This window comes from Fringilla coelebs (genome assembly GCF_963513975.1).
Source record: "Fringilla coelebs genome assembly, chromosome: 4".
NCBI lineage: Eukaryota > Metazoa > Chordata > Aves > Passeriformes > Fringillidae > Fringilla > Fringilla coelebs.
Genome location: NC_140032.1, coordinates 6316900 through 6388210, shown reverse-complemented (window position 1 = coordinate 6388210; position 71311 = coordinate 6316900). Strand labels below are relative to the sequence as shown.

Sequence of the window (71311 nt, the reverse complement as noted above, 5' to 3'; positions counted from 1 at the left end):
CCAGGATCAGTTCAGCAAAATGAAAATTCAAGACATTTGTGGATTTTGATCGTACTGGTCAGCTACCTTGTTATTCGCTGTTTTATTGTGCCTTACAAATACAGAACCAGAAAGCTGACAGTCTAAGCATGAGAGGAATAGCAGGTGGCTGCATGTTCTTATCTGTGTGAATAACAATCCAGCATGGGACAGAGGGAGAGGCACCACTGCTCTCCACAGTTATATCTTTTCCTCTTGGTGCTCCGTGCCTTGTGTTAACAACCAATAAACACAAAAACATAGAGGGAGAAAACCCAACCACAGCTAAATTTGAGTTACTGTTGGTGCACATTAAACAGATGAAGTTGGTACCACGGGGCAGGAGGACACTAAATAACAAATCAGTGCTGCAGGCAATTTTCAGTGCTTCTGTCCAGTGATTTTCCCATTTGTGCTCTGCTGGTGTTAATGTCTAATCTTGTTCCAAATAATTTATCCTTCCTGAAGACCAGCACTGCAGTCTTTGTACTCACAATAAAAACCTGTTTGTGTGCTGGGAAATAGCAAACCCCACTGGCTGTGAAACAGGTTCTCGAGGGACACTGCAGGTACTTATTGCTGGTGGTTATTTACAACTAGAGTAGAGAAAACCAATTGTTATTCTCTTCTGCTGGAGAAGAGTCTTACCCTGGGGCAGGATGATTTAGGAGTAACTACAAAAGAGCATGAGCAGTGGGTTTTGTGTGACCTGAACAGGTAACCCCTTTTCTAACATAATGAAAACTCCTCATGTGCAGCAACAGCAAAGTAAAATGGGCTTCCTTGAGCTATTATGAATGTGTCCTGTCTTATTTTACACTCTCACCAGCCAGAATGAACATAATTACAGCTGCAGGAGAGTGAATCCTTGCCATATGCCAATGTGATGATTTGCTCTCTCATCCTACCCTAACCTTTAGGATAGAATGCATCAGCAGAAGCTTAAATTCTCATTCCCCAAGAGGCAGATTGAACATATTATCTATATATACACAGCCTATATTGATGCTATTTCAACATATGTTGCTGAAATTCAGATGTTTTGCTGGCACTACCATTTCAGATTCAATTAATACCCAAAGAGAATCCCTAAGCAGCGTGGTTTGGCACTGCCAGGAGAGGTGATGATGCTCCTCACTGTGTATCTCAAGGATAAAAGCCCATCTGGCAAATTGTGCAGTACAAGAATAACATAAATGTATATATTGGGAACTTAAGATGAGTACTGATTAACTAAATGTGCAACAACCACAGATTTTATTGTGGATTTGATCAAAATGGTGAGCATAATCCTAAGAACAGAGTATTTAGTTATCTTAAGGACAGCTGTGACAGGCTGAGATCCTGTGGCTTTGGTTCCAAGAGAACAAAGCTAATTTTGTCTTTCTTGACTTTGGTATGAGTAGTTTTGGGATCCCTGCAATTTGCTTCAATTTGCAGGCTAGGCATAAATGCAGCAAAAACAGTTTGCCTGACTTCAGAAAAAAAAACATCCTCAGTCATACAGGGACTACTGTGTTTTCCATCTCAAAATAAAGCACTCCACTGCCCAGAGAAGGGCAACATTCTCACCTAAAATTAAATCCTATTCTCTCCTCAAAGTTTTATTCTGAATTGTCGCTGTTTATCCCACTGCCTTCTTTGCTTCTGAGCTATGTACACACACAAATGGGATTTCTCCATTCTTTAATATTGAGTAAATTCCATGGCAAGACTTCACAGGTTCCCCATAAACAACCTCATATCAGACATCCACTCTGCAAACATGCAAACTGCAGTATGGGTGTTTTGGTGCTGACATCCACCGTTTGGCTCCCACCTTAGGGCACATTTTTTTTTCATATTCTGATGTATCTTCCACCAGGGCAATGAATTTCAAACCAAGGGAGACACTTTCTGAAAAAGGATGAGCCTCACCTTGCCCAGAAAATTGCAGCTTGAAGATTTTGTCCTTCAGCAGCAACAGGCATGAGGGCAGCAGCTGGGTGTGGGTGCAGACCCTGGCATTCACTTCCAGAGGGACTGAGTGCATTTGCAGCCATTTTTCTGCTCTGGATACCACTGCTGCATGGACGAGATGGGAGATGTTTTCCAAGGGAGTACTTGCATTCCCAAGGTTTATAAATGGTATGTGCTGTGGGAAATGAAACAAGGGATGGAGAGGACTTCCTCTTGCACTCACAGAAACAAAGCCAGCCCTGGGGATTCCAGCTGGCATGATGAACCAGCACATGTGTTATTGTCCAAAAGGCTTTCCAGCCTCACTGATCTCAGGCTCTTTGAGCCATACAGTGCCCAAAGAATGTTTTAGCCTCAGCTTTCCATGGATGGGTAGTGAATTGGCTTGAACTGGATTCAGTCCTTAAAATTGTGTATTTAAAAGGAGTTCTGGACTCTGAAATGAGCTGGGTTAGCACCTCAAGGGGATAAAGGATGCACATCTATTTTATTAACCTTCTCAATGTATTAGAACCTCAGGCCCTGCACAGGATGGTACCACACAGTTTGGGGTTTGCAGGCTGAAGAATCTGTGGGCTGCTCAATGCAGCTTTTTCCTGGGGTCTTCAACAGCATCTTCATTTCTCTCCTCTCTTTCTCTACTCAAATCTCTTCAGCCACAGCTGGTCTAGGCATTCCCCAAGAACAGACAAAGTAAAACCCTCAGACCACTCACATTCAATCATTCCCCTAAAAGGGGTGGTCAGAGTGCACCTAGGAGCTTTCATTAATTTAGCTTTCCCACACTATGGTTACTTTCCTGCTTCTCCTGTGTAATTAGAAACTCATTTCCTGAGGGATACATGTCTCCCAGAGGGGAAACAATAAGAAACATTTGGTAATCGCTATCCTATGCTATAAGTTTATTTTAAGGCTGTAATTGCTGGGAGCTCCAAGGGATTTGGGGGATATTTATTGTTACAGCAGAGCAAGTCAAAGTCCTGGCACTAGGACAGAAAGCCTTTCATCCCTGGGTCACCAATTCAAATCCAGAACAGGTAAACAGTGGATATAAGTTGCCTTCATCCAATGAGCCCTCAGGGGTGAAGGTGACATTAGCTTGGTTGCCTTAATTTATTGCCTAGCAGGGAGATGCCAGGCTCCTGAGCCCGCTGCCTCTGGGTGACCCCACCAATGGTCTCAGCAGGACCAGCAGGAAAGGTGTTGGGAAAATTATTTATTTTCATAAAACCAGCTGTATGCATGCACTCCTGGTAGAGGGGCTCCCAGCCAAGACTAATCAACTGGAGTAGAAACACATCCAAGCTCCTCTGCCCTCCTTCTCCTTATTCATCCTCTGGCTTTCAACAGAATGAACAGTGTTCTGATATTGCCATGCAAATTTACTCTGTGAATCCCCCACCTGAGCACCCTTCATGCAGCCAAAGGAAAACAAATGCTATTGCTGAGCATAAAATCTTCCCTGGCCTCGCCAGCTGCAGGTGGACCTGCCCTGAGCACGGTTCTCATGCTAGACCCAAAGGTGTGGTGGATCTGAGACCTGGTCCAGGTTTATGTACTGAAACCCCCATTAGCCAACCAGGCTGGCAGTCCTTTAGGGTGACAGAGCCCCATGATCTGCTGGCTTTGTCCCTGCAAAGGTACAGGCAGCACAAACCCTCCTGGTGCTCCTCTCCTGGGCTTTCCACACTCTCCGCTGCAGCTTTGCACTTTGCGCCTTGTCTCTTGCACTATTGCTCCTGAGCTGTCCAAGATGTTTTCAGGCAAGCACAGCACAAGAAAACAGCGATATCTGAGACTGCAGCAGGGCTGGCCCAGCTCCAGCATGGACCTCAGGCAGGGCTGGAGTCTGGGAGCCACTCTCCAGCCTTAGTTACCTGAGCCTGAATCTCAAATACCTCCAGCAAATTCTGTACCACAACTGCACATGGAGGTGACACATTCACAACCAAGATCTGGCTCTTGGTTGTAACACCTCCACTGGTGCAAACACCTCTACTGTAAAATTTGGCTCAAGGACAAGTGGTTTTGTGGGCTCAGCCACCTGGCAGGCTGAGCACACACACCTGCCTTTTGGGGAGCATGTGGATGAATTGAAGGCTTCTTCTCAGACCCAGTGACAGCTCCTGGTTTGGCCAGGCTCACCTTGGTTTTTTGGGGAATGTCTGAGGGCAGAGCTGAGCTTTGAAGCATTTAAACCTAAAAGATCCAAGTTTTATGAACCAGAAAAACATAAAGTGCACTCAGTCTTGACACCTTGTGCACGATTTGCGTATTTCCCAAACCAGCCCTCCCTAAGCCACCCAAAAAGCCAGCATGAGACTTGTAAATGTGGACAATTTGACAGTTTTATTTTTGATGAGCAGAGTTAAATTACACAACTTTTCTCACTGTTATTTAATCGGCTTAGACATTTGAAATTAGACCTAATTACTTTTCTCACTCCATTAATGTCCAGTGACAGTTGATTTCTGTTTTGTGAGGAAAAATTGGAGCTTTTGCTGAATTATTCAACCACCACCTCACTGTGAAGGATCCTAGGAAGTAATAGCAACAACCTCCTTGGCTAGTTTATGCCAAAATGCCTTTTGCACCCAACCTGCTTTTCACCCAGGTCAATTGGCTGTAGCTAAGCCTCCTTGGATCACAGGTTACTTTTCTTTGGGGAGAGTTTTTTCTTACCAAGCTGCTGTGGACAGCCTCCCACTGCTCTCACTGCTGGAAAGTGCTTGACTGCTACCCCACACTGCTTGGCTTGGCGCTGGCTTTTGCACTTGGGTGTTTGTCTTTGCCCCAGGTTATTCTGGCAGGGTCTCTCCTCCCCATATAAATTCTTGTGGGCAAGGAGAACTTTGCCATGTTAAGCTCAACTAGCACTTGAGGTCGTGTAAAGCTTTCCAGCTGCCCTTTCTCCCTACACTTTTATGTGCATCCCTTCAGAGCATGGCCTTTGCTTGCTCTGCTTCTTCTCTAGAAAGAGGATCTTTGCAGAAAGGTATTTGAAAAGCTTAAAAAAAAACCAAAAAACCCTCAGAGTACAAGGAAGAGATGGGAACAGCATTCACAAGCTGGAGGAATACAATCTCTCCATAATACTTGGCTTAAGATCAGGGCTAGAAACAAGCAGTCAATCCAGCACCTTCCACAGCTTGGCTGACACAAACAGGAGAATCATCACCTGCAAAGAGGGTGACCCGGGTCTCTGGGTGGAACTGGAAGGACAAGAGATGGGAAAATCACAGCCCTTCCAAGAAATGGCTTTCAGGACAGCATTTCCTGGAGCATGTCCAGAGAATCAAAAAAAGTAATTTTGTAAATGTACAATTAAGACAAAACACAGCAGTGAAGGTCTCGCTGTTAGGCAGACTATTTTTGGCTCTCCCAGTTTCCTGGAAAATACAGAGAGCACCCTTTGACAAGACTGAGCATTTTAGTCAAAATGGTTTGATTATGGCTTAAATGACATTATTAAAATATGTGGCTACAATGGCTGTGCTCCACTGTCAGATCCACAAAAAACTACAAACTACCTTTTATGCATTTTAAACTTTTTTTTTTATTATTCAGCACATTTTCCTCTATTTTTTATCAACTCTAATACATTAATTTTATGCAATTCATATGGAAAAAAAATCACCAAAGTGCTGTCTAACAATTCTAAACCTTGAAATCCTCCCAGGGTATTCAGAAATACATTTCTTTTTTTTGTTTTGTTTTGTTTTGTTTCAGCACATTTCAAGGCAGAGACACAATGCACTCCTGACCTTCCTGTCATCATGTGGGGCATTTTTTTCACCTGTCCACAATATGCCTGTTCCAGGCCATATTCCAGCACCCCCCACAGTACTACACAGCCTTCTCTGTGGAGCTGTTACCTCAAAAGGAAACAGATGGGAAACAGCCATGGTTAGCACAGGACACTGCTTCTTATCTCTCTGTCTTCCAGAAACACATGGGGCCAGCATCTTCCTCTCAACTTTCTGTGTAAGGATATATAGAAAACAATGAAAATCTAATCTTCCACCAGAATGCCCAGAAAAATCTCAGCTCAGTCCATGTCCATGAGCTGAGTGCAGCCATTCCTTAGGTTGCTTTGTCCAGAAGGTGCTTGATCTGCAGCTATGGCCCTTTTCAGGCTGTTATCACACCTATAATTGAGTCAACTTTGCATCACTGGGGTGCATTGTCCCTGCTGAAATGGCCATTTCCCAGGATCCATGGCTTTCATCCTGAAAGCAATAGCTTCTTCTGGCTTCTCTGAGAAATCGCTGTGAGGGGAAATTGCCAAAAAATTCCGTGTGCTTGTTGGGCTCTAAGAGCTTGGCACAGCCACAGTCCACACCATGATTTCCTCACACAACCCAGGAATGATTGGGTTTGCAGACTGACAACTGGCCAAGCTGCAGGATGAGGCTGAGAGGCAAAAGCCATGGTTAAAGAGATGTCAAGTGGGTTTACATGCTCCTGACTTGTAAGAGAACCCAAATCTGCCCAACCCCTCCATGCTTTCCTAAATCTGTTTGACATCTCACATGCTCCAGCCCTGTCTCCTCTCCAGGACGGCAAGAAGTAAAAAACTCTGAGTGGTTTCCTGACCTCCCCATTTGCAGTGACAAAACCATCACTGTGCTGATTGCAGCCCATCCCCATGAGTCATGGCCAGAGCAGCCAGGAACAGCCCTCCACTGCAAAAAAACAGAGCCTGATAAATCATCCGGAAAAAATAACCTCCTGGTTTGTCTCCTCCAGCCTGCCCCTCCTTTAGCTGCTGCTCAGAGCCACAGCACAACAAGCTGGAGGAAATATCAGACCTTAACCCCTCCACCAGTGCAGCAGGCAGGGGTGGGGAGGGCGTGTCACTGTCTTCCTAAAATTGGTTGTCCTGATCCTACTGCTCCTCAAGATTCCTGGTAGCACTACCTGAACTATGAGTGGCAGCAGAAGAGACACCAGGAAGTGCAGAAGATGCACGAGGAAGTTCTTGCTTACCCTCTTTTAGCCCCAGAGTTTTTATATTTTGTAGGAGACATCACAGCAGCTGTTGCAGAGACCATCACAGAGCACAGAGCTGCTTGCTCAGGGCTGACCTTCAGTGCACATCCTGATTTGTGTGTGCACCCTGAGGAAGGATCCCAGAGGCACCTGAGTGTGCACACAGGATCCCAAAGGCATCTGAATTCCCCATCATTTTGGGTCTCTGCCTGAAGTAAGGACGTGCTCTGACAGAAGCACTGAATTTGATACCAGTATCTCCTGTTCTGGGAGAGGTCACAGCAGCTGGGTGTTAGATTCTGGTTTGGCTTTGAAAGTCTGTAAAATAAACACTTGCACTTCATTTCAGCCTAGCAACTGCACCACTGGCAGCATCCCCACCAGTGAGCACCAGGACACAGACTGGGAGGATCTCCTGTGCTGCTGACACTTGCAATCCTAAGCAAAACCAGCATGAAAATCCTTCTATAAATCAACCCCACTCCATCTTCAGTCAACACCTGTTTTCTTCCCTCCTGCTTAGGAGGGAGTTCATTACCCCAATTGCTAACAACCTTCCCAATTCCTAACCTAGATGCACTCACAGCCACTTCATGCCCATTTGTTCTTGTGCCAACATTGTCCCAAGGCTGAAATAACTCTTTTCTCTCCCTGATATATTTATAGAGAGTCGTCACATCCTCCCATGAGCTTTTGTTTTGCTAAACTAAACAAGCCAAATCCAGACATCCCATCCCATGTGACAGGTTCTCCATAGCCCTGTTTCTATTTGTTTTGTCCTGCCCCAGGCTACCTTCCCAGTTCTGGGAGGTCTGACCTGCCCTAGATGTCCAGCTCATTGCAGGTCCTACACATAGTGCAGGGTGAGGAAGAAACAGAAGAATGATGCAGCAGCCAGGTTTTGACCTAAATACACATTAGTAGCTCCTAAGTGCCACCACCACACACAACTCATGCAGCACCTGTGATGGGGCTGAGCCATTATCCTGTGTGGGCAGCACAGCTGAAAGCCAATATGTGAGGCAATAAAGCCAAGGGAGGATGCACAGGGAATGCCAGCTGAGCAGTTTGTGCTGTAGAGATTTCTTCAGCAGTCAGGGGGATTTCTTCATGCAGGACCTGGGTTTTGTTCCTGTCATGAGCCCATCCCTTAAAAGGATTTTGTTCAATGACCAAAGCAAAATGCAGAGCAGCAGCATCGTGGCTTGCATTAAATAAGGGGCAGCTCACAAATTAAGGAATATTTTGTGGGTATTGAGGAAAGACAAACACATCTGGACACAGCCTTTGGAGAGTGGGGAAGGGGTGGGAAGAGAAGCAGCAGTGCCATTCTGTGATCTGAGTACAGCCTGCCCCATGGCACTGAGTCCTTTGAACTTCCCCCTGGCAAGCTCCTCCCTGCACAGAAGCATACAAATTGCACAAGGAGCTTTAATGAATTACAGCTCCTAATTAAGCTCCTGATGCTTAGGCACGTAATCTGAAGCTTGCTTTCAGAAGTTTGTTTTTCTTTAGACATGCATTTTTTTCCCTATGGTTGATCATTTTAAAGGTTGTATTTCAAATAAGCCTAGTCCTGGTCATTCCTGCAGCAGCACTGCACCACTGAGATGTACATCACTGACCACAAACTTCCCAGAAAGAGAGAGGTTATTAAAATCACCTCTCAGACAGCACAAAGAATCAGCCTTTTTCTCAGCTCCCAGAGGCCAGGGACAGAAGGATGATGCTGAGCTTTCCTGCTTCTGTGAATTTATTTTGATTCTGCTGATGGATGGGTGTTTAGGCAGCTGATCCACCTAGGCTGGGATTTTCCTATTCATCCTGCCTGGGGAAGGTTATGACAACTATGACAACTTCTCAAAAAACTTAGGGCTAGTAACTCAAATAAGGCCATGGAAAATTACTCCAAAGTGACCTGATGTCCCAAGATATTGTGTTTCATTGTTTATTTGTTTATTTACTAGGAGGGAAACCTAGCAGTCATTTCTGCTATGCAAATTGCTAAACGTTCTAAAAATTCTTGGCATGTGCAGGACTTTTCCTACTTAGTGACAACCAGCAGTGACCTAATTCATATTTGACTGGACTAAGCTGCAGGGCTCCAGTGTACCAGATACCTACCAGAACTTAACCAGAATCTAACAAAAATTCACCAGAATTTCTGCCCAAATTGTCCTCTGACCCCATTAAGATTTAGGATGTCAGTGCACTCCAGTGCACTCATAAACTGCCATGGGAAAAGGTCATGTCAGATAAAAAAGTCCTCCAGATCCCATACTCCAAAGAAAATCAATACAGGCACTTGGTGAAACCTGTCCTGTGGTTAGAAGTTTTGAGCTGTCATTGAAATTACAGCAAATAAAGGTTCTGAGCCACCTGTCTAAAATGTTCCATTAATGTCTGATTTATGATATCTCTTCTAGGAGAGAGAGCAGAGAAAGAAACTGAACATGAGAACTGAAATGTAAGGACCTGGAAATGTTGTGGTCCAGACAAGGGATATTCAAGTGAATTAATCAGATTTTCTTTTATTTGAATGACAGTGGTAAAATTCCACACAATTAGCCAAATTCTTAGAATCCCTCTTCACACTTGCAACAGAGTTGACTACACTTTCAAGAAAGCTGATGATTCAGCTCCAGCCCAGCTCTGAAACTGTCTTGTCCCAACCAGTCCATTTGGTAGTTCAAGTATTCTATTGTTGGCTTAGTTCAATATTTTATTAATAAAAGTCTTTGCTTCAGTGATGTTTTCTTGGTTTTAGGTTAGTTTATTTTACAGGTCTAATAAAAGATATAAAAATGAAATTGATCCTGAACCCATCTCTCTGGAGCAACACTGCTCTGAAACCTTGGAGGGCCTAGAGAGGATGCCAGCCAGGTAAAAAGGCAATTTCCCCCCCAATAAATCTGTGTTCTTGTCCTGAGAAGCTGTTCACAGTGAGAGTGGGGAGTCCTGCTTGAGCAGGGTCTGGCAGCAGAGGACCACACAAGGTGTACCTGGGTTTAACTGGGCCATGAAATATCACTTTGTTGTGTTCCTGTTTAAATAGCCTCGGGGATGGAGATTGCCACATGGAGGTTGTCCCCCTTCCACTACACATTTTGCTGTCTTTCACCTCCAGCACATCCCTCCTCTGCCCCAGCCCTCCCCAGACCCTGATGGAGAGATCCTCCACACCTGAACATCACCATCCTCTCCATGGGGCCTCCACTTCTTCCTCCTGGCATGTCCTGTGGATGGGAACAAAATAATTGAGAATTTTGTGCTTTTTAGGCATGTCTTTAGTGAGGACTTTCACTGCACAGCAGTCACATAGACTCAGGTGCACTATAGGAGCATTTTGGAGTCATAACCTTGGTGCTCAAAAAGACCATTGTAAAATAGAAAATAAAAGTTGATCCTTGGCAATTCAGAATTTGCATTAAGAGTTGCTAAGATCCTCCAGGGTATTTATCATTAACTTGCAACTTGTTAGGATTTCCTGGACTCTAACCCTAACCCTTCCCCATACAGTCCATCATCAGAATCATGGCAACACTGTTCTATCTCTATGTTTTGCTTCTACTGCAGGAAAAAATGAAGAAGGCAAATCTGTCTCCTCAATATTTGTCATTTGGCCCAATTTTCCATAATTCTTTGGCACAAACTTTTTTAGAAAAGAGGAAATGGGGAGTTTGGAGAGTTTCTTTTAAAATACATGTGTGCTTGTGTCTTGCTTTGTCATCAGAAATGGAAATGTGCCAGAAGGCAGAGACCAGAGGCACCAGAAGGATTATGGAGTTATGATCCCTCTGTTTGGAGACTGGGTTACAGTGCAATCTGCAAACTGCAGCCCTAGCAGCCTGTTCACATATTTAAAGTAATACTTTCTGCAGTGAAGACCCACATTCCAATGCTCCTGAAGATGCCATGAGTATTTAACTTCAGTTTTGGACAGACCTTTTTATTTCCCAGTCTACATCCCCATGTGGCATACTCCCTTTTCCCAAGTAGTTACAAGAATATTAACTTTGTCAGCTAAGAAAAAAAGAAAAAAAATCATTTAAAACCACTCAGGTCTTCCACTGTGGCAAATAATTTAAAATGAGGATGTTCACACATCACAGCTGATGGATGGATTCACCTGGAAGGCAAAGGGAAATTACACCTCCCCAAAAAAGCTCAAGTCCTTCCTCCCAAGGACTCCCTCTGATAACACCAAGATGACCAAATGAACACTTAACAATCAATACCAAAGGCCTTAACAGTCTGTGGTAGGAGGAGAGAGGACTCTCATTGTTCCTTCTCCCATGGAATTGCACTCTGTGATATCCAAGTGCAGGAGACCTCTGTGACCTCTTCCTTCCTGGCAGGGACCTGAACACCTTCCCACCAGCACAAACTCAGGACCTGCTATTGATGCCAGAGCAGAATTTATTTCTGCCAGCCTCCAAGAAGGCCATAAAGAATCCAGAAATGTTAAAAATGGAAGAGAACAGTGCCCAGTATTTTATTGAAACCATCCTTATCTATGATAAGCAAAGAGACTGCAGGATGTGGATCCTCACCTGGCCAGGAGTTCACTCTGCTCTTGCAGCAGGACATGCAGCCAGCAGATAGGGCAAGATGGATTGCCTCTACTCCCCAGAGCAGAGCTGATATTTATGGCTGTTCTAAAAATTATGGCACAAGGAAATCAACAAGCTGGAAAGCCGTGCTGGCTGCAGCTCCATAGGAAACAGCAGGGCGGAAAAGCAGAGTTTGCCAAATGGAAAAGGAAAAATCTGGTGGGGATGCTTTTTCTTTTTTTTCTTTTTCTTACTTTACAAAAAATCAAGTTTCTCAGGATGTTTCACAAATGAAGCACACAAGAAAACTGCATGGCAAGGGAAGGCAGCTCAAGGGGAATTCAAATTAATGAATGATGGGCACTGCCTCAAGATTTTGGGTATCCAGCCTGTCTCAGAGCAGCACAGACATCAGGGTACTCATTCCCTTTACCAGGCCAAACTTTCAAGCTGGCCTTGCTCATTGCAATAAATGTAACTAACAGGAGCACTAGGATCACATTTCCCTCTACATTTTCCCAACCAGTTTTTGCTTTTCCTCTCTCCACCATGCAGCAAAACCTCCGTGCAACCTTTTAAGCCTCGTGTTTGGATCCTGCTTTAGATTAATTCCAGCTCATCCTCATTGCTGGGCTGGATCCAGCACCATCACTAATAATGTTACAAGGCCCCAGCCTTCAGAGCACCAAATACTCAGATCTAGGCTCAGTTGTGAAGATTTTTGCCTTTCCTTCCTCTTCTGCATTGCTCAAGGCACATGGAACAGGACAGGGCTTCTAGAGGAATGTTGGAAATAAATAATCTTTAAGGTCTTTCCATCCATTCTGTGATTCTAGGAAGAGTGCATCATTCAAAGAAGAAACACAAGTGATAAATCCCAAAAAAATATTGCATGACCACAAACCTCCCATACAACCTCCACCAAGTTTCTGAACCTTGGCTTTTGCCCGGTGAAACACCAATATCTGCATGTCCTCACTCCCCTTCCCAGCCCTGTGTATATTCCCAGGTAAATAAAGAAGTAAACAAATAATTTTCCAAAGGAAAAAAAAATAATTTAAAAAATTTAAGAATTCCATTAAAAGTATTGCCACCTTTGACTGTTTTTAATAAACGTGCTGAGATTTTTTTCATAATCTTAACTCAGGATCTCATCTCTTGAAGGGCAGAGTTTTGTTTCCTTATTTGTTGTACAAACTGCTGCTACAATGAAATCTGACTTGAGCTTTAGTTTTAATGATCTGACAGAGACCACTAGGGGAGGGCCTCTCTCATTTTTTACAAACAATCATAATTAAATAAGTCAAATATAGTCTTTGGGAGGCATTTTCCTGAAAGCTCCCATAAAAATAGTTTCAAATCACTGTAGATCTGTGTCTTTTTAGTAATTTTAAATTATAAGAGGCTTCAAACACAAAGGGTTTTTTTTTTAAAGTCACTTTTGAATTAGGAGATTGAATGATTTCTTGATATTACATATATTTTTTAATTTTAATGAAAAATATTAGAAAGAACACCCAATTGTGAAATCTTGAAATGAATTTGAACTCAAACTCAGTTAGAACTCTATGTGCTCAGGCCCAGGACTATGAAATTACTTGTTATGAATAAGAGCTAGGAAGTTCCAGTTTATGAACAGTATTGTCTGACTCAAAACTTGGGGTCACAGGACCTGCTGGGCCCCTTTTGGAGCCACTCCTGGGAATTTCAATTAAATTGATTTCCTAAACTCTGTAAAGAGCCTCACTTTGGCTGGAGGATCCCCCAGATATAGCAAATACCACAGGGCATTTTCCACCCTGAGGCATCCTGGAACCACAGCATCCCAGGCTCTCCACCCCTCAGAGCAATTCCATCCTTTCCCTTTTGGGAGGTGCCGTCGCTTTAGCAGCCTCCTGCATAATGCAGACCTTCAGAAGAGGAATTTCAGGAGACAGAGTCCAACTGAAACCTGACAGAAATGCCCCCTTTCCTCTGCAAACACACACCAGAGGCAAAATTTTGGGGCACTGATCTTGTTCCATGCTCCAGGGAAAGTTGTTTCATAGAGAAAAGCCATCTCTGTTCATAACCCTGTGTAACCCAGCTAAAATCAAATGTCAAACCCCCATAAGCATCTGTCCCTCAGCCAGAGGTTGTTTTTCTTCATGATGAATCAAACCTTCTGAGTAAATCACATGAATCACCAGCGGAAACATCATCCTCACAGCTTCATCTCACAGTTATGAATAAGGAGCTTGTTTTGCAGGTCCCCAGAGAAGAAATAAAGCCCTTGGAGATCAGGGAGGGGCACAGGACTTTCACAAACGTTTTGTTTTAATAAATTGCAAAAAATAAGGTGTCTCCCTCCTCCAAACAAAAAAAGTTATGGCCAATTGCTTTACAAACCATCTCTCAATTTAGCAGTGCTTTTATTAATAAGAAAATGCCTGCACTGATGACATAGCCCAATAACCCAGTTATAAATTGCATAAATCTGTTGCAACAGCTACAAATGAGCAACGTGATTTATGACTGGGGCCACTGACTTCTACACCTGACATAAAACTTTGTAGGCAATCAGCCACATGTTTCATTTCAGTTTTATATTTGACATATAAATCAGGCAAGTGAAAGGGACTCTCTCTCCACCCCCTTGAAACAGACGGAGCCAATATTTTACAAGCAACATGTAAGTGACTGTAGCAAGGACACAATATGAGGTATGGAAAATGTGCTGTGATTTCATTAGTTTCATGGGAACTAATATGGGGCACAGTAACCTGCCTTGGAGAGTGGGCAGTTAAGGGAGGAAAAACCATGCAGGTCACCATGGAAAAACAAGTTTCCTTGCACTGCCTGCCCCGTTTATTTCCAGGCCTTTCAAACCTGTGGAAGGTCAACAGCTTCCCCTCCTGAGCTGAGCAGGGTCTGGCCCTGCTTTTGAGGTCAAGGTGTCCAACATAACCCCATAAAGGTGCTGTGGTCAGCAGAATGGAGCAGAAGAGAAAACCTGAGAAAACCTGGCAGTCACTAACTGGATTTTTGTGTTAATAAAATAATTCTGCCCAGCACATTTCACAGGATCCCTTCCCTCTTCAGATTCCACAGCAGATGTGCAAAGTAGCTCAGAGCTTCAAATTTGACCCCCAGCTCAATGCTGAATAACCATTTTTTTAAAAAGAAATGTACTGGGCACACACTTTAGGGGATTCTGGTATGACTGGCAAGTTTCTTCTGAGTTTATGTGTGACCCAGCTCCAAAGAGTCTTAAAAATCCTTCATTCATGAGTCAGACCTTTGTGCAAAGTGCAGAGTGAAATTAGGTAGCTAGGTGTTTGCCTCAGAAACCCAAAGAAAAGCTGCTCCAGTTGTTTAGATTCAAATTCAAAGGCTGATTTTCAGTAAGTGTAAAATCAGACCCACAAACATGAGAAAGTGCTAAAGGTAGGATGTACAAAAGTGAGATGAAGTGTGAAATAATATATAACAACTTAAAGAAAACATTATTTTAAACAAGTGGTATAAATCTGTAGTACTTTCACCCAATTGCATGAGTTAGTTTATCTCAGCTGGATAAAGCCCTGTCAAAGCTTTTTATATGATCTCCTCCAGGGATGTGAATTTTTCCATAACAGAGGTGTTGGCCATTTCTGGAAAGCTCTTGCAATGAGTCAGTCATGTCCTGCTTTTCCATTTTCTCAGAAGAACTCTTTAAATACACTTGAGGCAATGGAAAGCCATCTGGAGGCAGAGGCTGAAGGATGGGTTGTGACTGCCTGGTTCAGTGGTGCAGAGCTCTGAGGATGGGGTGGGAAATGGACTATCCAATGTCACTGCACGATTTTACTCAGAATTAAATCCACTATTTCTTTACTTTCCATCTCCAGTGACTCTATGTGGTATATTCTATAAATACATTCCTCTTGGAAACCTCAGTGGGGCTCTGATCAGCCACCTGGGTTACACCACCACCTAATACCCAGTGCAGATGAAGCTTTTGCATATCCTCAGCTGGTAACTACATCTTGAACAGCACAAATTTCTGCAGTCCCACTCAGATTGTTAATGTCTTGTCTACTCTAAAAAAATATATACACTCCAGCTTAACCAGGCACCATCTGATTTCTCTAGTGTGTATTCCAAGTGGAAAATAGATTATTTGTTCATAAAGATGAGTTTCTTGGGCCACAGCTGAGATCTCATTATTTATTTAAATATGAGTTGTAAAAATGCAGGAGAAAGCAAGGTTACACCAGCTGAGAATTCCCCCTGCACGTTTTTTAGCTGCTCATGACCTTACCCCTTCTTCCTCCCTGACAGGTAACAGAGTTGATTTCCCTGTACACAGAAGGAGCACGGGATACTGGAAAGTTTACACCTCTGGATGTTTGTCCTGATTAAATATGTCGAGTGAGTGCTGAAAGAAGGATAATTAAAATGTTCTCTGCATGCAAATTGATGTTTAGTTGGGGGTGATGAGACTGAAGCAAACGCAGCAATGGAACAAATCCAGGTCAGTGTAAGACTGAGCTGCCAGGTAGTGCAGGGGTGTTAGACCAGGTCTGGCTCTGACAGCAGAGGAATCCAGCACTCACCAGTATTCCAAGCCATGGCAAGGAATGCACAAGGATAAATGTGCCCTCAGAAGTCCATAGCCCAGTTTTGCTAATTTGGCAGCCAGCCTTTTCAGACAAATTGCTCTCCCCTCCCTACTCTGTGGGTCTTTTCTTAGACTTAAGCTGTCCTTGCTTTAACTCCTTGTAATAGTGGGATTGTGCTGATGTTCTTCAGTGGCCCAAATGAGAATTCCCATTTCCAAAGGTCTCCCCCTGGAGATCACATTCTTTTTTTCTCTCCCCTCACACACTGACTTCAAAACATGAAATGTATTCAGGAGTCACCAGCAGTGATTTACAAAGGGGAAATCAAGCTTGACCAACCTGATTTCCCCTACAGTGAGGTGGTGCATGAGGGTAGAGCAGTGGATGTTTTTTCTTTGACTAGCATATCTTATGTCATTGTCTCCCATAATATCACCAAAGATAGGATTGCAAATTATGGGTTCAATACGTGGACAGTAAAATGAATTAAAAACTGGTTGTTCCACTAAACTCAGGGGGTTGTGACCAGGGACATGAAGTCAGGTTGGAGGAAAATCACTGAGGATGTGTCCCAGAGCTCTGGGCTCCTCTAGAACAAGAGTGACACAGATTTATTGGGACTTTATTTATTGTGACCCAGCACAGGGTCACAAAGACAATTAGGGGATTGGAGCATCTCTGATATCAGGAGATACTGAGACAGCTGGGACTGTTCAGCCTGGAGAGGAGAAGGCTCATGAGGATCTTATCAATGTCTATAAATACCCAGTGGAAGAGAATGAAGGTGAGGGATTAGGCTCCACTGACAGGACAAGAGCGACTGGGCACCAACTAAAACACATTAAATATTTACTGTGAGGAAAGTCAAGCACTGGACCAGGTTACCTGGAGATAATTGAAACCAGACTGGACACAGTTCTGAACAACCTTGTCTGGATAACCCTGCTGGAGCAGTGTTGGACTAGATCTCAGGGTTGGACTAGATCTCAGGGTTGGACTAGATCTATCTTAAGGTTGGACTGATCTCAGGGTTGGACTAGACCTCAGGGTTGGACTAGATCTCAGGGTTGGACTTGATCTCAGGGTTGGACTAGATCTCAATGCTGGATTTGATCTTAAGAGCTGCCTCCACCACAACCACTCCATGACTCTGTGTCTCTGTAGCAGCACATGGCCCAACAGCAGCACTCATCTTTGAAGGCAAACAACACCCAAAGTACAGCATTGCTCATTATCAATTGTTCATTAGCATAGTTCTCATTGCCATAATAAAGTATGTATGTTTCCAGACTCTGCTTTCAGTTGCAATTCGACACACTATAATACAATAATTATAACTGGAAGTGCAGCAGTGATCAGATCCAAGAAGCATTTTGGCTGCAGACTCCCAAATTTTCAGGAAGTTCCAGTGCAGATCTGCACCTTGCACCTGGTTCCTGTCTGTGTAATGGGCAGAACCAGCATTTCTTATCTGAACAGCCACCTGCTATTTCAAGAAAACCCAAACCCCACAGCTTTGGAGACATTCTTGTTTAGATTCAGACTCAAGATTTTCTAGCCAAGGTCAAGTCTGTTGCTGTAAAATATTCTGCTCCACTGTATCCTGCATCTCTAAATGTATTTTAAAAATGTAGGGTTTAAAATATTTGAAAAGGGGACATTGAATTAGAGCAGAACAAGGCAAGAATAAAAATGTTTTTAAACAGATTTGATTTTTGGTTTTTTGGCAAGTTTTTCAAATAGCTTTTGGTGACGCATTTTGCTAAAATGGAGACAGAAATAAACTGTTTATGAGGATTTTTTTTTTTCCCAGTAAGTGAAAATCCAATTATTTTGATTTGAAGGTTTTGGCATTTTGCTTTTTATTTTTAATAAACATTTTTAAATATTTGGGAGATTGTTCTTTAAATTAATAAATAAGCAACCATAGTCTACAGAGGACTGCTCTCCCAAGGTGATGGTCCTTCTCCATCTGAAGAACCAGGGACAAGAGGATAAATCCTGGGTCCCACATCTTCAATGAGAATTTTTACATTATAGGAAGGTTTAGCCTCAAAAGCTGAGAGTGCATTTGCTTGACAACTTTTACAAGAAGCATGCACTCCATTACAAATAAATGTGCATTATTACAGTAATACAATTGCCCTGACAGTGTGTAAATTCAGACTGCAATATTTTTCATTTTGCTTTCTGCTGGGCACTCCTGGTGGCACTTGTTTTCCTGCATAAAGTTGCCTATATCCCCACTGGGACTATCACCTCTATCACCTATCTGCCTATATCACCCCTGGAATTCTCTTAGACCACAGCTACTGTGGGTCAGCTCTGAATCAGATTTTTTGAAAAGTTACCCTAAAACAGAAAACCTCATCTCAAGAACATTACTGATAGAGATTGCCTGCCTGCACTTCAGGGAGGCCTTTGACACAGTCTCCCTTGAGATCCTCATAGAGGAGCTGTTGTTTTCAGTGCTGGATAAGCAGACAGGGATTTGGCTTGAGACCTGGTGGAGTGGCTGGGACCAGAGGTTGGTGGTCAGTGGTGTGGAGTCTGCTTGGAGGGCAACAACAAGAAATTGCACCCCAGGGGTCACACACAGAGTCCAGCCCTGTGTAACCCTCCCCATTAACAGCTGGGATGATGGGGCAGAGTGCACCCTCAGCAGGTTTGCCAAGCTGGAAGGAGTGGCTGGTGTGCCAGAGGGTTGTCTGTCCATCCAGAGGGACCTCAGTGGGCTGCAGAGATGGGACAACAGGAACCTCATGGAATTCAGTAATGAGAAGTGCCAAATCCTGCACCTAGTGAGGAAAAAATGCAAACACCAGGACATGCTGGAGACCAGCCAGTGGGAAAGCAGCTTGATGGAAAAGGACCTGTGAGTGCTGCTGAGCACCAAATTGGGCATGAACCAGCAGCATACTCTTGTGGTCAAGGTCAGTGGTATCCTAGGCTGCATTAGACAAAGTACTGCCAGCAGGTCCAGAAGGGCAATCCCACTTATTCACAGAATTCACAGAATTAAGGCAAAATCCGGAGTCCTGTGTCCCATCCTCAGTGCAGGCAGTCAGACCCACTGTAGCACATGGGATGCTGCCTGGCCACGTGCTCCTCATCTCTGACTGCTCCCCAGCAGGACAATTTCATGCATTTTGTCCCATCTAGTTTAAAAGATACCTTCCAACACAAACCATTCAAGGATTTTATGTGCTGAGCCTATTACCATTTCTTTTTCATTGTGTGGGTCCATGCAAATAATTTTGGCACCTAACTTTAATAAAGAAAGCCCTCTACTCTTTACTAAGCTATGCAAAACACTGCTGACCCGTGTTGGGAGGGTTAGAGTGACCTGCATGACCACACACCTCTTGCTGTCTTTTTTACCCCTTTTGCTTTGTGCCACTTTGGCTCAGGAGGGTTTTCCTTGGAGAGAAACTTTCAGCAGTGCTGGTGATGGGGATGCCATAAGGAGGTGCAGTGTCCCATCCTCACTTGCATGCCAAAATATTGTGGGCTACATCTCAAGTACAGGCTCCTTGTCCCCCTGTAACCCCTGGCACCAGCACAAATCATGCAGCAAGCTGCTGTGTCTGCCTTAGAGGCTGGTTTGCTTTTGTGTTGAAATTTCATGAAGCCTTAATAACGCTCACTCATAACTTTACAACCCAAACTTCACTGCCATTGACCCTGAAAAAATGAATATACAAACAAAAGTCTGAGAAGTGAATGCAGAGCTGAAGTAACTTACTGATGAGGACTGAAATAGCTTAATGGGTAAAAGATGTACCCTCTGAGTCTCTTGCTTTGGCTTAGCTGTGGTGATGGAGAGGAGAGAAAGACCAGCTGAACACAGGAAATGGGCAGAAAAGATCCACCTGTCCTTGGCTATTGGTTACTTTTGTTACTGCAAGGACTCTCAGGAAAGAAAACCTGATATCTGCCGAGATTTATTATAAAAATCATTAGCACCATCTCCCTATTACCAGTTTTACCACACTCACAATGGTAGTGTTGGGTAAATACTGTGCCAGAGAAATTACAAATGTTAGTAAAAAATATCTCCTCCATCAGTTGGACAAGTCCTGAAAACACTGAGCTAAGGGACATTGTGCAAGGCAGGCATAAAACCGAACAGAAAACATCACAAGTTTGGTTCACAGCTCAACAGCAGCTCCATACATCCTCATCTACCAAACAAATAAGGAAAATAAAACACTTAAAGAAAAGCATTGGGCCTTTGTTTTCCCTTCCTGGCACTCAAAACTTGGCCCCAGATCTACAGTGCATTTTATTGACTACTGAGAAAGTGTCTGACAAACTGCAATTGAGTTTTGGGCTTTTAAATAAACAGCTGGTGTCCTCTATAGCATTAATTATCTCCAGTCCTGTCCAGTTCAACAGCCAGAGACAGTGCAACCCTCCTTTCAGCTGCTGGAGGTGCTGATGGTTGCTTGCTGCTGTTCTTTTTGTTTCTTTCAACTGGGGTATTCTCCTCTGGGAATTAATCCCGTCAGTCTTGAAGGTAGTCTTGCAAAAATAGGAATTATGAAAATTAAGGAACAAGTTCCCCAGAGAAGCTGGGGATTACAGACCAGTGTGTCCAAGGTGCTCTAACAACCAGTTATAAGGTTGGTCCCTGTCCATGGGGAGGAGTTGAAAATAAATGTTTTTTCAAGTCCCTTCCAACGCAAACCTTTCTATGATGCTGAGATAGGACGTGTCTGGAGAGGGACAAAGATATATAGAGAAAAAAGCAGCAATGCCCAGGGGAAAAGAGAGGAGACATTTTAATGCTTCAGGAACATTCAGGTTCAGCCCCTGAAGTCTAAATGTACTAATCCATTCTGATTTCCTGAAATGATTCAATGCACACTTTACCAATATGGATTCTGGCTTTCAGAGCCCAGCCAGCATAAATCACAAATCTGCATTGTCTGCAATATATATGCCACATTTTATTACCTTGGCTCACAGCTAATACTTAATTTAATGCTCACTCTTTCATATAATGTATTGCAAGATATGCATCACTTCACGGTTCTGCACCGCGGTGCTCAAATTGCCCGTGGTATTGATCTATACGAAGATTAAACCTCAGCATTCTTTAAGAACCTGGGCTCTCAGAGCACTAGATGGTGCTAGAGAATGCTCTTAGCCGGCTCCGGGGCTGCATCCCCACAAATTCCCTCCATGTACCTTGTGCTTTTGTGCCGTGTAACAGCATCATCTGCATCCAGCACCCACATTCTCAGCAGAGTTTCAGACGGGATGCTGGCATTGCCCATCACTCTTCCTCACCAGGGGATGAGAAGTTGTTTATTGTTGCCAGGGGCAAGCTGTCACCTTCATGAGTCAAGCACCCAGGTCCTGACACTGCCTTCAAAAACAGAGTATACATAAATTTTTTTAAGTGTACTTTTGTTTCCACTCTGGTTCCTAAGCCTGAGGAGTGTTATGATGCTGTTTATGTGCTCCCTAGGAAAGCATGGCAGCGCTGGGCACTAAAAGATCAGAGCCAGGCATGGGTCTGAGCAACAAAGTTCAAACCACAGCTCAGACCTGATTGGGGGGAGAAGGGAAGCTTGGTTTTGAACCATCCAAAGTAAAGAAACCACCCTTAGAAACCAGAGGGAAACCACCGTTGGAAACCAGAGGGAAACCACCCTTGGAAACCACCCTTTCTCACCAGATGAGAAGGACAATTAGGAAACAGAGTAGGGAGTTGTGCCATTCTGAGTCTGCTAAAAACTAGAGTAATTTTTTGGGCTGGAGCACATGCTGGGAGAGGAGGGTTTCAGGGAGACCAGGGCAGCCTGCACCCAGCAAGAGGTTTGCTTGTGTCATTGAGGGCAGAGGGAATTTTTAGCTGGTCCAGTAGGGTTATGCTGGGAATGTGTCCTGTGATGTGCAGAAAGGGAAAGCAAGTGAGCTGCACTTCGCCTCAGAGATGACCCTGGCACCAACATCAATGGGTCATTTTGTCACCAGCAGCTGCACCACGTGAGGACAGGCTCTTGGAGAGAAACCCAAGTGTTGGTCCTCCTCCTGCCAGGTGCCCAAGGACGTGGGGTGTCCCAGGGAACCAAGGCACACAGATACTGGCAGCATAACAAGGGTGATACAGGCACTTTTCCTCCACGACAGCTCAGCTGTGAGGCTGCACACTGAGCTCTACACTGAGCTCTACGCTTGTAGGGCAGCCCTAGAGCCTGGTGCTATTGACACCAACCTTGTGGGGGCAATCCCTGCATGGGACACTCACTTCAGAGCTGGACTTGATGATCCTGGTGGGTCCCTTCCAGCTGTGAATATTCTGTGATGCTGTGATCTAAATCAGCAATATCCAAACCATGATCCAAATCATGGTTTTGGTGCTGTGAGGTGCAAGATGGCACAAGTCAAGACCAACCCACAGGCAGCAACTGCTGCTGGCAGCTGGAGCAGCCAGAGGGACACAGGGACACAGGGCAGCCTTGGGGTTAGTGCTGGGGGCACAGCTGGCAGCCAGCACCCCTCCTCCTCCTCCTGCCTGCAGGGCAGGACAGCAGCTTCCCCAGGAGCTGACACCCACAGGCTTGTGCAGCACAGGCTGCAGCAGCTGCAGCTCCCCCATCCCACCAGGCTGCAGAATCAGCAGGGACCCATCCCAGCCACAGCTCCCAAGGCAGGTTGGACCAGGCATGATGGGGCCCAGCACGGGGTGGGCACATCTCCTGTAGCTGCTCTTCCTACCACACGTTCATGCAGCACCAGGGTGCAGCCACTGGCCATGCCCTGCCTCATCCCTGCAGGAGCATCCATGAGGAGCAGTGCAGAGTGAAAACCATGGCTTGTAAAACATGGAAATCCAGGTGGGTGTCATGGGCCCTGACACCATGGACTGGAAGCAACAGCTCCTTTTGGCTCATTTAACCTTGGTTTCCTCGATGACACGTGTTCCCATTCTGCTCCTGCTTGATGATGGCATGGAAACCAGATGGAAATGCTTTGAAGAACTTAGATATGATGTCATGGAATTACAATATCATCACTGAATCAACCAATCAGACAACAGCTAAAGAATGACATCCAGGGAACTGAACTTGTGTTTTCAGCACCATTAAGATGTTTGAGGGTCAGATCTCATTAGGCCCATAGCCTATTTTGAGACACTGGTGGAATCATTCCCATTTTTCTTGTTGAAATCAAATGAATTGTTTGTATGAATCCAAAGGTATCCCTTGAGCACTCACAGAAGGTGAAACTGCACACCAAAGGGGAAGCCCCACTGCCGGGCTGGTTCCCCCAGTTCAGCTTAAAGTCTCTGCACTGCTGAAGAAACTTGCCATGCTGTCTCATCCCAGTCTCATGTTATATCACCCACAGCCTTCTAACATCACACAGGGAGGGAAATTTGCTTTTAATTGATTGTTAACCTACCCGTGTCCCTGTGTGTGCCTTTTATTTACATTAGCAGTCTGAAAGAGCAAAGTATTCCCCTTCACATTTCACTCTGCTGGAGAAACGGGTTTGCTGTCATCACTCCTCATAAGCACAGCCTGAGACCTGCTTTCCCAAACTCTCCCTTCCACCATTTGTCTTTACTACCTCATAGCTGTCAGCTTTTCTTCTAGCTGCTACTATGAAATGAGCACGGGGTCGTTTTGGCCAAAAACCACTCAAAATCAAGAATTGGAGGAGGAGGAGGGGAGCAATTGCTGATCTTCGAAGGGAAAACTGGAGAAATCTGGGAAAGTATCAGTGGAGTGTTGCAGCCCTCAGCCTCCAGATCGAAAATCACCATTAATCCTACCCAATAATACATTCAAGGGAACTGTAAGCATTTATCCCAGCATCACCAGGGTTCTCTAATCCTTCTGCCACAAAGAACCCTCTTCTCTTCCGAAATAATTTGATATGTGGAGAAGCCCTAAAGTGGCATTCAGTTCTCCTATTGCAACAGCTGTATTAAACAAAGATTGAGATTGACTGTGCTCTGCCACTGCCTTACCCAACAGAATTTTCCTTAAGCAATTTATTTCATCCATGCTGCCTCAGTTTCCCCACCTGTAAAATGGACAGAGTGGGAGCTTCAGGTTTGACAGTGTGTGCCGAGATGTGCCCAAAGAGAAATGAGTTTTCTCAGAGCTTGTTGATTTTCTTTCTCCAGCTGAATGGGTTCTCAAACTCATAGAGAGTCAGGTGAGAAACATTCCCAAGAACCTGGGAGAAGTAAATAGCCCAAATCACTACAGAGAGAGTCCTTGTTTGACCATCCCATGAAAAACCAGCTCATCATGTTCAAGCTCTTTCTGTTATATGCCTTAATAGACACTCAGATAAACACAGTTCTTTTCCCCAAAGAAAGAAACCTTCTGCAGAAAAGGCCACTACATTTCAATGTACTGCAACTTCCAACTGGCCAGAAAGTCTAAACATTTCTTTCCAGGCTTAGGTTTCCCAGAAGATGGGGGTTTTTCACTGGCTTGTGAAAATTCAGATAATTGCATCAAATACTACCAGGAATTCAGAATGCAAGAGGTCTATCAGGACCAGAAAAAGAAGGCAAAGAGAAGACAAAGAGAAGGCACCTTTCTTTGCCCTGTTCAAGCTTCTTGGCATCCTGCTGGGTAATTTACCCCCTTTTTGGGGATGCAGAGACAGCCCAACAAAAACTTGAAAATGGAAGGGGGTTGAATTCCCACTTTTTTGGTGAAGTCCTAGGTAAGAATAGCCTAGCAGAGGGGTGCTGGCTCACTACACAATTAGATAAAAACAACACAACACCCACTCTATGTTCTAAGTGGGAACCAGCAGGCACTGGTGGTGGCCCAGATTGTCACCTGGGTGCTGCTGGTGCTGTCACCCACCTGCCTGGCACCGACTGCCAGCACCCCAGCAGCCCTAAGCTGGGTCTGCCAGGGCAGCCCGGAGCCAGGCTGTCCCCTCACTCCCCTCCCACCTCCCCCTCGCCGGCCGCCAGGACTTTGTGTCCTAAAAGCTCATTCTTTCCATAGCGTAAAAAATAAACCAGCATGTGCTCCTCTGCAACGCCGCCCGTCTCCGCCACGGCCCCGGGTGGGTTGTTGTTGTCGCTGGGCTCTGCCTCTCCTTAAATAACAGAATTATAGCGGGTCCCATCCGGCGAAGTGCTGAGCAACAGCTCGTTCCCAATAAATTAAGCAGGCACTCAGCGCCGCAGCCCGATATTTGTATCCGTGTCCTCCCGGATTATCAGTCTCTCCTCCTCGCTCTCTGCCCGGCCCCTCGGGGAGCAATTATCTGTGAATGAGAACAGAATAACTCTTTTAGCAGAAGGTTTCCACACTCGCGCACAAGGAGCGCTCTGAATGGATTTATCATGCTTGCTAAAAAGGGAGGTGGCAAAAAATTCCCCCCCCTTTCCTTTTTTTCTTCTATATATTAAGGAGAAATCCCTGAAGCGGCAGCTGTTCCCCGGTGGCTCCACACACCGGGGGGAAAAGGAAAAAAAAAAAAAAAAGGAAAAAGAAAAAAGAAAAAAAATTGGATATAGTAAAACTTTTTAAGGGAGGCATGAATCGGTTCTTCAGAAAAACAAGGCAGCGGTGCCAACTGGAAATGTTTGCTTTGGGGGTGAGTTAGATGGCTGGCGTCAGCCAGGGCTAAAGACATGCCAGCGGAATGCAATATTGGGGAAGCAGCAGGTCACTCAATCACTGGCAATTTGCCCAGGAGCAACTGGATGCCTTCAGATTTTTTTTTTTCCTTGTGTGTGCATGTTGCTTTTTTTTTTTTTTTTTTTTGCTAGGCAAACAGAGCCCCAGCAGTTTTGAGGCTGTGGAGCTGGAGAATGGTATTTCTGAAAGGCACGTTCCTGCAGGAATACCCCCGTGGGTCTGCTCGGCTGCACAGCGGTGACATCTGGCAGAAGGGGCTGTGCTGGGATGGATGAGGCTGAATCTGAATCCTGCCTGCTGCTGCCTCCATGCACGAGGCAGCAGATGCAGAGCACTGGGCAGCCCCAAAGAGGGGATGGAGCAGAAAGATGGGGCAGTGCCACCAAAAATTCCCTCCACCAAACCAGAATATTTTTTCCTTCAGTAGCAAGTATCAAACACTACAGAAAAGACTTTTGTTTATATTTTTGGGAAGCAGTAGGACTTTTTTTTCCAAGGTCAATATGCTTTATGGGAGTGGAGAAATTAGGTAAAAGACAAAAAGAAAAACTTTCCCTAATGAACAATGTCCATTAACTCCCCACAGCACAGGAGGAGGGAAAGACCCAACAGGCATTTTTGTCTGCACATCTGTAGTTTTTCATTGCTGTATCATTCGTGCAGAGTGCCAGGATGCACACAGAGCCCAAATAAGCCAGGGAGGGAAAGTGTCCCGGCAGGAGAGGCTCTAAACGAGGTGGTGGCCTGACTTGCAGCAAGCAGCAGCGTTAGGGATCTGCCTTTTTTGCTAACAGGGGAAATCAGTGTTCAGCCAGCAGATGAATGCAGCGCAGTCACCAGCACATGATGGGCTGATGTCGACCGTGGCAGCTCTCCAGAGGGAAAAAGGAGCAGTAAAATTGCCCTCGTTGTTGCCTTCTCCATCCATATGAATAAAACCCAATGTGTGAGAGGGAAGGCATCCCTTGTGAAAGCAAACCCAAAGGCCAAGTTTGACCTGAGGCTCCAAACTTGCAGGGTCCCACTCTGAAGCATTTTCACGCTCCAACAGCACCACCACACCCACCCAATTTCCTCCAAGCTTCACCACTCCACAGGAGGAAGTCACCCAGGAGATTGAGGCTGCAGAAGGAGGAGGGGCAAGAACTACTAAACTACTGCAAGAACAAATCTTATCAATCCATGAAAAAACTGGAGAGAAAGTAGAGATGTTGGGAGGCAAACCACAGCTCTGGTCAGCAGGTAGGGATCCCTGAGGGGTCTCCTAAGCAGGGTCTGTACCTGTGCTCTTCTGATGTCTCCTGACCTGGCAGCTGCCCTTGCACAGTTGTGACACAGCCACCAGCCCACCCAAATCCAAAGACCATCAGGCTTTGAGCTGAAACATCAGCTCAGGACACAATGCCCACTTGAAATGCAGCTTTTTCCCCCCTCGCTTTTGGTTTCCAGAGTCATTGGTCCAGCAAAGATGGTTTTAATTTAATCTCTCTTGTCTCTCCAACAGCACCTTTCTTTTTACATTTTCATCCTGTTTTTTTCTCTTGATCCAGCTATGGGGAGAAGGAACTGAAATGCCCTCAGCATTCAAGGTCTCCATCACTCTCCTTTTCTGTGTCCATTTTCATTGTATTAAGATTCATCCTTTGAACAAGAGCTTGTCCTTAGACCACTGGACCAAGACTTTATTTAAAATGGATTGCATTCTCAGGTCAGTCTCCAGCTTCTTGTGTGATCTTGAGAAGAATCTCCTTTCCCCAGATCCTGCTACTGTAAAATGGATATTGTAACTTTTCCTTGCTGTGATTTTTTTTTTTAGTCTCAAGAAAGAGACTGTCTCACACAAAGTGCATGCACAGCAAAGCAGTGACAACTATTTGGTTATATTGTAAAGTCTCTTTAACCTTTATTTAACAAAATACCGAAGTTCCTGACAATGTACAGGAAAAAAAAAAAAAACATTTCACCAACTCCTTTCCCACATGATTAATTCCTGTAAAGAGAATCACACTGGTGTGTCCAGCCCATACAACTGCTCTAGGTGCTGCAGTTGTCTGCTCAACCTTGACACTGAATTGCCTGCAAGTGCCTGGTTCTTCCCAGAACACCCTCAGTGTGGTCCAAGGGAGCACTGATGGGCAGTGAGGAAGGAAAGGGAGGACACACTCAATCACCCCAAAGGATAAATGTCATGGTGAGTTCTGACACCCAGCCCTGTGTTCCAGGGCTGCAGATCGAGCCAGGGTGGCCAACAGAGTCAGGCAGGACTGAGCCATTTGCTTCTCCTGCCTCACTGCTGCTGTGTAACTTGGGGAAATAGGTTTTGTTTCCCACACCTCAGTTTCCCCATCTGGAACAGAGAAATAATTGTCTTGGCTTCTTTTTAAAGGCCTTTCACATGAACAGCCCTTTTAAAGAGGTAAGTTGTATTATAAGCAACGGACTCTCACGTCTGCCAAGAACCAAAAGTGATATGAGGGAGATGAAATTCAGGCCACCTCATCAGCAAAGCATGTTGACCTGGCCTTCAAGACAAGGTTAGGGCCCTTGGTGAGAGCCCATTCCTTTTTGGGACGGAAAGGAGTGGACACAGACCCAGCACATGCTTTCCTATTATTAGTCATTTGTATCCATGTATTGCTGCAAATGTGTACAGCCCTCAACAACCCACCAAAGCAAGGGCACAGCCTGAAGTCATCTAACCCAGCAGCTCGGCCTCACAACGGGGGATGAGGAGAAGCTGCCAGGTAATTTCCCCGTGACAGCTCGGGCAGGATGGATGCAAGCAGTCCTCACCAAGCCTGCCAGCCCCAGCACCCCCAGGAGCCTCTCAGTGGGGCTGGAGAGGGACAAGGGCAGGCAGAGGGACCTGCCTGGGGACCAGCTGGAGAGCTGGGCATCCCTGGAGGACCAGGTGGGTGACTCGCGTTTGGCCGGGGGAAGCAGGCGAGGTGCAGGCGCAGGCGAGGTTCGTGAGGAGCTCACAAACAGCGCTGGAAGCACGGCCGGGAGCTGCTTCGCGCGGCGGGGCCAAATCCGCGGCTGGCAGCGCTGCGCTCCAGCCGCGCCGGTGTGTTTGTGTAAGGATCCAGCCCTGGCCCCGGCTGCCGGGGCCGGCATGCCAGCCTGGAGCCCAGACACCGGGACGGTGCCAGATGCCGGGCATATTTTGTCAGCTGCGCGGGCCGTGAGCTGTCACACGGCGCTGGCCGTGCACCTGCGCGACCCCGGGCTGCGAACAGCCGGCGGCAGCGCCCGGACCGCGGAGCGCCCGGCGGACACGGGGGTGAACCGGCCTCCCCGCCGGGAACCCCGCGGCTCCCTGCTCCGGCACCCCTGCAAATGTTCCTGCACCCACTGCCTGCTGCTGGTCGGGATTCGGGCTGAGCGGCCAGCCCGGCTCCGCCGCGCCCGGATCAGGGGATGCCCAGGGCTCCTGGTGCAGCCCCTGGAGGTGATGCGGCTCTAAAGGTCTCCTGATGTAAGTGTTGAGAGTTTGGGATGCTCCAAGCAAAGGTGAGGCCAGCATAAGTTTCTGGGAGAAGAGCTAACGCAGTGACAGCTAATACAAGTGTGTTGGTGTCGTGGTTTGACGCTGGCCAATGCCAGTGCCCCCATGAAAATATATTGTCCTTAATGCCTGCTGTGAGATGTGAGCAGAAACAGAGCAAGGCAGGAGCAAAGCAGGAGTGAGAGCAAGAGCAAAGTGAAAAAGCCAAGCAAAAAGCAAGAGTTGAGTCTGTTTAGTACCCAAAGGCAAGAGCTGCAGCAGGCACTGAAAATTTGGGGGTTAAAATCTTCTCAGACATGGGGGATAGCATCTGAAGGGGTCAGGGAAGGAGGCATTGAGGACAAAGCAGCATTTACATATTTTATCACCCCCTCCACAACAACCTGAGCACCAGCCCTGAGCAATCCTTGCACCTCCAGAGGAAAGGTCCTGCTATGTCCAGCCCCTTTGCAGGAAACATTTAATGGCCGATGGCCTTCACATTCTCCTTCACTGCTCACCAAAAGTACGAGCAATCTGACTAATTACTAATTAGAGTTAATTAGCATCAGGATGAAACATCCAACATGGACTGCAGACTCTTAGGAAATATATTTTGGTGCCTTGAGACACAAAAAAATCATTTCCCAAGCATCCTGTGCACAGCACAGCCGGCTATGTGACTTTTCCTCTTTTTCCTCACCAGTTCTTGGTTCTCCCATGAAGATGATTTTTAATGCCAAAGCATTGTGCTTCATCTCTCTTTATTTCAGGCCACAGGCTCACCACATTTTGGACTGGTTGCAACCCATCTGGTTTCACTAATACTTCTAATATAATATTTATAACTAGCTGAGGGCTGATCATATGACGGGTGTAATCCATAAGTCACATGCCAGTTGTGGTTATTGTACACCTCATTCTTCTGTATTTTGGTGTTCATAGCCTGCTGGGGTGCTTCTGTGCTTTGTCACTCTTGTACCTTTCCATCTTTAAAGAAGGCTGTCTCAGTAATTGAGAGAAAAAGAATCACCTTATTTCCACCCAAAAGTAGGAAATGAGATGAGAGAATCAACCAAAGCCTCTGCTTGCCATCATCTTTGGATTTTCTGAAGGAACTTGTGATTAGGAAAGTTGTTGAATCTAAACAAAATCATCATCTCAACAAGTTCCTCCTTCCCACCGCCAGAATGATCATCCAACAGAAATCCAAACCAGGTCTGACAGCTTTAGCTCACCCATAGCCAGCTGTGGCAGCCCAGCTTCATCCTCAGCAGACACAGGCACTTCCTGGCAGACCATCAGGTGCCAGGGAGGAAAGATCCTCTGTATTAAAGGGGGAGTTCCAGCTGCAGGCAGGTAATTTCCTTCTTGTTCTCTTTGGCCTTCTTACCCCACATTGCCAAGGTGGGCAGGTGGGAGGAATCTCTGGAAAGACGCTCAGACACAACAAGAGATGTTCTTGACCTGTCCCCAAATAACACTTCATAAAATACCTTGAAGAAATTTTGGATGAGACCATATTTGAGGGGGAAAAAAACCTAAATAAACAAACAAAAACCACTTTTTTCTTAGTTCTGAAAAGAATGAATATCATTAGTGTTAAGCCACTGGCACCAGGCTAGGATCTGGCCCCGTGTGGGGAGTGAATTCTCCCTTTCCACGGGTGCTTACAGTTGGCCACAGCCTGCAAAAGCAAATGATTTAATGATTCATGCTGGCAAGCAGGGAAGGATGACTTCAGGTTTAAGCTTCCCACATCACTTCTAGCAGCTCCCCCCGCAGATCCAACACGTCAGTGGCCAGGATGATTGCACAAGGCAGAGCCAAGAGGTGCTGCCTTCTCAGCCTCTGGGGCAGGAGCATTTTGTATTTGGGTTCCCCCCAGACAAAGGCAGGAATTATGAATCTGACTCCATGTCCTCAGAAGGTTAATTTATTATTTTATGATACTATATTATATTAAAGAATACTATACTATACTGTACTAAAGAATACAGCAAGGATATTTACAGAAGGCTATAAAGATAATAATGAAAACTCCTGACTCTCTCCAGAGTCCTGACACAGCTTGGCCCTGTTTGGCCAAAGAGTGAAAACAACTCGCAGCAGAATGCAATGGAACAATCACCTGTGGGTGAACAATCTCCAAACACATTCCACATGAGCACAGCACAGGAGAAGCAAATGAGATAAGAATTGTTTTGATTTTTCTCTGGGGCTTCTCAGCTTCCCAGGAGAAAAATCCTGGGTGAAGGGATTTTTTCAGAGAATGTGAATGCCACAGGAACACAAAGCTGGGTCCCCACGTGGCACATGGGAATCCAACAGCAAAGCAGAGGCTGTGCATCAAGCCCAGGAGAAGCTAAACCTCTCCTTTTTATGCAGAGCCTTTCAGCAGCAACAGCCTCTTCCCCATGGGTCAGTTTATTCAGAACACAGTAATGGGATTAAGAAGCTCTTCACTGCTTGGATCGCTTCACAGTGGGAAGATCCAAAATCAACTGATGGAAAACAGGATAAGTCCTCCTGCAGAGGGAGCAGGATTGTTTGTGGAACAGAATGATCAAACAATGACTCTGAGCACTTCAAACATGCCATGCTTGGGGACACGTCCCCCAGCCCTGGGGGCACTGGGAGCCGTGTCAGTGCTTGGTTGGGACCCCACGGGGGTTCTGTGGGGCTCTCTGTGCTTGAAGGTAGCAGAGGTGACAGGGAAAAGGAGCAGTCATCCTCTCAGGCAAATCTCAGCTGGGAACCTCAGGGCTGGAGGCTCAGCTCCCACCAGGAGCTCTTGAAGGAACTTAAAAATCTGAATTGCCCCAGGATTTGTGACTGAGCAGCCCCAAATAACACACCCACCATCCTATGAGCGTGGTGTTTGTGAGGTCCCCAGGACGAGGTGAGAGATGAGGAATCTGACTCCATGTTCTCAGAAGGCTGACTTATTATTTTATTTATATTATATTAAAGAATACTATACTAGAACTATACTAAAGGATACAGACAGAAGGCTTAACAAGAATGATAATGAAAGCTGGTGACTGACTCCTCAGAGTCTGACACAGCTGATGGGGATTGGTCATTAAGTAAAAACAATTCACATGGAATCAATCAAACATTCACCTGCTGGTAAACAATGTCCAGACCACATTCCAAAGCAGCAAACACAGGAGAAGCAATCAGATTATTATTATTTACATTTTTCTCTGAGGCTTCTCAGCTTCCCAGGAGAAGAAATCCTGGCAAAGAGGATTTTTCCAGAAAATATCACAGTGACAATATGAGGATGTGCAAAACACTCCTCTCCACTGCAGACCTGGGTTTCCCCTTCCCCACAGACACCACGAGCCTTGTACCTAGCACAAACCCTTATCTCCAAAGAGAAAGATACTCTCAAATTCTTGCAGTATCTACCTTGCCAAACCAATTTTCTGGTTCATCCAGCCCTCATGGGATTTGGCACTGGAGAGGGTGAATTGGCTGAGCAGCAGCAGCAGCAGGCACTTAGAGCTCGTGACATGAGAGCAAGGCAAATTTTGGAAACCCATCAAGCTCCACCATCAAGAATGGGAGTCACTCAACCAACCTCTCCAAGAGCCTTCATGAGTGAAAATATTTCACTCTAAAAGCAGTCATACATTAAACATGTACACATTGTTTCAACTCTGACAAGTTTTAGGGGCTTGTCAGAAATTATTATTAGAGGCTTTGTATGTGTCTTGTTTTTCTTCAGTCTCTCCCTTGACAGGGAGTGAAGTCTTGTGACAGCCAAGACCCAACTAAGAGTTTCCAGTGTTCACACACAGCTTGATACCTCAAAGTTACATTATTCAGGGTCTTCTTTATCTGGAAGAGTGAATGGACTACAGCTGGTCTGAAAATTGAATTTTCTTCTCTCACAAAAATTCTGACTTTTACTTAAAATAGCTAAAAATAAACTTTCTGCTTTTAGATATACAACTTCAGTAAACATCTGAAATTTCATGCCAGAAAGAGACACATTTCAAGGGAAAAAAATTGCTTAATCCACAAAGGCATTTCTGACAGAAAGTATTTGAGAGGTAAATATTTTGGAGCAGCCCTGGAAATGCTTTTTTGCCTAGCTCAGTGCAGTGCACATTGCCTATTTTAACTATCAGCTGGAACACTGGTATCTGGACCTTTAAAATCTCCATTATCCTCCCTTCCAGGTAAGCTCTGTAATAGATCCTCAGAATGATTCTGTGCTTTCATCCCATCCCATTTCCACCTTGATTGTGACCAGGTTTGATACTTATCATGATATATCTGTGGATTTGAAAGCAAATTACCATCTCAGGAATGTATCGGGGGCTCTGAATGTCATTAGGAGCAATCAGTAGCAGGAAAATGGTTTTAAGTTAGGGTAAATGTGAAAATGAAAGAGCCTCAATGTCTTGTTTGACTGTGCATCATGTTTGGCTCTGCTCAAAGGTGGGCGGAAAGCACAGGAATAAAAACGTCCACATGAAAACTGGAGTCAGACCCACAGCACATATTTCACCAGGCTCCTGTTTCAGGGCAGCAAAGGTTGGCTTTCTGATCAGCTCAGCCCCAGAATCACAAAGAAAAACATTATCAGCTCTTTCTGGTGTGCTAATATCCAATTTATTTTTCAGCAGTGCAATTTCCTGCCTGCTCTTTGAACAGCTATCAAAGGACAAGACACCAGATCATGGCAGACATTCTTCTAGTGCTGACATCTGCTAAACCAGTCAGTCTGTTCCTATACAGCCCACTCAGTGCATCCTAAAATATTTTATAAGCCACCAGTGGAACAGAGAATGGTAATGTGGGTCCCTGACCTTTATTTGAGCCACTTTGATGTTCAGTACAGATGGGGAATCACAATCCAGCAGCCAGAATTTCTGGGTCCACTCAGTTTAGGGTTTCTGTGTTAACTCCAAACCTAATGAAATCCACTTAATGCCATCTGGCACTTCATATCCTTCACAGTTTTTCATCTGAGACCATTGGCAAATCTGCATATGAAACTTAATCCAAAAATCTCTGAAAACCAATGGGAAGATAGTTTTGGATCATGTCTAAAAGTGCAAGAGTTTATTTAGAAAACTGCAGGACTTTATTTAGAAAACTGCTTTCTACAGCTTTGCTGGAAGGTGTTCATCCTTTGAACAAGCACTCAACCAGCAGCAAACACATTCCAAAAAACCATCTGGACACCTAGGAAAAGGTTGGTCTCATTACATTTAGAGAAGCCCAGAAGTATCACTGCTAAGCCATTTCTCAAACTCATATGTGTCAGCCCTGTGGCTATTTTTGCTTTGGGTGACACCATTGATGCCATGAATAAATATCAACCTGTTTCACAAACATAGGCAAGTACAGCAAGGGACTACTCACAGCCCATTTTCAGAGTTATTCATGGAACCTGGAGTCTCTGTGTCACTGCCTCTCATGTCCTCTCTGGCAGTGCCCCAAAATATTTCCCATACCAGTGCTGACTTCTGCCTTAGTTTTGAGGTCTGCAGCCAGGGGGGAAAAAAAAGTGCCTAAGCACCTGGTTGTTTTCTGGAAGGTTTGATTGCAGGTTTGCCTCAACCAGTCACTGTTTAAGGAGCTCTTTTCATTGCTTTCTGCTCCTCACCATTCTTCTGGGTTGTGATTGTATCTCCTGTATCTCTCCTACCCCTGTTTCACATCTCCCTGGCTTCATTCCCATTCCATCTGTCCTTGTCCTGGGCCCTCCCCTGTGTCATTGCTCTTACCAATCTTCAACTTAAACCCAGGCTAAACTTTTATTTTCTTCTTGAAAGAGTTCCTGGATGTATTTTGGCCAAATTTCCAGCCCATCATCTTGCTTATCCAGACCACTGTGTTCTTCAAATTCATATCCATTGACCACATTTGTTTTCATTCACTTCTTATGAGCCCTGCCCAATCCTGGCCACCTTGCTGAGACTCTCAGTATAATTTCTCTTTCCCTGTATTCTTTTGGTACAGTGCTCAGCAGGGCCCTGATCAGGATAAAAGTGAGAAGTTCCCAGACCAAACTGTCAGAAAGTTGATAATGCCCACAGAGTCTGCATTTATGTGCTGTGAAACATGTTAGGAGGCCAAAGTGGAGAAACTGTATTGCAGAACTGCCTTGAATTTTGGCAGGGGTTGTATTTTATATCATATTAAATGTAGAAAGACATTTACTGACTAGTACTAACCCAAGTCCTGCATTAAACTGATGTATTGGTTACCAGTCACATCTTTCATATTTTAAGTAATTGAGCTTTTTCTCTACTTTCAGGATGCTGACAGGCAGTAACACAAAACTGAAAAGTTGTACTGAAAGGAAGCTGAAAGGGAAAGTTAGGAGTCAAATGGTTTCAGGACTCACAGATTTTATTTGGGCAGTACCTGAATGTTAGCAGAGTGAACAAGAGAATAAAGTCTATCAGAAGCAAAGTATGGGAATGAATTTCAGAAAGGGAACATGGAAGAAACATGCACACAGGTAAGCCAGTGTTAGAAGTCAATATAAATGTATTAAAGAGCCTTCTGAAAAGCAATTTTCTACAGCTCTGAAAGCTCATAACAAAAGCTGCCTCACAGCAAGCAGTTTTCCAGACAGCTGTTCAGGCTGATAGATGATCAATATGTGACAGATGAGTGCTCAAGACACATTATCTCATGATAGCAAAGTCAAATAAATACTGAGAATGCATCCCACACTGCAGCCTTTCCTTCCTGAGATCACATCTGCAGAGACACCTCAAACTGAAACACCAGTAGGAAAGGTTTTTCAGCAAACTGATAAAATGAATAAGACCAATCTGCAAGACCAGACAGCATTCACCCAAGAGCTCTGTGGAAATCCAAAGAGGAAATTGCTGAATGGTTATCCATGGTGCAGAGCCAGCCAGCTGTTTAAATCAGCCTATGCCAAAAGAATAGAAGCAGTAAATGTGATGCAAAATGAAAAAGCAGCTTCCAGAGAAGGAATGAATAGAGACAAGTGTGATTCCATGTAAGGCAAACTGATAAACATTCTAAAAACAACATTAGAGACATCAGAGAGCAAGGTGTAATGGGGAAGAGTCAAGTGTTGTATCTGTAGGACAAAATTCTGTTTCACAAATTGAGTTTTTTGGGCCTGTCACTGAGGGAATGGGGATGTGAGTGATGCCATTCACTTGGCTTTACAAATGTGAGAGCCTATGAAAAATTTCATGGTAAGAGCTACCCTGGATGGTTTTCTAAAAATGAGAATTTAGTGCTCCATGGGAATTTTAAAAAGCAAAGAGAAAAATGAAAACTCATAGGAAAATACTTCAGAGCAATATCACAAATTTTTGCACAATGCTCCAACACACCAATCTCACACAGGACAGAGCAAAACTACAAAAGACAGGAAAGGGCAACAAGACATCAGAGACAGGGAACAGTTTCCAGACAAAAGAGCCAGAACAGGCTAAAACCCTTCATCTTGGAAGAAAAAACAGCAGAGGGGATCTGAGAGAGGTCTGTGAAGTCATGACTTGCATGGAGAAGGTGAACAGGAAATAACTGCAAATTATTATCCAAAATAAGGGCACCATTTCTCAAAACTTCAAGGGACAGACAGACACTAACTAATGAAATTATGAGACACCAAGTTAAGAACAGAAAAAAAGGACATTACTCTCACAAATGAGTTATGGGACTGTCAGGGGCACTAAAAATTACAAATTAGTACAAATGGGCTTAAAACAGTAAAGGTGGCTAGCTCCAGCAGGGCTGTTAAACACCATAATCCAAATTCAGCCCCAGGAGATCCCCCAGCTGCTGAGTGCCAGAAGCTGGAATGATGTACCACAGGTAGCACCACTCTGCACCCAATGTCCTTCTCACTTTTTTTATTTTTCCAGTTTCTTAGCATCTTTTTATTTTATGATTTCAAGATAAGTCCCAGCAGCATGACCCTGGACTCCATGTCCTTATTCACTCATATGGCACTAAAGAAACGTGTCCCAACATAAAGGTCAAATTTAACCAGAGACAAGGTGCTACATGAGATTTTGGGGCAAAATACACAATTGGTGTACTCAAGTAATAAATTCAGCCTTTCTGATGAATTATTAATAGAAGAAAATAATAAATAAACTTTAGCAGGTAGTAAGAGCTCCATGAAGAGGAGCCTCTCTAAGCATCCTCTATTTTTCCAAAACCTCAATTTCTCCACCATGGTGGGAAGAGCCCACTGGAGATGTGGGCACATCAACTCATGTGAGTGGAGCTGTGAGTGATAGCACTCTTCCCTTTTCATCATTAAAAGTTCTTTTACACCTGGAGAACCTGACCAGGATTCTCCAGGTGTAAAAGAGCTTTTAATGGTGAAATAAATATGGAGTAATAAATAAATAATCTGGAATAAATAAACCTCTAATTGCACACTCCTTACATAACCACAAAGAGTCACTGGGAGTTCTTGGGACCTTGCAGACCACAGTCAACAGGCACCATTGAAAAATCTGGCAAACAAATGTTTGCATTGCCCTCACCCACAAAAGTAAACTTCCACCCAAAATTTATAGCTCTTGACTAAAAGAGAGTCTGTCCTGCACCTATGTCCTATTTAAGGTCCACTGTCCTTTTCCTAAAACAAAAGTATGACAAGTGAAAGACTTTAATATCTTCAGACCTCATCCTTTTCACTTTTCAGGTTGGTTTTTTTTGGTTGTTGGGGTTTTTTTTGTTTGGTTTTTTTTTTTCCAGGGGTCCTGAAACTTCAAAATAGAGAAGACTAAAGAATGCTGTGTGCACATGGGGCAGCTAAGTTTGAGCTAATGTAGATCCTGGGCATCTTGCTGGTGCTGTAGGGGCCAGGGAGCACAGGGAAGAAGGTGGGCTGGGGTAAGGAAGGACTCATTATTGCTCACCAGGATGCAGGGGAGCAGGAACACTACAGGGAACAGCCCACTAGGGGATTTTGGCAGAGCTGGGACTATACCTCACGTCCATCTCCACACACAACCCCTCTCCTGACCACAGGAACAACCTCCCAGCCTCAGACAGGTCCTAAGCAAACAAATGGGAGGATTTTTATTGGTTTTAATGATGTATGAGGTCAGATGGAGCTGAAGCCAGACCAGCTGCCAGCGCAACTGCGCATAAATCAGCGCATTGGCTCGCAGATGGAGAAACAGTTGAGGTTTCTGCAGGTCCTTGCCCAGCTATTCAACCTCCCATGCATCTCACACCCAAGCCACTGCTCTTGCTCAAGTCCATGGGGGAGCTGTGCTGGTCCTCGATGGCCCCAGGGTCACTGTCCAGGCTGCCACAGCGTGGCCCAGCCTCTGACAGTCCCTGGAGACACTGCTACTGCCCTGCCTCAGCTGCAGGGAGGCACTGAGGCACTGTTTTGGGTAAGGCAGCACTTCCACCAGGGCTAGGCTCAGAACTTCAGGTCCTTTTCATTTTAAACAACATTGCTTGTTCATAAAATTGAGCCTCTCCACCTGCAGCAGAGTGCATCCAAACTGATTAGCAAGGACCCAGTGTCTCCCACCAAGGAGCATGGTGGTGCATCAGAAAGTCAGATACCTGCTGGGGATTCAGTGACTGTAGGGCTGGAGGGATCCTGTATGATTATTTAGTTCAGCTTTCCACACATATTCATACAGTAACTCCTGCATCATGTCCCCAGCTTAAAATGTAACATCTATTTTTGAAATGTGTCCAGTTTTTATTAATACAATTCCAACCGTTTAGACTCCACTATTCTTTTATGTATTGCATTGCAAAGATCATTATGTTTGGCACAACTGCATTGGTCTTCTCACAAGGCTCATTTGTTGTGGCTCTGGGAATCAGTGCACTCCCTTCTGATAGACAGGAGAGCCATGGGACAGCAGCAACACCCTCCTCATGGAGATGTGGACAGGCAACAAAAGCATCTCAGCCTCTGCTCTTTGCTGAGATACACTGACAAAAGATATTTCCCAGACCTCAGATCACTGCTACAGCCAGGGAGAGGAGAGGGGAGGAGAGGGGAGGACAGGACAGGACAGGACAGGACAGGAGACCTAAATCTCATCATTCAGGCTAGGAGACTTAAATCTCATCATTCAGGCTAAGAGAATAAAATTAAGCTGCAGACTGTCATAAGCACTTTTTTCCTCCAAATGCATATTGGCTGTGTCAAGTAAAAACCAAGCATTTAAAAAGAAATACAATTCTAAGTCAATGACAGATATTATTCCAATTTACATTGTGTGTGAATAATTCTCATTTCCTATCTCATTTCACTATCCTTCCTCAGTTTTCATATTATCCAAGAGGACTCCCATAATCCTGCCCATGCACATTTGCCAAGTCTCCAAATAGCTTTAAAAAACCCCACTGATGAGAGACCACCAACTTTACAGGTTCTTACAACTCCCACTGTACATTTTATGGGTATTTAGAAATGCTACAGGGTTTTCATAATGCTGGAGAAATTTCACTTCTCTTCACTAATAATAGACATGTGTTTCAGCAGCCTTTCCTCTCCTTGCCTCCCTATATTCTCAAATTGCTGCTTTTTAAGATGTATTTTTCATAGAACTATAAAACCAGAGACACTTTTTCTTTTTTTTTTTTTTTTTATCCTCGGATTAAGGACTGGACAAAACTTTCAGCCTGCCAAGCTTATGCTTTCTTTCTTTCTTTCTTTCTTTTTTTTTTTTTTTTTTTTTGTTGTTATTTAAATACTTCACAATAAAAGAATGTGCTCCCAATGGAATTTTTACTGCAAAAAGAAAAGTTCTCCCTTTCTTCTTTCTTATATCTTGTACATTTTGAAACACATACTGAAACTCTGAAACCTCCTGAGGAAGATGGCTGCTGAAATGCTGTCAGACTATTAATGATAATGTCAGGCTGCATGACACATATTTAAACATTAAAAGAAGAAGGATTAAGGCTGCATCTCAGTCTCACTTTGATGATTCAACTTTACATTGATATCCTCAACATGCCACTTGCAATCAGACTTCTGGTTTTGCTCTCCAACAGCATTTTAAAATAATTCCTCTTGCCTAAGGAGGATGTTGGAAACTGTACATGAGAGTAGATGTTCCTTTTTAACAAGTGCAGAGTTCTGGTTTTTCACAGGGTTTGGAGTGTGTTCTGGTTTTCAGAAGTACAAAGCTGTCACCAGCTGAATCATCCCTCAGAAATGTTCAGGATGCTTTCCTGGGGAAAATGTCCTGTCCCTTGGGCACTGCTTTTGAGACATCTCCCTGGCACCCACCTACAGCATCTCTTTCGTGGGCTCTGAAGAAAAGCCTTTCCAACATCCCAACCACACCTACAACTCATTCTTGCCACCTGGTAGCTTATTTCCATTTCCTTTTCCTTCCTACTTATTGGGTTTTTTTAATATATTGTCTGAAGACACATTCTGGGGTTTCACAGTAATTTCTTCAACCCCATTGGTTTTTATCAGGGCAGAGAGTCACCCCACATGGTGTGTCACCCACTGGAGAAGCAGAGTCTGGTTTAGGGTAGGGGCTGTAGGGAGAGGGACAGCTCGACCCTGGGTGGGTGGAGTTCATCCATGACTGAGCAGCTCAGTGACACAGGATGCTGGGAGGACAGGCTAACACTTCTCCAGTGATTTTTACCCAGGACTCTTCTGTTCTTCATAGGGGACTGGCAAAGGGTTTGTTTCCTTATTTCCAATGCCTGACAACCCTTTTGGCCATAACATTTTTCTCAATATCCAACATAAATTTCCCCTGGTGTAATCTGAGGCCATTTCCTCTTGTCCTTTATCTACCCTTGAAGGCAAAGGTGGCAGAGTTGCATGACAAGAGGTCCTGGTGCTTATGCTGAAGTTATTTTCTTAGTTGGTCTCAAAACAGAGAAGCAACCCCTTTCCCACCTCACCAGTGTGTAGCCATGGCCACATCACCACATCAAAAAATGCCAGGCATATCAAACAGGGCTGGGCTGGGTTAGCTTTGCTCAGCCAAGCATGGAGAACCTCAGAGCTGGCAAAGGGAGGAAATGGGAGTACAGCAAGAGGAGAAAGGGCAATGGGATAGGACAGTGGCACCATCAGCTTGGCTCTGCCAGAGAGGAAACCTTCCCTGGAGTGTATCTATGTCCTGCAAGCACCTGCCTTATCCATATCTGTAAAAAATGGACCCACAGGACACGGCAGGACGGCTAAAATGAGGCAGCTCTGAGTGCAGCTAAGGCTGACATAATGTGGTCTGCAGAAAGGAGAGGGGGAAAGTTTCACTACAAGTCATAGCCATGGTCCTGTCACTCTGCATTACTCCCCCACAGCCAGGTGATTCCCTCCATCTGCTCTTCACCTCATGCCATCATTTTGGCACGTAGGCACCACACAGCAGGATGAGCTGCTGCATCCATATGGCACAGAGCAGTCAGCACCACCTGCAGATTTGTTGGCATTTGCTCCCAAAAGCCATGTTTCTCTGGTGGCATTGCACCAGGACACACTGCTCCCAGCCCAAATTCCAGTGCCAGCACAGCCACCATGCTTTGTTTTCCAGAGGCCAGGTGGTGAGCTCAGGCATCACTGCCCATCCCCATTGCACGTGGAAGGACACCAGTGGCTCTGGGGCTACCATGGCATGCACTGAAGGGATGGGTTTGCTCCTCAGGAAACTCACCTTTGCCTAGCTGAAAGAGGAAACCTTCACCTAAACAACTCAAGCTGGTAGGAAAGGTTGCATGAACTCCTTCACTGCAGTTTAAATCTCTTTCCCTTCAGTCCAGTCCCAAGGCAGTTCCAGTTTCACCCTCCATGTAGGCAAAGAGGAGCAACCCAAGCGGATGGTGAGAGAGTCCCCACCCAGATTGCCCTGCTTTAACTATGGAAGGTGAGCACGGTGGGAGCAGGTTTGTGCTGACAGGGTGAGCTCTGTGGCTGGCAGCTGTCCCTGCTGTCCCCTCTGGGAACGGGGCACCGGCAGGGACGGGCTGCGGGCACCGCTCCGTGCGTCACACGGAGGGACGGGGCCCGTCGTGACTCAGCCCTGAGCTGGGCCACCCCGGCCATCCTGTGATACCCATAACCACCAGGATACTAAAAGGAGAGAAGGGGAAGGTCTGACAGGGGGTTATGTGACTAGGGACACTCAGGTTTAGGTTTCTTCTTGGAAGCACTCCGTAACGCAGCCACCGCCAAGGGAGCAGCTACGTAACCAGCACAGAGAAGATAAACATGCCTTAGGGGCAAAATGAGGGGGAGAATGGTGTAAAGGGCTGCAAATGCCTTTGGTTTTAATGGCCTTCTTCTGTTTACTGCCCAAATGGATTTGGTTCATTCAGTCAAGCTGGAAAAGCAAGGGGATTTTAGGGAGGCAGAATTTAATGGCTGAGACTGCAACTTTGGGCCAAGGTCCTCCTCTTGTGAGAAGAGCCCCCAAATGTTTAACAGAGGCTCCCACTGAAGGAGAGACCCTGCTGGAGGGGCTGGTGCTACTGCCACTCACTGGGATGCTTGGGAGAAACATGGTCAACTGAAAATCCCTCAGCTGGCTCTCAGCTTTGAGAGTTAGAGGAACTGAGATGAAAGATGGAGAAAATAGTGATTAAGGCATGCCCTAGCATTAGCAGCAATAATTCACAGGCTCTAGCTGAGGATATCAGGGGGGTTTGCCAGCACCACCACAAGGCAGGGGGGTGCTGCTACCCACAGTGGGAAGTCAGGCACTTCTGAGTTCAACTGACCCACCTGAAGTCCTTCTGCAAGGGAAAATCAAACCACAGTGACACTTGGGACATGGGATGTAGCAGAGGAGACAGCACCGCTGTCACAGATCCAGTGCTGAACCAGCACTCAGCACATCTTCTCCAGTACTTTCTCCACAACCTCTGCTTTCTCCACATGAGGAAACCCTTCCAATGTTTGCTCTGGGGCAGCCTGGCCACAGTAGCAAGAGGAAATTGGTCATCAGGCAACGCTTGTGTTGCATCACAGACCTACACGAGGTCAAGAGAAGCTCCTTCTCCTCACCCCACACAGTGCTGATGGCTGCTAGATTGACACACCAGGGAAGAGGAAGAGGAGGAGGAAGAGGCTAAGGAACCAACATCCCTTTCGATGCTATGAATTCAAGCATCTCACAGCTTGCATCCCATTGATTCTCAGTACAACTTAATGTCTAAGGAGTTTAGATGACTTGAAAAGCCAGGTGCCTAAATAACAGAGATACTTTTAAAAATTACAAAGGATCTCCTGAAGTCCCTTCCACCCCAAATTTTTCCTGCAATCCTGATAAATGCAGTTTATTCACAGCTGTGCCACAGCTCTGACCGTGAACTGCACCTCTCCATCCCTCCCTCCCTCCCACCCTGTCTGTCCACTCTGCAGAGACCCCTTGCCCTGATTCCCCCGAGGCTGAGGTAAGGGGAATTGAGGGGGTTTGGGGTGCCAGCAGAAGGCAGCCCAAAGCTGGTAGCAGTAACGCACGAGTGCAGGCTCCCTCGTTAGCCCTGTGAAAAACAGGGCAGACTGTTGCTGCGGAATAATTCTTCCTAGTGGGTCCGAGTCGGTGGCAGAGCAGCGACCGGAGGATTCCGCGAGCGGCGGGAGGGATGTGCGAGAAGCGCCGGAGCTCCCCCAGTTTCCCATCCCGCCGGGGTGCCGGCGGTGCTCCCGGGCACATTCAGGAAGGCGACGTGAAGTCAGGCACCCCATGCCTCGCAGATGAGGGTCTTGATGCGGAAAACCAGTGATAAGGGAGGAGAAGCGGAATGAAGCGGGTTGGAAACCAAAGCAAAACCCAGATTTCCCTGGGGAAGCAAGGCAGGGGGCTGGGGGAGAAGCGCACGCGGTGGGTCGCGGCGAGTCTCCGGGGGGCAGGATTTCTCTTCCATCGCATGGAAGAGCGAGATTAAAGAAGAAAGTGGGAGTGGGGTGGGAGGGGAGGGAAGGGAAGGGGGGGCAGGGGGGGATGAACAAAGGAGATTGGCAGCACAGCTGTTTTGGGAAGAAAAAAAAAAAAAAAAAAAAAAAAAGGCCAGCCTTCCTGTTTCTTTAAAGCCGCTCATCTGCGCGGCGGCCGGCTGCCGGCGGCGGGAGGCAGGCAGGCTGCGGGGAGCTGCGCGAAGCTGCGCGGAGCTGCGGCCGGGCGCACGGCTCGGAGGACGGACGGACGGAGCCGGGGCTCCGCTGCCCGCCGCGGCCGGGCGGGCGCAGATGGGCGGCAGCGGGGCGGCGGCAGCAGCGGCAGCAGCAGCGGCAGCAGCAGCATCGGGAGCGGCGCGGCAGCGGCGGAGCGGCCGCGGCTGAGCTTCGCCGCGCAGCGCCCCGCGCCATGCGGAGCGCGCCGCTGGCCGAGGGCGAGCCCTGGCCGCGCCTGTGCCCCGCCGAGCTCGGGGGGCTGCGGCGGCTGCGGCGGAAGCACGGCGGCTGCAAAAGTTTCCGCGTGGAGCTCAAAGTGCTGAGCGGGCGGCGGACCGGGCTCCGCGCCCCCCCCGCGCCGCCCCCCGCCGCCGCCGCCGCCGCCGCCCCGCCGCCCGCCTGGGAGCCGCGCAGCGCCGCGCTCGGCCCCGCCGCCGCCAGCGCCTTCCCCGCCGCCCCGCCGCCGCCGCCCGCCGCTTCCCCGCGCCCGCGGCCGGGCGAGGCGTCCGGCGTCTCGCCGGAGATCAAAGCGCTGCAGCAGACGCGGCGGCTGCTGGCCAACGCCCGGGAGAGGACCCGCGTCCACACCATCAGCGCCGCCTTCGAGGCGCTGCGCAAGCAGGTACCTGCCGCCGCCCGGGCACCGCCGCCGCTCCGCCCGGCCGCTCTTCCGCGGGGGGCACCGGGCAGCGCTCCGCCAGCCCGGCCCGTGCTCTGCCCGTCGGGACCCCCGGGGGGCTGCGGGGACGGGGGAGCGCCCGCGCTGCCCCGGGGCCAGGGGAGGTGAAGGGCAGGAGCCGAGCGGCCGCCTGACAGGAGGGGAAGTCGGTTCAAAATGCCTGGAAGTACCAACCCTAGAACTGTGCTAACACTCAAGATAAATAAATAAGGGGTTTTAATTTGCTTGTAGTTAGAAAGTTTTGGACTTTTTTTTTTTTTTTCTCCCGGAGGGAGAGTGGTGTAGAGGGCGAAAAATAAAGCAAAACCGAGATATCCCTCCGAGGGAGAACAGTGTATAGAGAGGTCAAGCTAGGAGCTGGGATGATGCTCCTGTACCTAAAGCACGTGTACTCGCCAGCTGTCCAGCTGCGGCTACCCCAGAAAGATCACCGGCAATCTCGGCAGCACCGTGCTCCTGTTGACTTTGGTGCAGGGTGCCTGATCCCTCAGAGCCCCTGGGGTTCTTGCAGCAGCCTCTGAAACGTTCTATGTGCCCTGTGTGATAGGGATAGCCAAGCTGAGCTGTGGTCCTCTGCCAGTTAGCTGCCCATGGTTTTTACTGTAGGCTGTGTTTGAAGTGTATCTGGTGCTGAGCTTTCTTGCTGAGAGGACTTGAAAATCCTTATGGTTGTCTGTAAAGGATACGTTCACAGTGTCAGGGTGGCACTTTAGAAAGGTAAATGAAAGGTTTTGGTAAAAATCCTTCCATTACCTCCCCAGGATGAGGAGAGATTCATAGAAGCCACAAGGCTCTTGTATCTTTGCACAAGGATAAATCAGTGCCCTGGCCCCTGTACTCAGCCTTCTCTGCATGTAGGCACCGTGTAGAGTGCAGTCATAGACAAAGATGTGCTGTCACATTGTGCAAGCCCAGCTGTGCTGCCTGTTCTGCCTTTCTGTTAAATGTTGATGGGACTATTCCAGGTGTGCAGGAAGGAGGAGATGCAGAGGGCTCAGAGGGTGGTAAGCTGCAGATGAGTCAGACTGTGAGAAGAGTTAAGCATCACCTCTCCCAGGATGGTCCCTCCACCCTGGTTGGAGCACCGTGCTCTGCTTGCAGGGTAGCTCACACACACAGGCTTTTCCCTACCATCTTCTGGACATTACTAATCGGAGCCATTCCCCAAGTGTGCTCACTTTAGGACTCAATCCTCTCCCCTGCTTAGTGGAAATCTGCTTGTTCCTACCTTCAGCATGCTGCCTGGAGCCTTTCTCAATGATTCCTGTGTCCTGAGTAGCTGCACCCCAAGAGTTAATCCTTTCACGTCATCTACTTGGGCAAACAGATTTCAGGGGCTGAGACCAGGGCTGTATGTCAGGAAAGAATCACTGGTGAGCAACTAAACTAGAGCATTTCTGATCACTGTGCAGTGGTGGGATCTCACTGCCCCTGTTATAATCCCAGAAATCCAGTGCGTGCTGGGTGCTGTCCCCCAGTGCTGAGAGGCTGCCCCTTGTAGATGCAAACTCCAGACTTTTTGTTTCTGTGAGCTGCTTCCATATTTCAGTTGTTTGGTGACTGTGTGTAACACGCCTGCAAGTGTCAGTCTGATTCTCCATGGACAGACATCTACACCACTAAAACCGCAAGGGGAAGTAGTACTGATTTCCCAAATCACTGGCAATCTTGTTCTAGGCTGAGCCTCAAGCACAAGTCAGGCAGGCAACAAATTAAAGCCGCACTCTTTTGGGAAATGGGCAACTCTTGAAAAGCCTCAGATTCCTGGCCTTGGCCCTGTCTCTATAAATCACTTCAGCCATGGACTCAGCTAGGAGCCCAAAGAGCCTGGAGAACAAGTTGCCGTCCTCTCTTCCCGTGAAAGCCGGTCTCTAGGGTCAGCACAGGAGCATACTGGCAGAGCTGTGCTCACTCTGCAGAGAGAAAGAAATCATTCTCTGGGAAATGTTTGCCACGAGGTTTTCCTAGCAATTTGCTGAGGGGTGGGCTGGCTGTCCCGACCATCATTGGATGACATTTGTATTCGTTTCTTGTTGGGCTGCCAGCGGCGTGCCTGGTGCCGTCCGTGACATCAGGTGACAGTCAGCTTCATTGCACACACGCACGGCGCTGCCTTGGCACTCGCGTCACTCGCAGGGGTTTCTGGGGTGCAGCTCGGATCAGGAGACAGGAGGCTCCTTTCTGTCACACCTTGGCCGGCGGGTGGGAAGCAGGGCTGTGGAGATGCCCCGCTGGAGGTACCCGCAGTAGGGAAGCTTTCTCAGGTCAGCACCGTCTTCCCACACGCCAGGGCATACAAAGGGCCTTCAGCCCCTTGAGAGAGGCAATGCCTGTGTGCTGTCTGCTCCAGGCCTCCCTTCTTGTTCCTTGCTTAGTCCTCCGTCCCCTCCTTGTCATCACATATCAGGCTCTTAAGCAGCTGGGAGGCTTTTCCTGAGGCGCTGAAACTGATCCGTCCCCGCAGACAGGCAGGCCAGGAGCAGGGGATTGTGCCGTGCTTGCACACGGCCGACCCTGGCCCCTCGCTCCTTTGGGTGGGGGTCAGGTGCTGCATGTGGAGCTGCTGGAAGCAGGAGCCTTCCTCAGCCACTGGTACCCAACACCCACAGGTGCCATCGCTGTCCCCACCCTGTTTGGATGCACGAGTGGAGATACCCATCCTCACTGGCACACGTGAGATAAAACCCCATTGCTTGCAGGATCAGACCCACCACGGCCACACTGTAGGGAGCCCATTGCTTGCTGAGGAGGAGGAGGAGCAGGAAAGGGAAGTCATGCCTCTCTGCAGGACGCTCTCCCTGTCTCAGCAGCCCACCCGAGGGCAGGCGACTGGCACACAGCACAACAGACAGATGGGCTGACGGCGGCGTCCCGGCGCTCCACAGCTGCCTACATATGGCACACATGTTTTGGCTTGTGCTGGCTAACTCTCCAGATGGCAGGAAGGGGTGTGGGTCCTTTTTTTTTTTCTCCCAGTTCTTGATGGAGGAAGAGCCAAACACAGTTGTTTCACACAAGGAGAGGCTAAGCCAGCCATGTCCCTGAGGACTGAGCTGTCCCCAGCTTGCCTTGGAGGCCAGGGCCCCCTCAGAGGTGGGAGGTAGGCGGGCAGCTGCCAGCCCTGGGAAGCTGCCTGCTGTTGGGAGAGACGTGTCCTTGCCCATGGTGTCACAGCCACCGGGAATGAGGATTTCTCTTCCCTCTCTGAACTGAGCTGCTGCCTTTGCCCATATGACCACTGAAGTGGGACTGAAGAGCAGATGCTCCTGAGAAACAGCTTCTTCCCCCTGGTCTTGTACTTGTGTACTTGGTACTTGTGCTATGAAATCTGGAAGAGATTTCACCCCCTTAGTGTCCCCCAAGTATCATTTGTCCAAGTGATCCTTCCACTGACAGCAGACTCCTGAGGCAAACACTGTAGTTCTCCTTGGAAAACACTGACCTGCTCTGAGGCACTTTGAGGTGGTGAGATACTTCTGCTGTACTTGGCTGTCCCTCTGCTGCTGCCTTTCTGGTGTCCCTCCTGGGGGCTGCTCCTGTCCCTGTGGCTGGGCAGCTCCTATCTGGAGCACTGGTCTCCTGCCCTCAAACGCCCTGGCAGGTGCTGGTCAGTGACTTCTTGCACTGCCCTGGCTGCTGCAGGACCCTCCACATGTGACATGGTGGGTTATCACTTCCATCCTTTTCATCTTTCTCTCCCTGCCATGGTGGGTGGTCAGTGAACCCAAACATCTTTGATGCAGACAGAGACATAGCACTGAGTTCACAAGGACCTTGGGTCACCTTGTCCTCCATGTGAAGACTCCCACCTGTCCTTTTGCTGGTGGATGTTCAAATTCATGGAGTGGTGCAACCCATCTGGAGGGGACAAGATGTGACAACAACATTGCCTATCTTCAAAGCAACTGTTCTCCATGCAATGCAATTCTGTCTCTTTTTTTGTCTGCAAATTCCTATTGGCAGCAAGAGACATCCTCCAGCAAATCCCATCTGTGAAACTGAACCATTGTAACTTTTAGTGCAGTATGGCCTCAGCCACCAGGTTTTCTGCTGGAGGCTTTGGCCGGAAGGGAATTGTGCTCTTCACCATGAGACTGCACGGACAGCCAGGCAAACCAGTATGTTACACTCCCAGGAGCTGGGATCGAGCTCCTCAGCTGTGCTGACAGACCCTAAGGTGGCAGCAAACTCTCCCTCGATGGATGGAGACAACCACAGCAGCCTTCCTGATCTGGAGCCTGCCTGGGCTTGCACATCTGGTTTCTCTCTGGAGCACTGCTGTCCAGCTCCTCCTGAAGAAAGTGATGCATGGAGCCACAGTGAGCTGGAGTCTGTGCTGGGAGCAAATGTGTCCACAGACATTTATCTTCCCTTGAAGTGCATTGGTGTTTTCCTAAATCTTTTCACCACCACGTTGCCAGGACATTCTCTGCCTCAGCAGCTGACAGCCTCACTCTCTGCACTCGTGTGGGTTCTGGAGATTCTTTAGGGTTTTATAGGGCTTTTTAGTTGCTGGAATGGAGGTTTTCCCCCCCCCACACACACACACTAGTATCCTTTCACTTTGTGCCGCTGGCATGCACATGGTTGCTGTGGCTTCTTGTTAAATCAGTGCAGAAAAGACCCTGCTCCTTCCCGTTGGGAGCTTGGTGGGACATCAGGAGCAGAAGCCTCAAGGCTACAGGAGGAGATTTTGTGGCTGTGGGGACAAACTCTGCAGGGGTTTGAAGGGACAAGCCAGGCAGGAAATGGAGGCAGGAGCTGTGGCTGGAGCAGTGCCTTGGCCACAAGGCAGCAGAGGCTGAGGCTGTTCTGCGGATGCACCATTCCATGCTCACCCTCTTTGTGTGTCATCCCAAGGGTGGCTGTGGTTTGTCACCTCTGCAGGCGGGACCCTGCGTGTGACCAGTGTCGCTGACGTGTCCTTTCTGTGTTGTGGGCAGGCTGAGAGCTATCCTTGGTCACCTGCTGACATCTCCCAGTGATTCATCCCACCAGCAGGAAACCCTAGGATGCCTTAAAACCCAGCTCCTGTAGGCAAACCACCCATTGAGCTCTTGGGGGGTGAAGGCTGGGCAGGAAAGTTTGGCTGTTGGAGAGATGCAGCTGGACTTCAGGAGAGCAGGAGCATCTTGCAGACACAGTGTGCAGTGCCACTGCTGTGTGTTGTCACTGAGCAGCCCAGCGTTAACCAGAGCATCTCCATGGCTGCTGCCAGTCCCAAGTGACACTGATGGATATTTAGAGCCCAGAGTGGGGCAGCCCTGTGGTTTAACAGCTAAAGAAGATGACAAAATACTGGCCTGAAGCAACACAGGAGGAAAGAAAATAAGGGAGAAACCAAACAAAAGGACAAAAATCCTGAAAACAATGGCTGTGTGTCACCAAGAACAGGGCTTTTTTGCTCCCTTGGCTGCTGTCTAGCTGATTTTATCCTTTGCTACAAATCCTGCTCCTGTCGGGAGGTATTTGCTCTGCCTGCTGCAGCCACCCTGAGTTAACCTCTGTGTTTTCTTATGGCTCCCACTGAAATTGGAGAAAAGAGTCTGCTTTTCTCCATCAAGCTTTGAATCCAGCCTCTGCTCCCTGCCTTAATCCACTGTCAAATTCCTTTCTGGGCTGCAGTGGGGAAGTGGGACACTTTTCAGTACATTGCAGCAGAGCTCCCCAGGCTCTTTGCTCCCTGCCTGCATCTCCTTTGGTCTGTGCCATGTGATGTATCCCCAAGTGATACATGCCATCCTGGTCCTGGTTTGCACTGTCCCCTGTGCCATGCAGGGATGCAAGCAGAGCCACGTGTGTGCTGGGGGAGGTTGTGCTCCTTTGCAGCTGCCACAGGCTCATGACAGCTCCTGGGGCTCAGCAGTGACAGCAAGGGAGGGGAAAACCCCATGGTGTCCAGCTGGTGACTGAAGAGTTAATGCCACTGTCTCTAGTGGAGCTTGCTCTTCTATTTACCAGGGGGTTTGGATCCATTGGACCTCAGAGATGCAGATGGCCACTACGAAACTACTGCCCAAAAAAGTGTTTCCCCACTATAGTGCTGGAAGGCAGCCCCTTTCAGAGGAGATTTTCTGTGTCCAGTAGCCCTGGGATTTCTCCTCTGACAATCCCAGTAATTGTCTGTCTAGTTACTATTTTGAGAAGTTGTTCAAAGAACCAGCAATAAGGTAAGAGCTTTGCTGCAGCCCAGCAATGTGATATTTTTCAGGCGTGATGCTGAGGGATGTGCTGTGTGCAGGAGGCTTTGGGGGTGCAAAACCTCTGTGGGAAGTGCAGGACAACTGTCCAAAAGGGAGCAGAGCCAGACCTGGGGCAGCATTAAGCAGACTGCCATTTGGAAGAGTTTCCCAGGGTGAACTCACCCAGCACCACACCTAGGTTTTGTTTGGAGGAAGCCAATTCATTCGCTCCAAGGAGTGAACTCATGTTTTTGTAATGCGAGCGGTGGGGGAGCCAGGAGCTGGGAGGGGAGCAGGAGCTGGGTTGTTTGACAGCCTGGACCCACCCAAGAGGCAAAGGCACCTCGGTCAGCACTGGGGCTCCTGCCTGAGCGGTGCTGCTTTTGTTCTTGTTGGCATTTTTCAGCTGGGTTTGGGCCTGGGCTGAGCACTTTGCTCCCCGTGGTGAGGCAGGGGTGAGGCTTGCTTTCAAACTGCTGGGACTGCATTGCTAGCACAGGGCTGCCCCTTCTCTGCCACTGCATTCTGGGGGCAGAGAACACAAAACCTCTCGGACTCACAGCATGGAATAGCTGCCCATGGCTGGCTGGAGTAGAGCTCTGTGAAAATCTGACACTGTGACACCATGGATGGTCAGGGGAGGTGACTCTTCCCCTCTGCTCTGCTCTGGTGAGACCCCACCTGCAGGGCTGCACACACCTCTGGAATCCTCAGGACAGGAAAGATGTGCATCTGTTGGAGCAAACGCAGAGGAGGCCACTAAATTGATCAAGTGAATGGCTGAGAAAGTTGGGATTGCTCTGCCTGGAGGAGAAAAGGTTCTGAGAAAGTTGGGATTGCTCTGCCTGGAGAAGAAAAGGTTCTGGGAGATTTTTTCAGCCCCCTCACCCCTTCCCCTTAAAGGAAGACTATAAGAAAAAAGAGGACAAACTGTTTAGTACACCGAGTTGTCACAGGACAAGGCATAATGGTTTTAAGCTAAAAGAGGGTAGATTTAGACTAGATATAAGGAAGAAGGTTTTTGCAATGAGGCTTGTAAAACACTGGCACAGGTTGCCCAGAGAGGTGATACATATCCCATCCCTAAAACCATTCAAGGTCAGGCTAGACAGGTCTCTGAGCAACCTGATCCAGTTAAAGATGTCCCTGCACACTGCAGGGGGTTGGACTAGATGACCTTTGAAGGTCCTTTTCAACTCAAACTATTCTGTGATTCTATGGGGCCATGCCATATCACCACACAGCAAGATCTGGCCTCAGATCTGACTGGGGTCAAACCCAAGGGTGCTGCCCCAAAGGTCCAGGTCAGTGGAGTGAGCACCAGTGGCACAGAGGAGCCATGGGTGGATCCTGGTTGCTGCTGTGCTGCTGGAGGGATATTTGGGAATCAGCTCTGAAGGGATCTGGCAGGACTGTGGAAGGATGTCCCAGGAATACTTGCAGGCTTTTCCCTCCTACAGCTGTGTAAGTCCTCTTTGTCCCACCTGGAATATTAGGACTGAAGGCCTGCAGCTGTTGAGAGCAGGGTAGGGACGCCAAGTCACTTTGCTGGTGAACCTGAACACACCAACCAAGTCATCAAATGAGTCCTGCAAGCAGCAAAAGGACCCATATGTGTTCAGTTCACCCCCAGAACTGGGTGGAAAGAGAAAAAGGCTGGCTCCAAACCCTTCCCAAAAACACCCTGCAATGTAACACATCTTGAATACAGGCAATGATCTTCTGGGCAAAGCCTTCAGCTCGCTAAGGATCTTACTCATGGAATCACAGAAGGGTTTGGGTAGGAAGGGACCTTAAAGATCATCCAGTTCCAGCCCCACTGCTGTGGGCAGGGACCCTTCCTCTAGCCCAGGTCAGTCAAAATCTCATCCAGCTTGGCCTCGGGATGAGGCATCCTTTCAGGGATGAGGCATCCACAGCAGCTTTACAGATGCCAGCCTGGAGATAATCTGAGATCATGCAAGAGGGGCATCCCCAGTGCTCAGGGCTGACAAACAAGGGGCGCTGTCAGTCCTGCTGCCCCACCCTGCCACTGCTCCCACAAGGTGCCTGAGCCCCAGGAAGTGTCTGACTCACCCTGGGTTAGAAAGGGATGTGCAACAGCCAGAACCATTAAGTACTGGACATTTATATGAACCTCTGGAAATATTTTTGGCAGGAAGCGCAGCACAAACAATGAGGCAGCGCCGCTGGGCTGCGTGTTGGGATGCAGGGAGAGGCAGCCAAGTGTTTTCCTGGGGGAGGGGGGCAAGGAGAGGGGCCCTGATGTGTTTTAACTCCCAGCATAAAAATAAACCAGATGAATTAGCAGACAGGTAGATTCAGCAGCTTATTGTGGCATGTTGAGGAACTAGCTGTCAGGAGGGCTTGGCTTTTGCTGCATCACAAACACTGCTTTAGAGCAGTGCCTTAGAGCTCTACACTGCATTAGAGCTGTCCCATCTTCCCTGCTGGGCCTGGGGGGCCCAATTCTGCCCTGTGTGACCTTCATGTGGAGGGGATCTGTGCACGTCTGTGCTGCTGAATCACATTTGGAGCACAGTAACAGAGACATCTGGACCCCCAGCACTCAACACCCTTCTTTAGCCCAGCATTTTCATGCAGTGTAAAAGCAGACTTGGTTTCACAGATGTTATCTGTACAGGTCCAGAGGGTGTTTATGGAAATGGTATCTATTTTACAAAGACAGAGCTACACAGACAGAAGCTCAATGATGTGAGCAGCTTATGGCTCCAGAGTGCACAGGATGCTCCTGGTTTGTTCCCTGCAGACCCATCACAGTGAACACACTCTGTACCCTCACGTGGCACTTGTGCCCTTTCACTCATCTCTAGCTGTTCCCCAAACTCATCCTGCAGCCTCCTCTCCTGTGCCATGTCAGAACCAGCTGCCAGCCCATGGCTTTGGTGAAGGGCAGTGATGCTCTGGGGAGCTGCAGTGGATCCCTGCCCCCCTCAGCAGGGCTGGCTGCAGGTCAGGAGCACAGCAGATTTCCCACGGACTTCAAAGGGAGCATCTCTGGTTTTCCAAGGGCGCTGCCTCTGAGTCTAAGACGTCAAGGATAGAACAGACCTGTTAGGTCACATCCCTTTCTATTTTCCTGCCAAAGAAGGGCTCTTCTGCACAGGAGTGTGTCCCAGGAACATTCATCTTGCCTTGCTTCAACTCCTGCCAGCCTGGGGATCACTGATAAGACCCATGAGACTCTGCAGAGCCCTTTGCAGACACAACTGACAAACATCCTCTGACTGGAGCTCTGGTTCCTGTGGTCCCAGCTCACTCTGTGCTGATGTCCCAAAGCTGAGGATGGTGCTGGTGTCCTCGCCTTTCTAGCAGATGGCTGCATTCCTCAGGATTGGTGTGAAATTTCAGTTGCAGTTCCTTCCTAATGCCTTTTAATCATTGCAAATATTGCAGGCAAGATGGTGAGCTGTGCTGCTGCTCGGCAGAGACCGGTGAGGTCAGATAAGGGAAATATTTTCATTAACTGCCCAGGAACTCGAGCCTGGTTCCCCCTGGCTCTGAATGGACCTGCTCAGCTCACAGCTGCCACATTAAAAGCACTGAAGTCTGTTCAGTTCAGGCATGAGGAGCAAGAAGGGGACAGAAGGAAAGGGTTTGGTCCTTGCCAGGAGCATGACAGATACCTGCTCACGTTACTGCCTGCCAAAGATCTGTGTGCAGACTCTGTGGGAGCTGGGAGGGTTACACCTGCAGGGCCACACCAGCCTCAGGTGTTTTTCCCACCTCTAAAACACTCTCTCTGTTTTAAGTTGGATTTTGAAGATTTCTTGGCACCCAGGTGTGTCACTGACACCCTTTCCTGCAGTTTGTACAAATCTGTCCCCTCTTTCCTGTAGGATTTGTGTTAAAGAAGAGGTAATACCAAAGTTACACACAGGCACACTTGGGGAAGTTTTGGCTCTGGTTTTGAGCTAAGTGGCTCATTCCTCTCTTAATTTCCCATGTTTAATTCAAAAGGAAACATTAAAATGGCAGGAGCTGAGCCAAGACAGGGAGGGTTCCTATGAAACAGTTTTTCTAACACTGTTACCATGGCAAAAAAACCTCTTATCTCTTAATGTTGGTGCCCTGCACCCATCCCAGGAGTATCTGAACACCTCAAGGTGAACCTCCTCCCATGGGCATACAGGGCAGCTCCAGTTTGGACTTTGCTGTAGTAGTGTGGGAAAAGTGCTGTGCAACCCCAGATGAGGATTTTGTCAGCTGTGCTAGCACTGAAATCTTCCTTGCCTTTTGTGGCAAACACGTCCTACAAAATAGTTTGGGTTTTGTTTTGTTTCTTTTTGTTTCCTTAAGAAAAAGAAAGAACCCAAAACACAAAAGAAAGAGCAAAACAGATGAGGAAAAGAGACACTAGCCTGCCTTCTTGTGTTGTAACTGGACAGTGTCTGTGCATCAGCCTCAAGGATTTCATGGTCTATTTTCCTTCCACTCAATTTAACTTCCTTCTTGCTCTAATTCTGAAATTACTCCCACATTTCACTGAATCCTTCCATTTTAGTTTCCATCTTGCTTTGTTCTTTCCTGATGCTGTTTGATCTGGGTCTCTGCCGCTTTCCTTGTGCTGGCGTTGAAAGAGCCTTGGGTGTTTCTGCTGCCTGGAGCTCTTGCTTTCAAAATAACTCAGCTCATTGCATCTGGGGACCAGGTACTGAGGGCAGGGGCATTGCTGGGAGCATAATGCTGGCAAAAAAAAGTGAAGGCAGGGATTTAGAGAGAGGTTTTGTCAGACAAAAAGGAGCTCTTAAACAGATTCTCTGTGATGTCCCTGCTCATTGCAGGGGGAATTTGGACTAGGGGACCTTTAAAGGTCCTTCCCAACCCAAGCTATTCTGTGATTCCTTGTAGTTTTAGGGGAATCAGATGATGCTTTTGATAAAAAGGCCATTTGAAGTTTTATGGCTGGTCTCTGGAGAGGCGTCTCAGCCACATCACACCTCCAATCCTGTGTTCAGTTTTGGGTCCCTCTTTACAGGAAGGACATGAAGGGGCTGCAGCATGTCCAGGGAAGGGCAGTGGAGCTGGGGAAGGGTGTGGAGCACAAGTCTGATGAGGAGCAGCTGAGGGAGCTCGGGGGCACCTTCTGACTCTGCACAACTCGTGACAGGAGGGGGCAGCCAGGTGGGATTTGGTCTCTTCTCACAGGTAACAAGTGATAGGACAAGAGGAAATGTCCTCAAGTTATGCCAGGGGAGGTTTAGATTGGATATTAGAAAAATATCTTCACTGTAAGTGTGGTTACCATTGGAACAGGCTGCCCAGGGAGGTGATAGAGTCACCATCCCTGGAAGTGTTCAGAAAATGTGTAGGTGTGGTGCCTGGGGACATGGTTCAGTGGTGGCCTTGGCAGTGCTGGGTTGATGGTTGGAGTCCATGTCCTTAGGGGTGTTTTCCAGCCTAAAGCATTCTGTGTGTTGTACAAGACACATTCCCACAGGGTCAGCAGCACTGAAATCCTTGTGCTCTTGGGCTGGGGTGAGCCAAGCAATCAGTTTGGGTTTCCATAAGCACCATGGCAGAGCTCTTCCCTAGGGGAGAAGAAACCAAACAGCTTGGATGGGAGTGGGGATCAGGGATCAGTATGGAGGCAGGGAATGGTGAGGAGGGAAACAGGGGCAGTTCCTGCAGGGAGGGACATCATGAGCTGACAAACCAGGATCTGACTCTGAGCTTAGCTCTGCTTTAAACAGGGAATGTCAGGTTCCACTGCCTGAAATTGTGGCTGTGTGAGCTGTGCTGAAGTTCATGATTCTGAGTGATGAGGCAATCATATGTCAGATGAAATTAATACCACACAGATAAAGTGGAGAAAAAGCCATACCAGAGTCCACATATGAAGTGGTGGACCCTGAACTGACCATTGTTTCAGAGAAGGGAGACCTTGAGGTTTTTCTAGATGGTTCAAGGAAAGTCTTGGGTCAGTGTCTGGCAGCAGTCACAAATCAAATCAGGAGTTTGGAAGAAAGGAATATTAAACAAAACAGAGACCATTAGCATCTGTTAGATATATGCACCCACAACATGAACACTTTGTGTTGTTCTGATCGTCTCATCTCCAAAGGGACAGGAAAGGTTCAGGAAAGAGCAGCAAGGGTCATCAAAGAGATGGGATGGCTTCCATAGAACTGTCTGCTGAGGAGGATTAATCTTTTTCTTTTGGAAAAGAGGCTGAAAAGATGATGGTGAACTGAAAAACATATGTCACGCAGGAGGTGAATAAATATCTGTTGTCTTCTCTTCTAATACAGAACTGTAGTACCTCAAGGGAAGACAGTAAGAGCCAAGTTCAAAACAAGGAAAAAGAGAAAAAAATTTTGTAGAGTGGAGAGAACGCTTTGCAGAAAGATGTTGTGGCTGCTAAAAATCAACAGGGCTGGTTCAGCTTACCAGACCAAGTTCATGGACAGAAAAGATCTACCATGGGTTGCTAAATTTGGGGATGGCACATCTAGCTGTAGAGATTGAGGTGATGGTAGCTGGAGCCTGACAGAACACTTGGGGAAATCCTTTATATGCCTGAGCTGCCCTGCTCCTCCTTTGGCATCTGTGTGTGGCTGCTGGGGGTTTGTGGAGGGGCTGAACCCATTTTACCTTCTGTGAAGTCAGAGCATTCCAGGGGTGATCCCATCTTTGTGTTCCTGTGGAGGGGAGAGGAGCTGAGGCATGAGCATGGCAAGAGGAAATAAAAATCTGCAGCCCTGAGCTGAGTGTGACACCCTGGAGGGCTGTGGAGAGGAGAGGCTGGTACAGGGGCAGGTGGTGGAGAAACATTGAGGTGTTCCAAGGATTGATGACTGTGAAGACTTTGACAGGTGGTCAGACAACCTGAGGGGCTCGGGTGGATTTCAGATGAATGCACAGCTTCAGTTTCCCGTAGGCAAGAGACTCTTGCTCATTAAAGGCTGAGTGACCTTCAGCAATTTTGCAAACTAGAAAATGGGGTGCCCAAGCCTATCAAATTCAGAAGACCTCTCTTTAAGCTGGACAGATAAAAGTTTTATGGCTAAAATCAAGTGTAGTGTAGTGTTTTTCTAGATCCTGATTGAAAAGCATCCCACCCTTCTGCAGCAAGAACCATATACTGCTCAGTTATTGAGACACATTCAGCTTAGTTTGAATTGTTCAAATGTTTCACCTTACAGTAGAAATCTTTCAGGGTGAAGAAATAAATTGCATAAGATATACCCAGCTCCCTGAAACAGGCTCTGTTTTTGTCTCTTTTGTGGGGTGAGGTACCATGGTGGAGTGTTGGGAATTAGAACAGGTAGAAACTACTGCCTGCTCAAGGTCCTGCTACTCAGCAACATTGTGTTTTTGCATGGGCTGAAAGTCACAATTGGTGATGTTTGAGCACAAAACCAACAGGTTGTGATATAGCTGCTCACACCTTCTCACTGCCTTATTCTGCAAGACCTGTGATGACATGGGAGCTAATTGTGGGGACTAAGTTACTCAAGACAAGATTCTGGGAGGCATGGGGATGCAGGTTTCTGAGAAACAGGGCCTCCAAGAAGTGAACTGAGCAGCAGGCTGATGTCCTGGGCCGTATCCTGCCATCACATTTTAAGCAGAACTGCCCTGCTGAAATCAAGAGGCTTCGTGCTGCTTTCATCCCCATGGAGATCAGCAGGGGAGTTCTTCTTAAAAACCTGTTGGGACCATATGGCATTTTATCACTAGAGTTTCTATTTATGTTAAAACTGCTAAGAAAATAACTCAGAGTTGTTTTGTCATGCTTCAAGCGAGATATTTTGTTTATCTGGCCTAATTTTTAATTATTTCTTTTTCCCTGTTGCCCTTTCTAGGTTCCCTGCTATTCTTATGGTCAAAAGTTGTCCAAACTGGCCATCTTGAGAATAGCCTGTAACTATATCCTTTCCCTGGCCAGACTAGCAGACCTGGATTACAGTGCTGACCACAGTAACATGAGCTTCTCTGAATGCGTGGAGCAGTGCACTAGGACCTTACAAGCAGAAGGAAGATCTAAAAAAAGGAAGGTATGTTACAGCCTCTCCCCCAACTCACCCCCTAAAAAATGGTAAAAGTTACAAAAGGGAGGGGGAAAAAAAACGAAAAAAAAAAAAATCCAAAGTGGTTTCCTTCCTTTCTGAACCTTGTGAAATTTGCCTGATATTTTTTATCCCTCGCCTTTCTCTCTCTCTGTTTTTCTCCTCCATCCATCTGATCTTGTAATAACCACATTCCTCCCTAATCAAAAGCTTTTCTCTCCTCCCCGTCCTCCACGCCAGCCTCTTCCCCTCGTTAGTTGCCCATCGTGTGTTTCAACACGAGCCTGATCCCATTAAGAGTCATCTTGGGACTGTTACTTGTTAAACCAAACCAACCTTGAGTCGCCTTTGGGAGCCTGTAAAACGCTGTCACCCTCCTGTGTTTTCTGTTTTGTTTAATCTCACACTTATCTCTGAGAAAAATCACCCGACAACAAAAAAAAAGGTAGCTAATGGAGACATTATATGTATAAACACATTAGTAAGATGTATGACCTGAAGGACATGTGGGTATCTTGAGGAAACAACGTTAAATCTAATTATGCCTTGCATTCCTTTAGGTTACTTAACACTGAACCAATTAGGTGAAATCATCGTCAAGCGGCGGGAGGAAGAAGCAGAGCGTTCTGCCAGTTTTCCTCTCAGAGAGTGACATGGGTGAATTAAAGGAGTGATTGATGTCTTTGTTCAGGCTTTTATGACAAAAAGAGTTTTGTAAACTTGAATTGAACTTCCCCCTGCTCTCTGAGCTTGCTTGTCAGGCAGGATAATAAATCAGCAGGATTTTAATGGATGAATGGGCAGCTAAGCTGGGGAGCAGGCTCCTTCCCCGGTGTTGTTAAGATCTGCCTCTGATTCGGGCAGGTTTCCTCACTTTTCCTCCTCTTTAGCCCAACAAATCATCCTGCAGCAATTCAGTTTATAAATAAACACAATAGCACACTCCCTGTTGCTTCCTCTGGCTGTCAGGGCTGTGTTTATGCCCACGGAGCAGCAGTGCCAGGCAGAGAGGGACACAGCACCTCCTGCTCACAGCTGACAGCTCTGCCTGGGACTGGGAGGTGTGGGGGAGCTCCAGGGCACAGCCCAGCGTTGGGGGTTCACCCTGGGCTCTGTAGTGCCCCAGGCAGTGCTGTCCCAGGGACACTGAAGTGCCACCAACCCTGGGGCAAGGTGAGAGTTGGTTCTGGTGTCTACTCTCCAAGTTAAGATGGGGAGGAGGAAAGCATAATTCTTGGAGCTTCAGCAGGTTGCTGGTTGGGTCTTAGAGCCCCTCTCCACGTCAAGAAGAGGATGAGCATCCTTTGTGAGGCTCTAGTAGATTGCTAGTTAGGTCTTGGGTCCCCCTCCCAGAGTCAAAATGGAGGGAAGGAAGAGAAGAGCGTCCTTCATGGGGCTGCAGCACATTTCTGGGCTGCTCTTCAGGCTTTGGGCACCCAGTGGGCTGAGACCCATTGTCTTGGTGTGTGTAAACCAATGCAGGCTTAAAGACAGGAAACAGGGAGCCAGATTTTAACTGGCTCCAAATCCCAGGGTGTTTACATCTGAGGGTTAGAGCTGGGCTCGTCCTTAATTTCAAAAATAAATGAAGATTTAAAAGCCTTCCATTTACGGTGGTTCACTCCAGAGCAGATGTGTGGAGAAAAGCCCCAAGCCAATCCAGAGTGCCTGAACAATGGAACTCTACCAGGGCACCTCCCAGGCACCGCCAACCCACAGAAACAGCATCACCAGGAGAAAATCTGCCTTTTCTCCACTTTCTTGAAGGACACTCTAAACCTCCTCCAAAAACCCTCTCAGAAAAGAAAGTCAGGCTTGGTACCCAAGGCAGGATCTTAATCCCTGCTCTTGCTTTTCTTGCTGGAAATTACAGTTCTGCTGCAAGTTTAGGGCAGCCCCAGAGCACACAGATTCCCTTAGGGATGACAAGTACAGTTTTATTTCCAGCAGTATTTGCTCAGATGATGGCAAGAGCACATCCAGCTGCTGATGAAGCCAAAACCAGCAGGTACCACTGAGTAACTCTGGTAAATCCCAGTGGATGGGAGTGGGGATGCAAAGCCTGGGTTGGGAGGACTCATCTTGCACATCTCCCTTTCTCCTCGAGCCGAGCAAACCGGGAGCACAGAGGGGGAAGAGGCAGTTGTCAGAGGGAAATTAGAGGTCTGGGATGGCTGTGCAGCTGATCCAGGCTCTGGGTGTCAGGTGCTGTAAAGGGATGTCTCTCCTGGGGGGTCTCACACGGGCGGCTGGATGAGGATACAATGGCTTGGCCCAAAATCGCCGCGCCCTCGTTAATGTTGAAATCGGCACGTTTTTGTGAGCTCTGTGTGTTTTTAATCACGTCTCTGAAACCACTACTCACTGAGCAGTTCCTCTGAATTACCGACTTTGGGGTGGTTGTTATTTTGTTACTGGTTTTTTTTGAGTTGCCTTTTATATTCTCTCTTTAAAAAATCCCAGCGATCCTGAGCGCGGACCTCCGCTCCTTGAGCTGCAGGTTAGGTCCACAACGCCCTTATCTCCTGTCATCTCCATTTTATTGTGTGTCTGCCTCTCTCACTCTCTCAGCTCTCTAGTTGCAATGTGCTGTGGCACCGTGATCTTTTCACACAAAAAAGTAGCTGGTTGGAGTTTGTTTTGGCAGGCAGAGACTCCAGATGTTGCCTTTGCTGGATTGTGCATTGCCTTTTGCTTTGTTTTTGGGGGCAAATTATCCTGTGTCCCTAACACTAGGTTGTTGTTCATATTTTGCTGTTGCAATAGGAAATTTACTGAGTGGTTTTGCCCCCCCCTTTCTATTCCCTTTTTGTTAATTAGAAAAGTTGGCTTTAGTCTTTCAAAGTTGACTAGGAAAAAAAAAATCCCCTTTTCTGTCCTAACTACAGTTATAAGGTGATTTTAGTTCTTGCAATTGAGACTTGACTGAGGATGTTTGGTGATGGGAGATCTCGTTTATAAGCAACAAAGGAGGCTTCAGATGCCTTTTCTTAAAAAAGAAGAAAAAAAGCTGGCTGTGGGGGGTGGTGGTGGTGAATTCTGATGATAGTTTTCATTCTTTAAAGCTGCCTCTTGCTTGGTTATAAATGGTCTGGACCAAGCCTTGTCCTTAACCGTGCACCCAAGAGTTGCACCACGTTGGAGATCTGGGTTGCGACACCCTCAGCAGAGCCCCAAGTGCTGCAGGGGCCACGCTGGTGTCCTGGAAAAAGGGGGGAAGTGCCCTCAGCTCCCTCCAGGAGCATTCTCCAGCAGCACAGAGGGTGCAACAGCAAGAGAAAGGGAAGCCCAAGTTTTCCTTACCCCCAAGGTACCCTGTTTCTGCATGCCACATGATCCTCAGTGGCCAGGGGGCCACTCACGGGGGTTCTGTGGTGTTTGGGGTCCAGCTTGCTGCTCCCACTGTCTCTTTTTTCCAGCTTTTCCCCCACAGTGCTGAACTCTGGTGCCCTGCAGGAAAGCAGCTCAGAGTCAGGATAAGGTTGTAGGGCGCATGGCTGGGGGCTCTCCCTGGAATTTGTAGGGTGCAGAGCTGTGCACCACAGCCCCGCAGGATCTGACCCCAAAGCTGTGGGGCAGAACAACCACAGTCACTCAGCCTACACAGAGCAGGATCCAAGCAGGGACGAACACCCTGCCCAGCACACCCAGCACCCAAAACCCCAAACACCCCTGGCAAGGCTCCTTTTCTTTGCCTTCCCCTCCCCTCCTTGCTTTGGATTAGCCCCGTGCTAGGCAGCAGCATCGCCGCGGCCATGGGAGCAGGGAGGGATGGGTGAGGGATTTTTTTTTTTCTCTCTCTCTCTCTCTGCTTCATCCTCCCCCCGTCCCGGCTCTTCTGGCAGTCGCAGACTCCAGATGTTCGGAGCGCGAGCTGGGAAGTCCTGCTGGCGCCACTTGGGGCAGAGGGCAGGGGAAAGGCACGCGAGCTGGAACCCGGAGTACTCAGTCACTGCAGGACTTGGCGCATTCCCCAGCTTGCTGCTGGCACATTCCCCAGCTCTCTCCTGGCCATCTGTTCCAAAAAAACACTTTCAGAACCTCATCATCACTCAGGATACAACACTGCGAGCAGCTGTTAGCGAGGCAGAAGGGGGAAAAAAAAAAAAAAAAAGAAAAAAAAAAAAAAGAAACACACACACACACATTAAAAAAAAAAACCAAAACCATGCGAAAGGTCTCTTTGTGAGAGAGGAAACTGGGTTATGAATAACAGGCGAGCTGTTGGAGCTCAATAAAAGTTTTCGGCTGGAATTTAGTTTCTTGTTTTTGTGCCTGTGTGTGTGGATGAGCACAGACGCAAGGAATTAAAAATTAAAAATAAGCTGTATATATATCTTTTCCCAGATAATTAAATGATATAGAAACATATATATGGAATGAAAAAGCTTCTCTGTTTGTTGCAGCCTGCTGCACTGAAAGGGCTGACATTATGTATGTAGTTATTGCATTATATAAAATAGTTATTGTGGTGTTGTGCCGTGCCTTGATGCCCCCTCATTGCTACTTTGCTAAAAGCAGAGCTCCTGCTGTAGGTAACACTTATTCCTGCTGAAAAAATTGGAAGGAGGGCGTTCTGCAGGCGTATTTACTTGCAGGAGTGAACAAGTTAAGGGTTTATATTATAAAAGAGAAATGGTAGTGGCAGACTTGATTTGTACAGCACTGAAACCATTTGCTTGGAGCATATTTTTTTGATAACACTGTATCATGACTCGTGATTTATTTTGACAAAGCCCCGAGATGAAGCCACAGCTCCCACCCCCTGGTTTGTGCCGATGATCCTGGCTGCAGGGTCTTGCTGTTATTGATCATCTGATATTGATTATCAGAACCATTCAGAGCCAGCACAGTAAAACCTTGATGATCTGCATGGCATTTCTTCCTCGTGGCTTCCCATCCTGTGTGGGGAGGAGGGAGGGGGTCTCATAATGAGATTCAACCTCCCTTTCCCCTGCAGTTTGACTTAGCAGAGGTTCCTCTTTAAAAATAGCTTCATTTCCCTGCTAGGACTTGCCGGCGAGAGCGGGCAGCCAGCCAGTCTGATCCCCACGGCCGCCAGCTCCGCGGGCTCCAGGGAGGAGCTGGACCACAGGAGAGCAGCAACCCGCCCTCAGCCGCCTGTCCATCTGTCCATCTGCCATGGGACAGCATCCCTAGGGGCACAGAGGGGACCTGGGTCTGCAGAGTTATCCCTGCTGCCTGCTGGCTGAAGGATTACCCGCCCAGGGACCTGCTTACAAGCAAGGCAGTGGGAGGGTAGTGAGATTAATTTGTTTATCACTTGTGTCTTGTGTGTCCCTGCAGCCCAAAACAAGGATTGCAGGTGGGGCACGGGTGCTAAGGCTCGTGAGGAGTTCATGAGCAAGATCCCCCAACTCTGGCCAGGGAGGCAGCAACAGCTACCCCGAGGGCATCCCCAAGGGCACTGCACACCCTGCATCAGCCCACTGGGGCACTGAGCATCAGTACCCCAAAGAGCAGGGCCCAAAGCTTTTCCTTACAAAAGATGTGATGTGGGACTCTCCTGTTGCATCACAGCACCCCAAAAGGCCCTTTGCTTTAAAGGGTGTTGGAGCAGTACATCACAGCACAGGGATGGGACCAGGGATTTGCTCCCATGCTGGAGCAGGATCCCAGCAGAGGGTCCGTCCCCTTTGTAGCAAGGGTGTTGCCAAGAATAGGGTAAGATCCACCCCATAGATAGTGGGTAACTGCAGGGAAAGGAAGATGTGAGCAGAAGAGACAGGAGAAGCCCTGGAACAAAGGCTGACTCAATTCCAGAAGTGCTTTGATTTATAGAGATTGAAATGCTCCAGGATGCTGCAAACTCACCAAGGTCATTGGGCCAGTTGTCAAATTCAAGAGCCATGGGAGTTCTGATGTTATTAGTTTAAAGCAGACCCAGGCTCATAAATCTGTCTTCAGAGCTCCTGGCTGAGTGAGGAAGGGTGGAGGGGGAAATAAAAGCCTGTTCCCACCAAACACAACCCATGGCCAAGCATTGGGCAATGCCTGGGGACCCATCAAGTGGTGCCAGTGAGGTGTGCTGAGCATCTCCATCGTGTTGCAGGGGGATCCCTCCATTCCCCTTTCCATTTCCTGTGTCTGGAAGGTACAGCACAAATGCCCTGGCCTGGTTTGTGCATATTCCTTCTTGTCCCCCCATGGCTGATCTTCCCCAGTTACAGAGACTTCAGAGCAGAGACCTGGCCCTGAGACTCCTCTTCCTAAAGCCATCCTACTTCCCCAAACCCACAAATGCTTTTGATCTCTCTGCTGTCTTTCAATATTAATGAGAGCAGTCATTGCTTCCCTTCTTTTACATTTTCTTTCCATAGGTAAATGTGGGAGGAATTAAACAACCTACTTTTCTATTGCAGGTTATTAATATATATTACATATTGTTGAAGGGTCCCAACAGAAACATTGGCAATACATAAGGCTGTTTGTCATTCTCCCACCTGAACCTAATTTATTCAAAATCCCAAAAAAGGCCTTGAATTAGAGCAAGTTTCTACATCTTCTCTGAGCAGCAGTAGGATTGTCCAGAGACAACTCCAGGAATCTGGGGTCCAGCAGACACCAGCATTTATTTCATGGAGGATGACCTGGGTGCTTTTAGTGAAATATTCTTATCAAGAGAAACCTTGGTGGTACTGGGGCAGTCCTGGGCTTCCCTGGGTCTGCACTTGACAGGAGGGAGTGAAAAGGTGGATTTTAGGTTCCCCTGTCCCTTAGCCTGTCATGGATGGTCAGCTGCAATCATTGATCTCACAGCAGCTGCCCTAATGATAGCCATAAATCAAATAAATAGCAGTAGGTCACTAGTATATTATACCCTGATGTTACAATATCCAGTGATGGAAAAGGAGAGGCAGTACAGAAACAAAACAGACTGGGGAAGAAAGTTTTTCAGGCCAGGCTTTAAGGAGTTTGACCTTTTTAAGACTGACAGAAATATGGCTGACCTGTTCAGGGAATTGGTAACTGTGTCCAAAGGACTTTCAGAAGCTGCACTGCACCCTGAAAGGTTCTTAAATCCACTGGCAAAAAGCAAGAAACGCTGGTAGCACTAGCTAAATGTGATCTCATTTCCAAGTTTCTAATTCCTAAGTTATTTAAAAGAGGATTTAGAGCCCACGTGATGAAGGCAGTTTGGACAATGGGGATGTGATCTCATGAAATCCTCAGGCCCCGAGGATTTTCCTCAGTTTTGAGCTATGTTAACTATTGTTCCTGGATATCTGTGGGGCTTATTTTAATGCTGAAGGGGGTTTTAGATGAGATTTCCTTGTCTAAAGCTGCCATGGTTTGGAGTTGACCATTTTCCTATGGACCTGACCATGATATTCTGTAGCCCAGTGTAATTTCCCAAGTAATCTGCCACAGCAGTGACTCACAGGGGATGCACAGGCACATGGGACAAGTTGCAGTCCCACAGACTGAGCAGCCATGCTGCAGAAAACTCAACACAACAACTAAAATGTGGAAGGAGAGCCCATCTCCTGCTTAAACCCATCTAGTTGCCACTCCTTTGCTTTCTGAGATCAGCTCCTGAACAGAAAATAGCAGGTATTTGCCATCACTTCTAATTATTTTTTTTCAGCAGGAGTTGGACCCAACACCAAATTACTGTGTTGTTTTTCTTCCCCAAGCCTTCCTCTTCCTGTCTGCCACTCCCTCTCCTCTGTGCAGGCTCTGGCCTCCACTGTGGCACCTACAGATGGTCCCACTGTGAGCCCAGCTCCTAAAAATTGCAGATCCGTGGCTGGCAGTCCCCAAGGACGGACCCGCGTGCGTCAGCGATGGTCCATGCAAGGGACACCATGTGCTCACTGATCTCATGGTGCATCTTTCTCTTTCCAGGAGTAACAACCAGGAAGGGAGGATTCAGAAGAGCTTCCAGCCAGAGTTACATCTGGTCTTGGCAAAGGTTGCATGATCCAGATGAAGACTGAAAGCAGCTTTTTTGCAGAAACCCCTATTGGAGATGACGATTGGCGAAGGAACTTTCTTAATCTCTGGAACAGAAAGGACAAAAGGAAAAGGAAAAACAAAAGGACAGGGATGCTTCTTATTGTTGTTAAGCCAGCCACCTTTTCGTACGTGCAATTTATTTAGCACTTTTCCCTTTGCTTAACTGGGAAATGTTACCCTCTCAGCTCATGTGTACAGTAATTTTTTGTTGTTGTTGTTGTTGCTCTTGTGCCAAAGATTTGATGGAGCTTCTACACTGTGTCTTATTTTTGCCTTAATGTTAAACCTTTGAGCCAAAGAAAAGTCAGAGGAGCCATTCAGATCGTGGCAAGCAGGCCAGCCAGCTGTTGGTGACAAAGCCCAATTTCTGTACCCTTCTGTGAGTTTCCTCTTATTTCTGCAGCCTGCACTTCCCTGCCTGCAGCCCTGGAGCCAGCATTTGGTGTGGGCAAGAGCTGGGACAACACCAAACCATGCTTTGGCATTCAGGTTTGCTTCTTCCTTTGAGCTACTCTGTAGTTCTGCCTTTTGGGTAATTTCCTGATGTTCCTGCCTGTGCGACACATCCACAGGGTTGAAATACTGACACGAAGTGAGAGCTGAAACAGGAGCTATGAATTTATTTTTTTTTAATAAAGAAATAAAATTAAACAAGCAAAAGCCAAGTGCCATGTAAAGCAAAGAGAGAGAGATAGAAGAAAAAGATATCATAAGAAAGTTCAGCCAGGCAGAAAGAAGTGCAGCAAAATGATTCAGCCGGTGTTTCAGGTTTGTGAAGTCTTTTTTTCCATGGGGTTTTTCAAGTGGTCAGAAACTCGTGTAATGCAAAAGCATTTGAATCCTATACTGTACCTTTCACTTCAAATTGAAGTAAAAAAAAAAAGAGAAGAGATGGAGAAACATTTGCTTGGAGTAAGCAGACTTTATAGGTAATGCAGTTCGTATGCAGGACATCTGCTAATGATGGAGGGACAGAGCTCTGTGTTCAAGTAAAAAAATATGAGTTTCCAAACCAAGAAGATGAACATGTTTTGTTAATCTCAAGGGGAAATATTATTTGTGAGGCCAGATTCACATCCTGGCATTCAGTGTGGATCAGGTTCCCGTGTGTCTGACTTACTCCGGTGTGGGTCTGGCCAAGCACCGCCAGGCACTGGGGCGGGTGAGGGGATGGGGCAGGCAAGAGTCACTGGGCAAGGGAGGAATAATCTCTGTTTTACTGACATGAATATACAAAACTTGAACTCCTCAGTGCCTGCCTGTTTCTTTCCCAAGCTGAGCAATGGGCTGGTGAGCCCCGAGCTGGGGAGCTGCTGTGCAAAACCTGAGTCTGGGGTGCCAGGCTGCTCAATGCCAAGTGCCCTGGCTCCCAGTGAACTCGAGATGTCTTCTACCAGATTTCTGGGGCACGTGGGACAGCTGTGTCCAAACCCCTTCCCAGGAGCTCATTACATTTCTCCCCCCTCCACTCTCACCGCTGGTCATTATTAGCAGCCCAATAAAATACATTTTTAGATTGTCATTTGTATTTCTTTATTGAAGCACAGTTTTTAATGATGTCTTTTATTATATACATTAAAGCCAGCTTTTTGGCTTATAATGGGGAGAGGGGCTGAGCTCACTGACTGTGGGAAATGCTCCAGGGCTGTTTGCACTCGTGTCAAAGGACTGGGTTTAAAGTGCATTTGCTTTCAAGAACCAGCAAGCAACTGGACCTTGTGTGTGTGGCCCAGCCAGAGAAAACAGTGAGAAAAAGGGAAATGGAAGGCAGTAGGGAAAAAAAAAAATAACAAAACAAGCAACCTCAGAAGATGACCTAAAGGGAGAACAGTAGGTTTTGTGATGGCCATGCTGCAATTCTCCCATCTGGGTTTTGAGCAAGAGCAATGGGGACAACCCCAAGTTGTCCTGGTACACACAGGAAACCCTGTGGGCATTTCTTTCTTTGAGCAGAGTGAAGCGTTCCCTGAGCATTTTTAATTTGAGAAGTACCATCATATTTTAGTTATGAGTTCTGGAATGGCTCTCAGTTTGAGTTAATAATTACCAGTAAAGCAAGGTCTGCAGGGAGAGTCAATGATACAATACTGCTGATAGGCTTTATTTACCCTTTTTTTCCCTTTCAATGCCTGTTATAGATAAGGAATTTGCTGCAAATACGTAAGTCACAAGCTGGACAGCACCACTGGATTGCAACTGGGGCTTGAGGTCACACAATATTTTTTGTCCCCCTGATTAGGGAAATATTAACCCTTGGGATTATGTTGCTCACTTAAAAATTCCCAGATTCACTTTCCTTAAATATTCCCTGCTATTCCCACCTTCCAGTGTGTGATGGCAGAGAGAAAGTCCCTAAAAGCTAAAAAAAATAAACTGGTTTGCCTGATTTAAGTGAGCAAGGCTCCAAAGAGGCTGTGTGGGTGCTTTTGAATCACAGGGAGGTCAGGCAAGGCAAGAGGAGCAGCAATCCCACCCCTCCCACTGCCCCTGCATCTCAGCCCAGCTCCACCAACCAGCCCTGACAACAACAAGAAGGATAAATGTTTACCAAAGGGTGCAAACATGTGAGTTTGAACACTGCCATGCAGGCTTTCATGGGCGGGCACACAGCGGTGTCAGCTGAGGTACAGAGCTGACCTTGCCTCGCTGCTCCCCTCCCCGAGAGGTCTCTCACTCTGAAGATAACAAGGGAATGATGTTTGTTATCATGCTGGAAAAGCAAAACAGCCCTCGTGCCATCACCTCCCTGGGGTCAGCAGAGCCAAAACCTTTGCTCCCAGTTGGCGCCGACTCCCAGCTCCCCGTATTGGATGGGAGGGCACAGGAGCCCTGGACACACGGCCCCTGCAAAGGGTGACAGCTCTGCTCAGCTGACCCTGACCCACTGTGGGACCAGGGGGGATGATGTTCACTATGAAAGGGGAAATAGTTGGGTTTTTCATGGATATTGAATGCCGCGTTAGACCCAGGTGCCGTATTAAATCAGAAATCACGCACCAAAACAGTAACACTGCCTGGCTGGAAAGAACTGCACCCACTGCTAATACTGCATCCACTGCAAAGGTGCCAGTTGTTGTGGGTGAAGGGCTTCAGCTCTTCCCCTTAATTCTCATCTAGCAATTGCTGAAGGAATTCAGTGGCCAAGTTGATACCAAACCAAAGGATACCAAAAGATCCTCTTATAAGAGTGACAACACTGCCAGACTTGTCCAAAGTACTGCACAGGATTTGCAGCAGCAGTCACCTTTTACCTGCTTGTTAAATAATGTCCTTCCAGCTGCCAAGTCCTTCTTGCACAAGGAGCTCTGTCCTGCAGACGCCTCCAAATCCAAACTTTTTCAAGCCAGGATTTGTATCACCACTTATATAACACCTCAAGGTGCCAGGGGTTGAAAGGCAGTCTGTGAAAGTTGCCTATGAAGTTTCAAAGATGTGTGGAATAATCTGCCCCATAAAGCCAGATTTCTTTCTTTTGAGGGTTTCCTGTTGCTCATGGTTGGTGGGGTTAGTAGAGATGCAGAGGAGTAATATGACTTTTTCTTACCATTTCTATCCTTGAACACTGAGCTCAAAGTGGCTTTCAGTGTTGACTCTAACCATTAGTACCCAAAGGAACAGCATGAAGTTGTGTCAGGGGATGTTTAGGCTGGATATTAAGAAAATGTACATCACCCAGAAGATGCTGGGAACTGGAACAGGCTCCCCAGCAAAGCAGCCACAGCACCAAGCCTGACAGAGTTTGAGGCGTGTTGGGATGATGCTGTCAGGCACACCATGTGATTTTTGGGCTTCTCCTGTGTAGGGCAGGGAGTTGAGCTTTGATGATCCTTGTGGGTCCTCCCCAGTTCAGGATACTCTATGATTATATGATTTCTAGACCAACACAACCACATTTGCCCAACGATGCTCACCAGGCTCAGCTGAGCATCTCCTCCCTCTGCCCCACATCAATAGAAACACTCCCACTCAGGCTAACCCACCAGTCTTTGCATGGCTGGGTAAAATCCCTTTGGCAGGCTGGTTCTGGCTGCTATGGTTCCCATTCATCATCTCTGCTCTAACTGGGGTGTTTCCATACCAAAATAAGGTGCCAAAACAGAAACTTTCTGC

General features: G+C 47.2%; 2 protein-coding genes across 2 annotated transcripts; both read left to right on the top strand.

Annotated features, from left to right (window-relative positions):
* Positions 1 to 28452: 28452 nt before the first annotated feature.
* On the top strand, positions 28453 to 37488 carry LOC311152786 (uncharacterized protein). Its single transcript, XM_084204162.1, has 2 exons — positions 28453 to 29218; positions 35511 to 37488. The coding sequence occupies exon 1, from the start codon at positions 28517 to 28519 to the stop codon at positions 29204 to 29206; it is 690 nt and encodes a 229-aa protein (XP_084060288.1). The 5' UTR covers positions 28453 to 28516; the 3' UTR covers positions 29207 to 29218; positions 35511 to 37488.
* Positions 37489 to 44369: 6881 nt separating this feature from the next.
* Positions 44370 to 68723, top strand: ATOH8 (atonal bHLH transcription factor 8). Its single transcript, XM_084205016.1, has 3 exons — positions 44370 to 44949; positions 59018 to 59209; positions 67091 to 68723. The coding sequence occupies exons 1-3, from the start codon at positions 44521 to 44523 to the stop codon at positions 67094 to 67096; spliced, it is 627 nt and encodes a 208-aa protein (XP_084061142.1). The 5' UTR covers positions 44370 to 44520; the 3' UTR covers positions 67097 to 68723.
* The last annotated feature ends 2588 nt before the right edge of the window (positions 68724 to 71311 follow it).

Bases quoted from the DNA above. Each gene is read 5' to 3' on its own strand.
- LOC311152786 (XM_084204162.1), top strand. From the start codon at position 28,517: ATGCAAGCAGTCCTCACCAAGCCTGCCAGCCCCAGCACCCCCAGGAGC.
- ATOH8 (XM_084205016.1), top strand. From the start codon at position 44,521: ATGCGGAGCGCGCCGCTGGCCGAGGGCGAGCCCTGGCCGCGCCTGTGC. The intron at 44,950-59,017 runs GTACCTGCCGCC...TGCCCTTTCTAG, and splicing joins TCGAGGCGCTGCGCAAGCAG to GTTCCCTGCTATTCTTATGG.